The sequence below is a fragment of the Hyla sarda genome, chromosome 2, assembly GCF_029499605.1.
Source record: "Hyla sarda isolate aHylSar1 chromosome 2, aHylSar1.hap1, whole genome shotgun sequence".
NCBI lineage: Eukaryota > Metazoa > Chordata > Amphibia > Anura > Hylidae > Hyla > Hyla sarda.
In genome coordinates this window covers 122,377,073-122,449,161 of record NC_079190.1, presented here as the reverse complement: position 1 = coordinate 122,449,161, position 72,089 = coordinate 122,377,073, and the positions used below count along the sequence as shown (strand labels likewise).

Below are 72,089 nucleotides of genomic sequence, written 5' to 3'. Positions count from 1 at the left end.
AGGGGCTTTTCTGCATCATAGTCTTTTGATCCCAACCCAAAGGGTTGTTGTGGTGAGACCCTTTCTTTCTTATCGGGGAGGGCGTACACTAAGGAGTATGCTTCATCTGTGGCTCCATACAAATGAATGTTGATAGGCCTCTCATGGTCTCTCAGATCTGTATGACAATATATGAACATGTACGTTTGGCCATCAGGATCTTGCAGGATATCCCTGACAGTCGCCATTTCTATTCCCAGTCAGATTTCCATACACAAAATGACATGGCACAAATCACAGCAGGGTGGTACTTGGAATAATACCACGGCTTGCTGTAATGGTACATTCCGTTGCTGGGCCCACTCTGTTGCAAAGGAGGGAATAGCCCGGGGACTTAACTTCTCACTGGCTGTACCTCAATTTACAATCTTAGCAGTGCCTCCATATCTAGAGGGTTTTTGGGAGCGCCCCCTAGTGTCTCTGGGGTCCCTTACCCTAGCTACCTAACTACGCCCGACAGGCGGATCCTTAGCCTCCGCTATCTGGAAGCTGGGGTACATGTCTGCGGCAGTGCCTCCACTAAGTGGAGCATCCGGGGTAGGGATGTGGGGTCCCACTGGGAACATACTTGTTACAATTAGACTGACACAGCCTAACGGGAACTAACTTTATATAGTAAGTAGCAAATGAACAAAAATACATAATAACAATGCACATGTGGATTTTCCTCCCCACCCACTAGCACACCTGCGGCCCACCCCTTATCTTCGCTTTAATGGCCGTTGGTGCACATAGGATTGTTGGGGCCCTTATAAGTCCTGCTCCGCAGCCTGTGCTGGGTAATATCCACCACTGAACCACAGAGTCTATACTTTGAGTAAGGAGACAGATGCCCTGTAGTGGAACAGGGAAGAGGCTTTAGGCTTACCATCACAACACCATTAACTAGGTCAGTCCAGCAGCAGTCTCCTCTCACTGTATTCACCAGACATCTGGACTCAGTGCTTGTCTCTGCTAGCAGGTCTCTCTCTCTCAGCCAGTGTGGTCCTGGGTGAACCAAGTTCTCTCAGCTAGGTGCTGTCTCCGTGGTGCAGTCTCTCATAGCAAGAAGCACATGTTTTCTCTGGCTGAGTTTGTGGTAGTCTGAGCAAATCCTCAGGGTACAGGACCTGTGTGATGTCACAATCACGTGACCGAAGTCTGCAACAATCAGCATCATCTCTCATGAAATGGCTGCTTATCATGTGATTACAGCTCCAGTCTTTATTAACAGCATACTAAGTTCATTTGTGGTCTCCATCCGCCATCTACTGGGCATTTCAGATAAGGCAGCCAACTCCACAGGGTTTAAATATGCAAACACATAAACACAAGTATGGCTAAGCAAAGAAGCCATATATCTCCATGTGTATTTTATTAATAGTCCTTGGCTGAACACAATCTTTGGCCCATATACAGTAAAAGGTTTTTTTTTTCCTTTTTTTTTTTTTTTTTACTTTAGGGAGCAATGAGATCATGGACCGCTATGCCACTAAGTGCTGTGATGGTGGCGGTAAAATGTTTGTATCACTTTCTCGAAAGATATATGCAACTGCTTTATGCACTTTTCAGCCTTCCTATGTTGGTATGATACTTTATATCAATATTTATCTTTATCTATAAAAAATAAGAGCAACAGAAATGCTAGCTAGGATTTGGTACTGTGTCACAGTAATGTAACACCAAGTGATATTATCGAGTGACTTACAAGTACAAAGAGCAGGCATCAATAAAAGGAAATGCAGCTGTAGGATTAGTTCACATACTGCATGCAAGATATTGACTTGTAAAAAAAAAACTGTATAAATGCACATGACTTTATCCTTATCTTTGGCTTTACAGTGGGTCAAAAAAGTATTTAGTCAGCCACAGATTGTGCAAGTTCTCCCACTTAAAAAGATGAGAGAGGCCTGTAATTTTCATCATAGGTATACCTCAACTATGAGACACATAATGAGAAAAAAAAATCCATAAAATCACATTGTCTGATTTTTAAACAATTTATTTGCAAATTATGGTGGAAAATAAGTATTTGGTCAATAACAAAAGTTAATCTCAATACTTTGATATATACCCTTTGTTGGCAATGACAGAGGTCAAACATTTGTAAGTCTTCACAAGGTTTTCACACGCTGTTGCTGGTATTTTGGCCCATTCCTCCATGCAGATCTCCTAGATGGGGTTGAGATCTGGAGACTGGCTAGGCCACTCCAGGATCTTGAAATGCTTCTTACGAAGCCACTCCTTCATTGCCCAGGCGGTGTATTTGGGATCATTGTCATGCTTAAAGACCCAGCCACGTTTCATCTTCAATTCCCTTGCTGATGAAAGGAGGTTTTCACTCAAAATCTCACGATACATGACCCCGTCCATTCTTTCCTTTACACGGATCATTCATCCTGGTCCGTCGGCAGAAAAACAGCCTCAAAGCATGATGTTTCCACCCCCATGCTTCACAGTAGGTATGATGTTCTTTGGATGCAACTTAGCATTCTTTCTCATCCAAACACGACGAGTTGAGCTTTTACCAAAAAGTTCTACTTTGGTTTCATCTGACCATATGACATTCTCCCAATCCTCTTCTGGATCATCCAAATGCTCTCTAGAAAACTTCAGAGGGGCCCGGACATGTACTGGCTTAAAGCAGGAGGGACACATCTGGCAATGCATGATTTGAGTCCCTTGCGGCATAGTGTGTTACTGATTGTAGCCTTTGTTACTTTGGTCCCAGCTCTCTGCAGGTCCTTCACTAGGTCCCCCCGTGTGGTTTTGGAATTTTTGCTCACCGTTTTTGTGATCATTTTGACACCACGGGATGAGATCTTGTGTGGAGCCCCAGATTGAGGGAGATTATCAGTGGTTTTGTATGTCTTGTATTTTCTAATAATTACTCCCATAGTTGATTTCTTCACACCAAGGTGCTTGCCTATTCTGGTGTCCTTCGACAGCTCTTTGGTCTTGGCCATAGTGGAGTTTGGAGTGTGACTGTGTGAGGTTGTGGACAGGTGTCTTTTATACTGATAACAAGTTCCAACAGGTGTCATTAATACAGGTAAAGAGTGGAGGACAGAGGAGACTCTTAACCCCTTAAGGACGCAGGGTTTTTTCATTTTTCCATTTACATTTTTTCCTCATCACCTTCTAAAAATCATAACGCTTTCAATTTTGCACCTAAAATTCCATATTATGGCCTATTTTTTGTGCCACCAATTCTACTTTGCAGTGATATTAGTCATTTTACCAAAATATCCACGGTGAAGCGGAAAAAAAAATTCATTATGCAACAAAATTGAAGAAAAAATGCCATTTTGTAAATTTTGGGGGCTTCCATTTCTACGCAGTGCATTTTATCAGTAAAAATTACATCTTATCTTTATTCTGTAGGTCCATACAGTTAATATTATACCCTACTTATATAGGTTTGATTTTGTCCTACTTCTAAAAAAAAAATCATAATTACATGCAGGAAAATTTATACGTTTAAAATTGTCATTTTCTGACCCCTATAACTTTTCTATTTTTTTGCGTACAGGCCGGTATGAGGGCTCAAATTTTTTTTTTATCGGTATCACTTTTATATTGATCAGACTTTTTGATCGCTTTTTATAAATTTTTTCATGATATAAAAAGTAACCAAAAATATGCTATTTTAGAGTTTGGAATTTTTTTGCGCACATGCCATTGACCGCGTGGTTTAACCCCTTAAGGACTCAGACCATTTTGGCCTTAAGGACTCAGACAATTTAATTTTTACGTTTTCGTTTTTTTCCTCCTCGCCTTCTAAAAATCATAACTCTTTTATATTTTCATCGCCAGACTAGTATGGGGGCTTGTTTTTTGCATGACCAGTTGTCCTTTGTAAAGACATCACTCATTATATCATAAAATGTATGGCGCAACCAAAAAACACTATTTTTGTGGGGAAATGAAAAAGAAAAATAATTTTGGAAGGTTTCGTTTTCACGCCGTACAATTTACGGTAAAAATGACATGTGCTCTTTATTCTGAGGGTCAACACGATTAAAATGATACCCATTATTACATACTTTTATAATATTGTTGTGCTTAAAAAAAATCACAAACTTTTTAACCAAATTAGTACGTTTATAATCCCTTTATTTTGATGACATATAACTTTTTCATTTTTCCGTATAAGCGGCGGTATAAGGGCTCATTTTTTGCGCCATGATCTGTACTTTTTTTTATACTACATTTGCATATAAAAAACTTTTAATACATTTTTAATAATTTTTTTTAGATAAAATGTATTAAAAAAGTAACGTTCACGCCGTTCACCGTACGGGATCATTAACAATTTATTTTAATAGTTTGGACATTTACGCACGCGGAGATACCAAATATGTCTATTAAATTTATTTTTTACGCTTTTTAAGGGTAAAATAGGAAAAAACGGACGTTTTACTTTTTTATTGGGGGAGGGGATTTTTCACTTTTTTTTTACTTTTAATTTTACATTTTTTTACATTTTATTTTACACTTGAATAGTCCCCATAGGGGACTATTCATAGCAATACCATGATTGCTAATACTGATCTGTTCTATGTATAGGGCATAGAACAGATCAGTGTTATCGGTCATCTTCTGCTCTGGTCTGCTCGATCTCAGACCAGAGCAGAAGACGCCGGGAGCCGGACAGAGGCTAGTGAGGGGACCTCCGTGCGGCGTTCTGAATGATCGGATCCCCGCAGCAGCGCTGCGGCGATCAGATCATTCATTTAAATCGCGTACTGCCGCAGATGCCGGGATCTGTATTGATCCCGGCATCTGAGGGGTTAATCGCGGGCGTCGGCCAATGCCGGCGGGTCCCTGGCTGCGATCAGCAGCCGGGATCAGCCGCACATGACACGGGCATCGCTCCGATGCCCGCGGTTATGTACAGGACGTAAATGTACGTCCTGGTGCGTTAAGTACCACCGCACCAGGACGTACATTTACGTCCTGCGTCCTTCAGGGGTTAATTAATTATATATTTTTATAGTTCGGACATTTCCACATGCGGCAATACCACATATGTTTATTTTTATCTACACAGTTTTTTTTTGTTTTAATGGGAAAAGGGGGGTGATTCTTACTTTAATTAGGGAAGGGGTTAAATGATCTTTATTAACTTTTTTTCACCCTTTTTTTTTTTTTTTTGCAGTGTTATAGCCCCCCTAGTGGCTATTACACTGCAGTGGCTATTACACTGCACATACCGATCTCATACACAGATCATTGCCGTGGCACGGCAAAGATCAGTGTTATTTCAGGCTTGGAATAATCAATCGCCGATCGGACACGAATAATCAATCGCCGATCGGCAGGTAAGTGGACCTCCGCTCGCATTCTAGCTGATCATGACATCGCGATTTCACTGCGATGGTCCCGATCAGCCCCACTTTACTTTCATTTTAGCTTTTATATTAGACACAGCAATCACTTTAATTTTAGACACAGCGAACAACTTTGAATACCGCGTCTAAAGGGTTAATAGCGCGCGGCACAATGATCGGTGCCGCACGCTATTAGTCCAGGGTCCCGGCTGTCATTAGCTCTATGGTGGGAGAATGAGACAGCCTGGAGCTGGCATCAGCATGAGGAGAACATATGGTGGCAGAATGAGACAGCTTTGAGGTGGCATCAGCAGCATCAGGAGTCCTGAAAGTTACCCGGTGACAAAGTGGGGCGGTGGGTGGCAATACCAGTACCCAGTGATGAAGGTGGGTGATAAAAGGCCCCACACAGGAAACTCTCCCTATTTCCACCTAAAAACCCTGGGAAATGGCAGTGTTTGTAGGTGGAAATCGGGAAAGGTTCCTGTGTGGGGCCGCCCTTTTGAGGGTGAGTAACACTTGCCAAGAAGGGAATTAACAATCGAGAGTAGGGCATTACAGGGGAAGTTTTTACCCCCACTGGTTACAATGGACCATACGTTGTTCCCTTCCACCTTTTAGAAGTCTTTGCATCACATCAATACTTGGTGGTGTAGGTGGTACATGGTGTTTTTTTGCATACCTTTCCTTTTGTTTGATTTCAACACAATTTGGGGTACCTATATTTTATCCTATGAAAAATTAAGTTTTAGCTAATGCTTATCCCCTATACTTACTTGTGGTCTGATGCTGAGGAATGTCTGTAACTGGGGAGCAGCACTTTAAATATGTTTCACTATCCATATTTGTGAATTGTTGGTGTGGCACCATGATCAATCTACTCTGATACATCAGGCATTGGTGGGAGGAAATCCTGGTTGATCCATGCCTGATTCATCTTCACAAAGGTCAGTCTCTCCACATTTTTCGTGGACAGACGAGTTCTCCTTGGGGTTACTATGGCCCCCCGCCTCACTAAACACCCACTCTGATGGCACACTACTGGCCGGGCAGGACAGCTTTTCCAGGGCAAACTCTGCTAGTTGAGGCCACAAATCAAGTTTGGCTGCCCAGAAGTCCAGTGGAGCTTCAAGGTGTGTTGGCATGGTCATGTCAAGGTATGCCACCACCTGCTGGTTCAGGTCCTGCTCCAGGTCTACCTGCTGATGAGTTGCTTCACTATGCAGGTGAAGAAAGCTACTCATCAGCTACTGTAGACTCAGGCTGCTGCTGATTGAGCTGGTACTGCTCCTGCCACCCCACCCCTTCCCAGCAGTCATGGCAGTGGAAGGTGAGCGCAGAGGGCCCCCCGAGTCAGACCTGCGAGAAGATGGATGATGGCGCAGATAGGCATCGGCTCACTGACTACATTGGATGTCTCTGTAGTAGGTGAGTTGGTCCTTCCTCAGTGGGTTTAAAAAATGCCCCCATTTTGTGCTGGTAGGGAGGGTCCAATAAGGTGGAGAGCCAGAAGTCATCCCGCTGCCAAATGGTAACAATTCGGCGGTCACTACACAAGCAAGTGAGCATGCATCGTGCCATTTGTGCAAGTGACTTGGAGGGACTCTCTGCCTCCATCTCCACTGCATACTGCCACGGTGTGTCTGGGTCCTCTGTCTCACCTTGCTCTTAACCCTTGAGCTCCTCTGGCTGCTTCTGCTCCACCTCTCCTGTCAGATGACTAGAAAAACTGCTCATCTCTCAAAACCTAAACTGTGCTCCACTGTGTTGTAGTAAATGAAGCAGTGGAATGCTGTTGTTCCTCCCGCAATCCTGGCAACTGACTAATAAGGTGGCTTCCTCAAAGGGCCTGAGCAAACGGCAGGTGTCACGTATGAGCTGCCACTGGTTGACATTGAAGTTACACAGGGGAGTCCCCCTATCCGCTTGGATCATCAAGAAATCGGTGATGGCTTTTCTCTGTTCATATAGTCGGTCCAACATGAGTTGCAAATCAGACTATGTTTGGGGACACCATTCTGATGCTGCAGCTCAAGGAGGGTGTGCTTTGCGGTGTACGAGTGGCTGAAGTGCATGCAAAGTTTCCTACCCACTTTTAGGATGTCTTGCAGATGGGGGTAAAACTTCAGGAACCAGATTGAACACGTGTGCCATGCAGGGCGCATGGCTCAGGCTTCCTTGTCGCAGCGCAGACAAGATGTTCTTCCCGTTGTCGGTCACCATGGTTCCCATTTCCAGTTTTCATGGAGTAAGCCATGATTCGACTTTTTCATTCATTACTTATAGCAGTTCTTCCTCTGTGTGACTCCTTCCCCAAGGCAAACCATGTGAAGAACAGCGTGACACCGCCGTGCCCTGCACACATGGTATGCTGAAGGGGCACTGAGACTTGTCTGAGCAGTGGAGGCTGAGGACACAGTGGAGGATGAGAAGGTGGAGTCGCACACTGTCACAGGACCAACGGCCTGAGAGTGTGGAGGCGGAAGCGGTATGATCTGTCCAAGTTGCTGTTATGGCTGTGCAGGAACCACATTCACCCAGTGGGCCGTAAAGGACATGTATTGTCCCTGACCGTAGTTACTGCTCCACACAGCAGTGCTGCCATGCACTTTGGTACACACCGACAGGCTCAAGGACTGGCCCACCTTCTGTTCCACAAAATTGTGGGTGTTCATGGGTCAATAAGCAAATTTTTAACCACTAAGCTTCATAGCTCCTACAATAATACCAGAAATGCACAATGGGATGGAATGGCTTTCATGCAAGTCGCTTATCTGAATCAAGGAAATTTTGCAAGGCCTAACATCCTAATCTCATTTTAATATGTAGTGGAAGAAGTATAGATGAATCGCACTCACCCTCTGTAGTTGCAAAAGTGAAGATTTATTTCCAAGATGAACAACTGGAAAAACTAGGCATGAGGTGTGGAGGGTTCCGAGACAAACAACAAGTTTCACACCTGACGGTGCTTCCTCTGGTTTTCTTCCTCTCAAACCAGAGGAAGCACAGTCAGGTGTGAAACTTGTTGTTTGTCTCGGAACCCTCCACACCTCATGCCTAGTTTTTCCAGTTGTTCATCTTGGAAATAAATCTTCACTTTTGCAACTACAGAGGGCGAGTGCGATTCAGCTATCAATCTCCCACTACATATTACTGTCTGTGAATTCATCAATGTATCTGCACCCCCCTGATATTGCTCCATTTTTTGAACTGCCTCCCCTGAATCAGATATTCATCTTTCAAGTATTGCACTGGTCAGCAGTGCCACCATCTGTCTACTAATCTCATTTTAAGATGTCAAAATTTAACTTCCTACTTCTGAGACGAGCTCTTCAGTGCAGTGACAGCCCTCTCAGCCAATCCCTCAGCAAAGTCCCCCCTGACTCATTTATTGGCTGAGTTGGAGTAGGAAACAGTCAGAGCTGCAGGTGACCAGATGACATCACAGCGGGAGCCTCTCCCCTTTTCATATAAAAACTTTTGTGGTGGAAGGAGCCTCTGACTTGGACATCATTGGCTTTAACTCCTTAAGGATGAAGGGCGTACCTGTACACCCTCACCCCGCTCCCCTTCTATGACGCAGGGTCACAGGCTGGTCCCGACAACTATCAGCAGCTGCAACCCGTGGCTAAAACTTGATATCATCGATCGCAGTGATGTCCGGTATAAACCCCTTAGACGCTGCGATCAAAGTTGATTGCGGTAAAACCACAGTTTCCCAATCAGCTTAACGGATGGCGGAAGGGCCGTCAACTGCCTCCTCGCCATCCGATCGTTGCTAGATTGCACCGATAACACTGATTAATGCTATGCTATGGAATAGCATTGAACAGTGTATGCAATCAGAAGTCTGCATGTTATAGTCAACTGTGAATTAACCCCTTCCCTAATAAGTTTTAATCACCCTCTTTTCCCATTTAAAAAAAATATGTAAACAAAAATAAACATATGTGGTACCTCCACATGCGTAAATGTCTGAACTATAAACATATAATGTTAATTAAACCGTACGATCAATGGTGTACACGTAAAAAAAAATCAAAGTCCAAAATTGTGTATTTTTTGGCCACTTAATACACCCTAAAAAATGTATGTAAAGCGATCAAAAAGTCCCATCAAAACAAAAATGGCACTCATAACTTCAGATCACAGTGCAAAAAATTAGCCCTCATACATCCCCATATGTGGAAAAATAAAAATGTTATAGGGGTCAGAAGATGACAATTTTAAACATACTAATTTTGGTGCATATAGTTTAGAAAATTTAAGTAGTAAAATCAAATAAAACCTGTATAAATGGTATCCTTGTGACCGTATGGGCCGAAGAGTGCACTGCGTAGAATTGGAAGCCCCCAAAAGTTACAAAATGGCGTTTTTTGTTTTTTTCTGGTTTCCCGTAGATTTTGTGGTGAAATGATTGACGGTATTACAAAGTAAAACTGGTAGTGCAAAAAAACAAGCCCTCATATGAGTCTGTAGGTGGAAAATTGAAAGTGCTATGATTTTTAGAATGTGAGGAGGAAAAAACTAAAGTGCAAAAATTTGAAAACCATTGTCCTTAAGGGGTTAAAGCTTATATCCCAGCATTAGTGCCAATGCTCATTTCTGTGCTTCATTGAGAATCTCAACTTCATAATGGTAAAGTTATCTCTTTTCTCCTCCCCTCCTGCAAAGTAAATTTAGTGTTACAGACAGTAATATAGAAGCTATAGCTGTACATAATGCATATTTACCTTATCCTGGCCAATGAATATTCAGCCAGGCCAGCAGACACCCTCACACATAAGTATGTAAGTGAATTTTATGCAGTGTAGCAGCTGTATATGCAGCGTATTTAAAGGGGTATTCCAGGCAAAAACTTTTTTTTATATATCAACTGGCTCCGGAAAGTTAAACAGATTTGTAAATTACTTCTATTACAAAATCTTAATCCTTCCAATAGTTATTAGCTTCTGAAGTTGAGTTGCTGTTTTCTGTCTAACTGCTTTCTGATGACTCACAACCCAGGAGCTGTCCAGCTCCTATGGGGATATTCTCCCATCATGCAAGGGATATTCTCCCATCATGCACAGCTCCCGTGACGTGACATCATCATTGAGCAGTTAGACAGAAAACTTCAGAAGCTAATAACTATTGTAAGGATTAAGATTTTTTAATAGAAGTAATTTACAAATCTGTTTAACTTTCCGGAGCCAGTTGATATATATAAAAAAAGTTTTTGCCTGGAATACCCCTTTAAGGTTGCGCAAAATCCATTGCGTAGCTTAAAATACAGTGTGTATTCTCCCATGATCAGACACACAGGAAATTCCCTGTGGCAGCCCTGTGTGAGCAGTGAGGTTTGGAGACGGGCCCCTGCATCACAGTCACGTCAGTTATGTGTGACACTACCCTTAAAGGGGTACTCCGCCCCTAGGCATCTTATCCCCTATCCATAGGATAGGGGATAAGATGTCTGATTGCAGGGTTCCCGCCTCTGGGGACCCCCGCGATCTCTGCTGCGGCACCCAAGACAGCCGATGCACGGAGTGAACTTCGCTCATGTGCCGGATGACTGGTGATGCGGGGCGGAGGCTCATGACGTCACGGTCACACCCCGCTCATGATGTCACGACTACGCCCCCTCAATGCAAGTTTATTTACATGACAGCCGTCACGAGCAGGGCGTGAACATGACGTCACGAGCCTTTGACTCTGCACCCGACTGTGCAATATCTGGGGCATTTTAAGGATGGTACAGAATAAATTATTTAATCTCCATACTGTCATATGGAGTCAGCTATGGTTTTCTTGCAATGTCATGGAGAAAATGGTGTGATCTGACCATGAGATGTAGAAATGTATGTGTAAATATCCGTTATATACGATATTTGAGAAATCAGGGATTGATCCACTATAAAGTAGCCTGTCCTTAAATATGTCTTCCTGAGTTTAAATCTGACTAAGGACAACACCTGCATTGGCTTTTTTCCATGAAGTAAAAAAAAAAAAAAAAAAACATACTGCTATTGTATGTTAATTGGTTTCTATGAAATGTGTCCTAGTGTGTGCAAGATAGGGAAATTGTAATCCTCATTGTAGACAGGGGATGATGTGTACAATAGTATCTGTGTACATGGTGCTTTACAATTTGTGGCTGCAGAGTACCGGTATATATAGTATTGTGCTTTTTTATATTCTCCCTGTAAATCTTTTTTTTTTTTTTTTTTCCTGAAAAGCTGCACCTACTTGGCTCATGAATAAAGTTTGCCCTAGATGGTTAAAGCTTGGAGAGTTTAATGTCTAATTCAGTGTTTTTTAAATTAAAAGTAATGCAACATTTAAAGCACTGTTTCCTGTAAGCAGTAAAGAGGTCCCCCTATATTTATCATTATCATCAATGCTAAATGAAAACAGGAAGCTGATCTATCAGTGTTCATCCTCCTTGTACAGCAAGGACAATGCTGTAGTCTGAATAAGTGGGTAAGCACTGTTAACCCTTCCACTGCGCATTACTAGGGATCCAAAAATTAACCATCATGGATCACTACTTTAACCCTTTTACTTTACTAAGCCACCAGAGATTGAATTATAGCTAATCATGTGTATATTATAGTTATTATTAATTTTATAGTGTTCTGTATTGCCTTACTGAAAGAAGATGTCCAGTGAAATAAAATGTATCCCCTATGAGCAGGATAGGGAATAAGTGTCGGTTCACGGGGGTCAGACTGCTATGATCCCCGCAATCTCCAGTATGGGGCCCCAGCTCAGCTCTGATAACATGTTTGGTATCCAGCATGTTAGCGGGTTGAAACACGCCTCCTCTAGTCGCAAATGCTGTATCTCCGCCTATCCCATAGAGATGAATGGAGAGGGTATGTTTCGACCAGCTGACATGCTGGGTGGGAAACGACATATACAGGAGCGTACTCGGGGCCGAGCCAGGGCCCCATATGGGAGATCGCTGGTCTGACCCCTGCAATCAGACACTTATCCCCTATCCACACTTATCCCCTTGCTGGACATCTTGTTGGACATCTTCTTTAAACGTTTGGACATCACAGCTGTTTTACGGTAGGTTAAAAAGTACCTGTCACCAAATAAACTGTTCTCAACTACCTCAGGCTATGTTCCCTTACTACTGCTAACCCCCCCTCCTGCCCTTAATTTTTTTTTTTTTTTTTTAGAGCTTCACAAAGCTGTGTATCATACCTTTCTTCTTGCTCACATTGTGTAATTTCCCAGCAGGAGAAAGTGGGCATTTCGCAGTAGGCATGACATCACTGAAGCCTGATGGGAGACCACTTCCGCCCTCACATGGTTGAAGCATTGTGATGAATAGAAGACCTCAGGCTCTTTGCATGCTTCAGTCTGTGTTGCTATCAGTGAGGCTGTCCTTCAGCTTTTAGTCTGTGCAGCTTTCTGTGAGAATCTGTGGAGCTTACCCTTTCTGTGGAGCGTTCCCTTTCTTTTGTCTGTTCTGACAATAAGGCTCAGTGGAGAGAAACACTTCCTGAGTTCAGACTCAGGCCGGGAGGAGACCGAATTCACTGTATTAATTGTGGCAGGAAACAGAACAGAGCCACTTAGTGGCCATTTTTTAAATTACATTCTAAACATATTTATGTTGATAATTTTGAAAGCAAGTGAAAGGGAAAGTGTCTGCTAATTACACAAGGAACACTATATTAAAAGTTTTATTTGACAGGTACTCTTTAACATATACCACACACATCCACAAACTGATGTACCAAAGAAGACCAATTTGGGTCAATGATACATTTAAAGCTATGAAAATACATACAAATGTATGCACCTCCAAAAAAAACGTATACCACAAAAATGTATGCTTTGTTGTTTTCTTATACACTACTCAAAAAAATTAAGGGAACACTTAAACAACACAATGTAACTGCAAGTCAATCACATCTCTGTGAAATCACACTGTCCACTGATTGACAATCAATTTCACATGTTGTTGTGCAAATGGAACAGACAACAGGTGGAAATTATAGGCAATTAGCAAAACACCCAAATAAAGGAGTGGTTCTGCAAGTGGTGACCACAGACCACTTCTCAGTTCCTATGCTTCCTTGCTCATGTTTTGGTCACTTTTGAATGCTGGCGGTGCTTTCACTTCAGTGGTAGCATGAGATGGAGTCTACAACCCACACAAGTGGCTCAGGTAGTGCAGCTCATCCAGGATGGCACATCAATGCGAGCTGTGGCAAGAAGGTTTGCTGTATCTATCAGCGTAGTGTCCAGAAGATTGAGGTGCTATCAGGAGAAAGGCCAGGACATCAGGAGATGTGGAGGAGGCCATAGGAGGGCAACAACCAAGCAGCAGGACCACTGCAATAAGGAGCAGGAGGAGCACTGCCAGAGCTCTGCAAAATTACCTTCAGCAGGCCACAAATGTGTATGTTTCCACTCAAATGGTCAGAAACAGACTCCATGAGGGTGGTATGAGGTTGTGCTTACAGCCCAACACCATGCAGGATGTTTGGCATTTGCCTGAGAGCACCAAGATTGGAAAATTCGCCACTGGCACCCTGTGCTCTTCACAGATGAAAGCTGGTTCACACTGAGCACATGAGATGCCGTGGAGAATGTTCTGCTGTCTGCAACATCCTCCAGCATGACCGGTTTGGCGGTGAGTCAGTAATGGTGTGGGGTGGCATTTCTTTGGGGGGGGGGGTGCTGCACAGCCCTCCATGTGCTTGCCAGAGGTAGCCTGACTGCCATTAGGTACCGAGATGAGATCCTCAGACCCCTTGTGAGACCATATGCTGGTGCGGTTGACCCTGGGTTCCTCCTAAAGCAAGACAATACTAGACCTCATGTGGCTGGAGTCTGTCAGCAGTTCCTGCAAGAGGAAGGCATTGATGCTATGGACTGGCCCGCCCGTTTCCCAGACCTGAATCTGATTGAGCGCATCTGAGACATCATGTCTTGCTCCATCCACCAACGCCACATTGCACCACAGACTGTCCAGGAGTTGGCGGATACTTTAATCCAGGTCTGGGAGCACATCCCATCCCTCAGGAGACCATCCGCCACCTCATCAGGAGCATGCCCAGGCGTTGTAGGGAGGTCATACGGGCACGTGGAGGGCACACACAGCACTGAGCCTCATTTTGACTTGTTTTAAGGACATTATATCAAAGTTGGATCAGCCTGTAGTGTGGTTTTCCACTCTGATTTTGACTGTGACTCCATATCCAGACCTCCATGGGTTGATAAATTTGATTTCCATTGATCATTTTTGTGTGATTTTGTTGTCAGAACATTCAACTATGTAAAGACGAAAGTATTTCATACGATTAGTTCATTCAGATCTAGGATGTGTTATTTTAGTGCTCCCTTTATTTTTTTAAGCAGTGTATGTTAATGTTAAAACTGTAAACCAACCCCCCCCCCTAAAAAAACAAATAAAGTTTAATACACATTACATCACTAATTAACTTCAATTGGGAAAAAACATACACTACATCATACCACACAGTACATCACTAATATACTTCAATGGGTAAAAACATTTATACCACACAATACAATTTTGTTATGTAACAGAAAAGCAGTGCATGCAGAACTTTCTAGTTCACAAACTAAATTGTACACAAACGTACAGAAAACAAAAACATTTTATACATAATGCAAGCCTATCAGGATACCACAGCATACATTTAGGTGCTGTATAAAGGCAGCTTGCAGTCTACTACTGTGGTATAGATGTAAACGAGTCCTATATGTGCATATAAAACGTTCTTTCCAGGGCTTCACCAAGGGCACCTTTGTGTATTTTTCCTATTACTGTTATTTCTGATGCCAAATCATGCTAAAAAGATTCTCTTGTCTTGTTTCCATGGAAACAACCTTTTGAAGACACAGCGCCTTGACCCAGTGTCACAAAGAAACATATATGTCTAAGGTGCTAAGGCAGTGTCTGTAGCTATAGGAAAAATAAAAAAAGAAGAAAGACAGAAAGGGTTGTTTGAACGTTTTCTAGCCCTGCATTCCTGTGGGGTTTTTTTCCTTTTTTTTTTTTTTTTGTGAAAGCCTGGTATGTATTAAGTCATTTTAATCTTTAATGCAGTCATTAAAGGTTATTAAGCCTTATTTTTTAGTTTTCAGTTTTTATTTTATGTTTCATATTTTTTTTAGCAAATTCTGCAACTAATGCAATTGTCTATTGTCATTGCCTATGATGAAAGACACTTACTAAGACAACACAAAAAACTGGAGTACTGCAACAAAATGAGTCGATAGACAATGGGCTTTACAGCAAATATTCTGAATTCTATCTTGTCCTAAATTTGGGTTCATGGTAGTCTTCATTAACTGCAGTCTGAAAGACCAAAAACAGAAGGGACATGAGACAGCAAGCTTGTTGTAAAGAAGTACCAGACTTTTGTTAGGTGACCCTGAGTGACTGGATATTAGCAGGTAATGTAATTTGCTTATTATCTATGGGACATTACTTCTTAATGATCAGCAGTCGGTGGTGATGGCAGCTATAATAATCTACGAATTATATATATATATATATATATATATATATATATATATATATATACACCCCGTATGTGTAAGGATCACAAGTTACGACTTTCATAGCCATCCCCTGAGATAAGAAATACATTTACAGTCTGTTATTGTGACTAATGACTTTCCAGTTTGGAACTTTGTTTCTTAGCTATAAAAATTTCTATAATGTTCTGAAAGGTCTAATTTCCAGCAGTTTTTTTTTTATATTTGTTACAAAGACCATTCAACCTAATATGACTCAACACCCCCAGAAAAGGCTAAATGGACTGGCTAAAGAATGAAATAGAATTTTATGCTGTATTCATGATAAAGTTCAAAGTTCAGGTAATGCAATCTCAATTCAAGGGTCACACAAAAAGGAACGTTTCCTTTTCCCACTGGTATTGCTTAGGCTACATTTACACTGCCAGCTTTACCTGCTACTAGTGTTAGTTCAGGGGCAGCGGGGGAACTGTGGAAAAATCCTCATGTGATATTGTGCTGAGGATCTGCTTTTCGAACTGTGTATTGCATGCCTTTTCAATTTACATCACTATAGTATAAAGTTCAATTGCCTTCGGATCGCGGGGGTCTCACCAACTAGCCCCCCCCCCCGATCTCCCTGCTGCACCCGGCGTTTATTTACAGTGTTTCACAGGAGCACCAAAAGCTCTTGACGTCACGACCGTGCCCACTCATGATGTCACGGCCACGCCCCCTCCCATAGACTTGCATTGATGGGGCATGGCCATGATGTCATGAGCAGGGCGTGACCATGACATCACGAGCCTCCACCCCGCATCACCAGTCATCCGGCACAGAGCGAAGAACGCTACGTGCACCGGATGTCTGGGGTGCCGCAGCTGAGATCAAGGGGGTCCCCAGCAGCGGGACCCCCGCGATCAGGGATAAGATGTCTAGGGGTGGAGTACCCTAGTGTACCAGGGAACAGTGGAGTGAATCATAGTGAACTAGGGAGCAGAACTGTATGTGGTATCGCCACGTGTGTAAATGTCTGAACTATATAATTTCTTATTATTCTCTGCTTATAGATCTACGCTGCGGCACCCCTGTCATTCGGTGCACGGAGCGAACTCTGCTCCGTGCCCGATGACTGGTGATACCAGCCGCCATGCCCCCTCCATTCACATCTATGGGAGGAGGCATGATGGCTATGTACTAGCTGTCACGGATAGGATATTTTCAGCTGAGTATCCCTTTAAGGTTACAACGGAATCCTCTAAGCCAGTGGTTTCCAAGCAATGTTTCTTCAGCTGTTGCAAAACTACAACTTCCAGAGATCCACTGTTTGGAAAACACTGCTCTTAGAAAACTATTTTACTTAGCCAATATGAGGGGCTCTGTCAGCCCCAGCCTCCCACCCACACATATTGGATTGTTCTTGGTGCATGAGACGCTATTGGGGAAACAAAAGTTCAAGACACTAATAACTATGGTGATTGTAATACTAAAAACTATGGTAATTGTGGCTAAAGGATTGTTCTAGGCACAATGCTCATGTTACGCCGAGCGCTCCGGGTCCCCGCTCCTCCCCGGAGCGCTCGCAACATCCTCGCTACGGCAGCGCCCCGGTCAGATCCACTGACCGGGTGCGCTGCGATACCGCCTCCAGCCGGGATGCGATTCGCGATGCGGGTGGCGCCCGCTCGCGATGCGCACCCCGGCTTCCGTACCTGACTCGCTCTCCCTCGGTCCTGTCCCGGCGCGCGCGGCCCCGCTCCCTAGGGCGCGCCGGGTCTCTGCGATTTAAAGGGCCACTGCGCCACTGATTGGCGCAGTGGTTCCAATTAGTGTCTTCACCTGTGCACTCCCTATGTATACCTCACTTCCCCTGCACTCCCTCGCCGGATCTTGTTGCCCTTGTGCCTAGTGAAAGCGTTCCCTTGTGTGTTCCTAGCCTGTGTTCCAGATCTCCTGCTGTTGCCCCTGACTACGATCCTTGCTGCCTGCCCCGACCTTCCGCTACGTCCGACCTTGCCTTTGTCTACTCCCTTGTACCGCGCCTATCTTCAGCAGTCAGAGAGGTTGAGCCGTTGCTAGTGGATACGACCTGGTTACTACCGCCGCAGCAAGACCATCCCGCTTTGCGACGGGCTCTGGTGAACACCAGTAGTAACTTAGAACCGGTCCACTAGCACGGTCCACGCCAATCCCTCTCTGGCACAGAGGATCCACCTCCTGCCAGCCGGCATCGTGACAGTAGATCCGGCGCTGGATCCCGCTGAAGTTCCTTTGCCAGTTGTCGCCGGCCTCACCACGGTGGTCGCCCAGCAGTCACAACAGATAGCGCAACAAGGCCATCAGCTGTCTCAACTGACCGTGATGCTACAGCAGCTACTACCACAGCTTCAGCAATCATCTCCTCCGCCAGCTCCTGCACCTCCTCCGCAGCGAGTGGCCGCTTCCGGCCTACGACTATCCTTGCCGGATAAATTTGATGGGGACTCTAAGTTTTGCCGTGGCTTTCTTTCACAATGTTCCCTACACTTGGAGATGATGTCGGACCAGTTTCCTACTGAAAGGTCTAAGGTGGCTTTCGTAGTCAGCCTGCTTTCTGGGAAAGCTCTGTCATGGGCCACACCGCTCTGGGACCGCAATGACCCCGTCACTGCCTCTGTACACTCCTTCTTCTCGGAAATTCGTAGTGTCTTTGAGGAACCTGCCCGAGCCTCTTCTGCTGAGACTGCCCTGCTGAACCTGGTCCAGGGTAATTCTTCCGTTGGCGAGTACGCCATACAATTCCGTACTCTTGCTTCTGAACTATCCTGGAATAATGAGGCCCTCTGCGCGACCTTTAAAAAAGGCCTATCCAGCAACATTAAAGATGTTCTGGCCGCACGAGAAATTCCTGCTAACCTACATGAACTCATTCATCTGGCCACTCGCATTGACATGCGTTTTTCCGAAAGGCGTCAGGAGCTCCGCCAGGATATGGACTTTGTTCGCACGAGGCGTTTTTTCTCCCCGGCTCCTCTCTCCTCTGGTCCTCTGCAATCCGTTCCTGTGCCTCCCGCCGTGGAGGCTATGCAAGTTGACCGGTCTCGCCTGACACCTCAAGAGAGGACACGACGCCGCATGGAGAATCTCTGCCTGTACTGTGCCGGTACCGAACACTTCCTGAAGGATTGTCCTATCCGTCCTCCCCGCCTGGAAAGACGTACGCTGACTCCGCACAAAGGTGAAACAGTCCTTGATGTCAACTCTGCTTCTCCACGTCTTACTGTGCCTGTGCGGATATCTGCCTCTACCTTCTTCTTCTCCACTAAGGCCTTCTTGGATTCCGGATCTGCAGGAAACGTTATTTTGGCCTCTCTCATCAACAGGTTCAACATCCCAGTGACCAGTCTCGCCAGACCCCTCTACATCAATTGCGTTAACAATGAAAGATTGGACTGTACCATACGTTACCGCACGGAGCCCCTCCTAATGTGCATCGGACCTCATCATGAAAAAATTGAGTTTTTGGTCCTCCTCAATTGCACTTCCGAAATTCTCCTTGGACTACCGTGGCTTCAACGCCATTCCCCAACCCTGGATTGGTCCACAGGGGAGATCAAGAGCTGGGGTACCTCTTGTTTCAAGGACTGCCTTAAACCGGTTCCCAGTACTCCCTGCCGTGACCCTGTGGTTCCCCCTGTAACCGGTCTCCCTAAGGCCTATATGGACTATGCTGACGTATTTTGTAAAAAACAAGCTGAGACTCTACCTCCTCACAGGCCTTATGACTGTCCTATTGACCTCCTCCCGGGCACTACTCCACCCCGGGGCAGAATTTATCCTCTGTCCGCCCCAGAGACTCTTGCTATGTCTGAGTACATCCAGGAAAATTTAAAAAAGGGGTTTATCCGCAAATCCTCCTCTCCTGCCGGAGCTGGATTTTTCTTTGTGTCCAAAAAAGATGGCTCCCTACGTCCTTGCATTGACTACCGCGGACTTAATAAAATCACGGTAAAGAACCGCTACCCTCTTCCTCTTATCTCTGAACTCTTTGATCGCCTCCAAGGTGCCCACATCTTTACCAAACTGGACTTAAGAGGTGCTTATAATCTCATCCGCATCAGGGAGGGGGACGAATGGAAAACGGCATTTAACACTAGAGATGGACACTTTGAGTATCTGGTCATGCCCTTTGGCCTGTGCAACGCCCCTGCCGTCTTCCAAGACTTTGTTAATGAAATTTTTCGTGATCTCTTATATTCCTGTGTTGTTGTGTATTTGGACGATATTCAGATTTTTTCTGCCAACCTAGAAGAACACCGCCAGCATGTCCGCATGGTTCTTCAGAGACTTCGAGACAATCAACTTTATGCCAAAATGGAGAAATGTCTGTTTGAATGTCAATCTCTTCCTTTCCTAGGATACTTGGTCTCTGGCCAGGGACTACAAATGGACCCAGACAAACTCTCTGCCGTCTTAGATTGGCCACGCCCCTCCGGACTCCGTGCTATCCAACGTTTTTTGGGGTTCGCCAATTATTACAGACAATTTATTCCACATTTTTCCACCCTTGTGGCTCCTATCGTGGCTTTAACCAAGAAGAATGCCAATCCTAAGTCATGGCCTCCTCAAGCGGAAGACGCCTTTAAACGGCTCAAGTCTGCCTTTTCTTCTGCTCTCGTGCTCTCCAGACCTGACCCATCTAAACCCTTCTTATTGGAGGTTGATGCCTCCTCAGTAGGAGCTGGAGCGGTTCTTCTACAAAAAAATTCTTCTGGGCATGCTGTTACTTGTGGGTTTTTTTCTAGGACCTTCTCTCCAGCGGAGAGGAACTACTCCATCGGGGATCGAGAGCTACTGGCCATTAAATTAGCACTTGAGGAATGGAGGCATCTGCTGGAGGGATCAAAATTTCCAGTTATTATTTACACCGATCACAAGAATCTCTCCTATCTCCAGTCTGCCCAACGGCTGAACCCTCGCCAGGCCAGGTGGTCTCTGTTCTTTGCCCGGTTTAATTTTGAAATTCACTTTCGCCCCGCCGACAAGAACATTAGGGCCGATGCTCTCTCTCGTTCCTCGGATGCCTCGGAAGTAGAGCTCTCTCCGCAACACATCATTCCTCCTGACTGCCTGATCTCCACCTCTCCAGCCTCCATCAGGCAAACTCCTCCAGGGAAGACCTTCATCTCTCCACGCCAACGCCTCGGAATCCTCAAATGGGGGCACTCCTCCCATCTCGCAGGCCATGCGGGCATCAAGAAATCCTTGCAACTCATCTCTCGTTTCTATTGGTGGCCGACTCTGGAGACGGATGTTGTTGATTTCGTGCGGGCCTGCACTGTCTGTGCCCGGGATAAGACTCCTCGCCAGAAGCCTGCTGGTCTCCTTCATCCTCTGCCTGTCCCCGAACAGCCTTGGTCTCTGATTGGTATGGACTTTATTACAGACTTACCTCCATCCCGTGGCAACACGGTTGTTTGGGTGGTCGTTGATCGATTTTCTAAGATGGCACATTTTATTCCTCTTCCTGGACTTCCTTCAGCGCCTCAGTTGGCAAAACAATTTTTTGTACACATTTTTCGTCTTCACGGGTTGCCCACGCAGATCGTCTCGGATAGAGGCGTCCAATTCGTGTCAAAATTCTGGAGGGCTCTCTGTAAACAACTCAAGATTAAATTAAACTTTTCTTCTGCTTATCATCCTCAATCCAATGGGCAAGTAGAAAGAATTAACCAGGTCCTGGGTGATTATTTACGGCATTTTGTTTCCTCCCGCCAGGATGACTGGGCAGATCTTCTACCATGGGCCGAATTCTCGTACAACTTCAGAGTCTCTGAATCTTCTTCCAAATCCCCATTTTTCGTGGTGTACGGCCGTCACCCTCTTCCCCCCCTCCCTACTCCCTTGCCCTCTGGTTTGCCCGCTGTGGATGAAATAACTTGTGATCTTTCCACCATATGGAAAGAGACTCAAAATTCTCTCTTACAGGCTTCTTCGCGCATGAAAAAGTTTGCCGATAAGAAAAGAAGAGCTCCCCCCATTTTTTCTCCCGGAGACAAGGTATGGCTCTCCGCTAAATATGTCCGCTTCCGTGTTCCCAGCTACAAATTGGGACCTCGCTATCTTGGTCCTTTCAAAATCTTGTGCCAAATTAATCCTGTCTCTTACAAACTTCTTCTTCCTCCTTCTCTTCGTATTCCTAATGCCTTTCATGTCTCTCTTCTTAAACCACTCATCATCAACCGTTTCTCTCCTAAACTTATTTCTCCCACTCCTGTCTCCGGTTCTTCGGACATCTTTCCCGTAAAGGAGATACTGGCCTCCAAAAAGGTCAGAGGAAAAACTTTTTTTTTTGGTCGACTGGGAGGGCTGTGGTCCTGAAGAGAGATCCTGGGAACCTGAGGACAATATCCTAGATAAAAGTCTGGTCCTCAGGTTCTCAGGCTCTAAGAAGAGGGGGAGACCCAAGGGGGGGGTACTGTTACGCCGAGCGCTCCGGGTCCCCGCTCCTCCCCGGAGCGCTCGCAACATCCTCGCTACGGCAGCGCCCCGGTCAGATCCACTGACCGGGTGCGCTGCGATACCGCCTCCAGCCGGGATGCCATTCGCGATGCGGGTGGCGCCCGCTCGCGATGCGCACCCCGGCTTCCGTACCTGACTCGCTCTCCCTCGGTCCTGTCCCGGCGCGCGCGGCCCCGCTCCCTAGGGCGCGCGCGCCGGGTCTCTGCGATTTAAAGGGCCACTGCGCCACTGATTGGCGCAGTGGTTCCAATTAGTGTCTTCACCTGTGCACTCCCTATGTATACCTCACTTCCCCTGCACTCCCTCGCCGGATCTTGTTGCCCTTGTGCCTAGTGAAAGCGTTCCCTTGTGTGTTCCTAGCCTGTGTTCCAGACCTCCTGCCGTTGCCCCTGACTACGATCCTTGCTGCCTGCCCCGACCTTCCGCTACGTCCGACCTTGCCTTTGTCTACTCCCTTGTACCGCGCCTATCTTCAGCAGTCAGAGAGGTTGAGCCGTTGCTAGTGGATACGACCTGGTTACTACCGCCGCAGCAAGACCATCCCGCTTTGCGGCGGGCTCTGGTGAACACCAGTAGTAACTTAGAACCGGTCCACTAGCACGGTCCACGCCAATCCCTCTCTGGCACAGAGGATCCACCTCCTGCCAGCCGGCATCGTGACAGCTCACAAGCTATAATAAATATAATAAGAAGTTTACAACGCGTCCAAAAATTAAATGTGTATCACATCAAGGTACGCTTACTGAAAATATTCAGCCAATGTGTTTTCACAGTCATTTGGGACATATAAGCTGAGAAAATTTGTCATTACACTGAACTCCTAGTACTTATCATCTTCTTTTTCACTTAAATTTAATTTTTGTGGAGGTTTTCTGGGTCAAAACTATGCAATTCACAGTCTCAGAGCCATAATATTATGTTATTGGTTAAGTCTCCTTAAGGATTACAGGGACAGATTAAAATGACAGAGTGGAAATGCAGCTCAAACCATAAATGGCAAAAAATAAAGAAATGGAAATGTTGAGACATAGAATGTTGTGTAAAGGTAAATTCTGCTCTGACTTCTTCTCTGTTTACTCTGAGTCCCATTCTGGAGCTGTAATTCTGTCTGTGTACATAATTATGTTTAGCATTTAGCATTTGGGTAGCTTTAATCCATATTTAGGATATTTGAATAAATATGCTGTTTCTTTTTAGTGTTAGAGTACCTGTCATATCACAAAAAAAAAATGGTATATATTTCTCAGTACTTTATCCTGATCATGTACCCATAATTGTTATGTGTCTATCACCTATATTTCTCTCACAAATAACTTTTTTATTGCACACTTGTTATTCTTTGCTGGGGGGGGGGGGGTCCCCAATATGACTCATCTTCTGTGCTTTGCTGGGTCTCTTCATCCAATCACTGCAGGCTGCTCTGTTACCCCCTCCTCTCTGTTTTCATGCTGAAGTCTGATAGGACAGGTGTGAGCACAGATGAGTACTAGTCCCACCCCCATTTATTGGACTTTGTCCATGCCCATACTTAAGCATGAACAAAGATGATGCTGCAGTTAAAAAGAATTATGTTCTGGACAGTATGGAGAGCCCTGGTGGTGTTTTTTGTGCCATTATTTCTATAAAACGGAAAACAAATTCATTAAGTTTATTAGAAAGGTTAATGTTTTGCTCATTTTAATCAATAAGACATTTTTATTTTACTTTTAAACAAAGTAAAACATTTTCCTCTGCAGTAATTTGTTGACATGTAAAGCCTATTTTTATGTTTTAGCTGAAATAATAGTTGTCTGCCTTCTGGTTTTGTCTGGAAGAGGGACAGACATAGCAGAAGTTCAGTAAGACCGGTAAAAACCTTTGTCCCTGTATCATCAAATTACATATTATTCAAATCAGACTTTTACTGTAAACTTGTCTTTTAAACAATAAAGAATTAGGCATTCCCATAGTGTACCCTTAGCATGTAAAATGAAGGGTAAAATTAATGGGAGATATACCTGCTTGTGATGTCCCACTGAGATCCTTGCAGGGCTTGTGGTTGGGCATCATCCAGAAATTGTGCAGTATACCAGTACACGTGGTTTGTGTTTGCGTGAAAGACCAGGTTGTCAGTGCCACCTAAATGTAAATAGTTATCTGTCTATGCTGGTTGTGTTGAATACTGTAATTCTTCATGCTGCGATAGCATGTGAAAGGTGCAGAGATGACCTAAACATCCCCCACATACACTAAGTTACATCCCAAACTAGCTCTAACCATGGTTTCTAGCAAGTCTATAAACCCCATGTTAACCTGTTAGTCCATTGAGTATGGAACCTAAAATATTGAGAATAGGAACAGAGAAAAAAAAGAAGTAAAAGGAGTAGTGCAGTCTAGTCAAAAGAAAGAAAGAGTTAGTTGCCAAGACCTACCCAGGGACGCATATGATTGAGTCCTGTTTTTATGAGGAACTTATCAACATTTGCACTGGCCTAAAGGAAATTTCTTTCGCAGCTTTCAAGAGACCAGTTTAAATTTTTTGTGCCTGGGAGGTAGAGGTTTATAAAGGACCACATAGCAACCATAATCTTAGTCAATCTCAATCTCTAGTAAGGTTTGGACCTTTTCTACCTGGGGAATTTAACCAGTCTATCAAAAAATAGAAAGAAGTAAGGAGACGGCGACTAACCTGATCTTCATAGTATCTTCTTTATTTTGCCAATGATACTTACATCGTAGCAGGGGGGAGACATACAGGGGGTAGATAAGAAATGAGGCTACAGCAGCCGTTTCGCACTAGTTGTGCTTCATCGGGCCTCTGAGAGGCCCGATGAAGCACAACTAGTGCGAAACGGCTGCTGTAGCCTCATTTCTTCTCTACCCCCTGTATGTCTCCCCCCTTCTACGATGTAAGTATTATTGAAAAATAAAGAAGATACTATGAAGATCGAATGAGTCACCGTCTCCTTACTTCTTTCTATTTGGATATGTGCATGATGAACTATTCAGACTGAGCACCACCGTATCTCTGAACACTTAGCAACTATATAGCACATTCTCACCACATTTATTTCTTGAGCGACAGTGCCAAACAATACCTATCTTTGCATTGGCTGGAATTATTCAAAAAATATCTTGCACTTTCATAATGAGGAATTGGCACAGCTCCTCCCTTAATGCATTGGCCGGCCATGGTAGGACAGAACTGGGAAGAGCAGGCTGGACTCAAATCTTTCTTTTTGGCAAGAGGGAAACTCCAAGCTGCTGCCAGTTTTGAATCCACCTACAACATGAGGCCAATTTTTAGATTCTTTTTTTCTACCGACATGTAGAGCTCCAAGGTTGTTATAAAAATAGCTTTTGTGAGCTTTCTGTTATGTCACTTTCTCTTCTTTTCCATTGTCACAAGCAGGTCACTTGCTTTTCAGCATCACTGAGCTTATGATCATGTAGCATGTTACAACTACTGCATTTTCAAATGTAAAGCCAAATCTCACTAAGAAACATGTACTTTCTGGAAAGACAAAGATCTGAAATACAGTCTTTGTTTTTTATGTTCTATGTCTATGGTGTTAACACTGGGTGATGATGCAAACAGTTGAGCTTGCTTTATAACAGTAATATCCTCGTAGAACAGGCTGTTGCAAGGAAGAATGACCTCTCTGTTAACCGTTAAATAACAAGTAATAAAACACTGAGAATAACCAATTTACTATGTATTAATGCTTGAATAAGTTTCACTAGGATTTTCCAGCCATTCTGAACATCCACTAAACACTAATGGAAAAAAAAAAAAAAAGCCCAAATCCATGTTCTGCACTGAGCTGAAAATAGAAAAAAATCAGGGACTCACTTTTGTTTTCAGGAAATACAAATTAAATGAGGATCCTGCTTATGGATTAAGTCTTTTAAAGAACAATTCACTTTTGTCCCCAAGTAAGGTAAATATTTTTATATTACAAAAATAATAAATTGCACTGAAGAGCAGTAACCTGCATTCTATTAAATTCCTAGTCTCTGCACTCTCACAGCTGATACGTTTCTATTGTGAGGATAAGAATGTTCCCCATCAGTCTGTTTCCCCTCCAGTTGCCACAGATGTTTCTTGAAAAAAAATGCATGAAAGAGGAATGGGACATGGCACTTGGTGTGTCTTATCAGTTGTATTGTGCAGCATGATCCACTGCTGCCACCAGAAAATACTCAATAGTGTAATTAGTATTAGACTTTCTATAAAGCCTTATACCAAATCTCATTCGGCAGTTTTAGCACCTAAGTATTTTTAGAGGGCAACTTCTATCAAGAGTGTTTGACCAAATGGAGAGACTGATTTCTCGAATCATGGATGACTGAGCACTACAGGCATCAACTTGTTGCAGTATTAAAGCAATGCATCCTAGGTATATGTTGGCATCCCATCAAAAAAGCGATGTTGTTTTTAACTGTGGTGAACTGCAGTGGGCCCATTTACGAGCAACCACATTCAGGCCACATCCCACACATATATATTTAGTTAGGGACTCAATAGCATGGAGCTACCAGTACTAAGGGCATAATAGGAAGACCTACTAGAAATAGTGCATGGAACAAATAATAGTAGAAATAAGTAAACAGCTACTCATCAAGAATTATTAAATTAGATAGGATTTGTAGTACTTACAGAATAACTTAAAAACAACAAACAAGCACAGGCCATATTTAGCAAGACAACACAATCCACAGACAACATGCTAGTGTGAACAGAATCAGGCAGTACAGGACAGGGGGCATAAGACAGAGAGTGTCTAAACAATATCACTAGCAAGTGAACAAGGTACATGGACCTATTACATAAAGTAGGAACATGAGCCAACCAGAATACAACCAGATACACTCAAAGGCCGGCATTGATCCATTCCTTCAGCAAAAAGCTAAAGTTGCTGCCTGCAACTAGACAAAGAAATAGGAGATAGTGACCTGGTAAGATTCACACTATTCAGACTTTATTAAATAAACATATACCTGCAGGAATTTTATAGACTTGAGTGCCCTTATTCCAACAGTGCTTTTACTTTCTTTCTATGCCCCAAACTTCAGTGCTGATGGGGCAAGAATTGTGTTTAGGGGCGTGACTATGGAAAACCCCTAATCACACCCTCTTAGTCTAGCATTCAGACCTCATTTACAATAAAGTTCCTGCCCATCTGACTGTCCAGTGAAAAGTACAGATAGCCAAAGAGCAAAACCCCTACATTTCAGCAATGGGGGACTTAGCAAGAAAGTAAAAACACTGTCTGATTGGGTGACTGTTACTAGCGGGGTACTACAGGGGTCAGTCTTGGGTCCTGTTCTATTTAATATATTTATTAATGACCTTGTAGAGGGGTTGAATAGTAAAGTAGTAATCTTTGCAGATGATACTAAACTCTGTAAAGCGGTTAACACAATAGAGGACAGGGCACTGTTACAAATGGATCTGGATAGGTTGGAGGCTGGGGCGGGGAAGTGGCAGATGAGGTTCAACATTGATAAATGTAAGGTAATGCACATGGGGAGGAAAAATCCGGGCTGGGATTATGTATTAAATGGGAGCACACTTGGGACGACTGACGTGGAAAAGGACTTGGGGATTTTAGTTAACAGTAAATTTAGCTGTAGGAACCAATATCGGGCACCTGCTGCCAAAGCAAATAAAATCATGGGGTGCATCAATAGGGGAATAGATGCCCATGACAAGGAAATAATTCTACCGCTGTACAAATCACTAGTCAGACCACACATAGAATACTGTGTACAGTACTGGGCACCAGTGTACAAGAAAGATATAGTGGAGCTGGAGAGGGTTCAAAGATGGGCAACACCAGGGTAATACGGGGAATGGGAGGACTACAGTATCCAGAAAGATTATCAGAATTAGGGTTAAATAGTTTAGAAAAAAGAAGGCTTAGAAGGGACCTAATAACTATGTATAAATTTATCAGGGGACAGTACAGACATCTTTCCCATGATCTATTTATACCCGGGACTGTATCTATAACAAGGGGGCATCCTCTACGTGTAGAAGAAAGAAGGTTTCTACACCAGCACAGACGGGGGTTCTTTACTGTAAGAGCAGTGAGACTGTGGAATTCTCTCCCGGAGAAGGTGGTCATGGTGAACTCTGTAAAAGAATTTAAAAGGGGTCTGGATGCGTTTTTGGAAAATAATAACATTGCTTGTTATGTATATTAGATTTTTAGGGACAGAACGTTGATCCAGGGATTTATTCTGACTGCCATATTTGGAGTCGGGAAGGAATTTTTACCTCTAGTATGAGGGTTTTTTGCCTTCCTCTGGATCAACTCAGTAGGGACTCATTAGGGATATAGGTTGAACTTGATGGACTCTGGTCTTTTTTCAACCTTATGAACTATGTTACTATGTTGGAATCCGAGTGCCCAGAGCTATAAAATGATATTTAAAAAAAAAAAAAAAAAACTGACCACATGATATCTGCTTGGTCTGTTTCCTTATTCCTACTGCACTTTGCTTGTACCACACATTGTTGTTCTCCGTGTTTAGGACCTTTGTCCATTTTGCGTATCTGATATATATGCTATTCTTGTTGTCTGTTTATTTTTGTTCTTATTGAAATAAAAAACTATTAATAAAAAAAATGACCATAGGTCCCCTTTAAAGTAGAGATAACTTATATATAATATGAAAACACAAAAAACACAGAGAATATAATCTTGCACAATTCTAACACCCAAGGGTTGCTCCCTTGTGACTATTCCCTAATTACTCACATAATTTGTATATCTGCCAAAGTCTACTCTTTGACATATGCGATTTAATAAGAAAAATTACCCTGGTATAACACTGAGATCCTTAATATTAATGGTCTTACTTGTTTTATTCTAATGCCTAAAGACTGGTCCCTTGTGGCTTTCTCTAAACTCATATAATTTGTATATCTGACAGTCTACCTTTTCCCATATGTAATTCAATAAGAAAAATGACCTGAGATCCTTGACATTAGTGATCGTACCGGTGGTATCACCTATAGAGAAGCTAAATGTTTATAAACAGGTTCCAGTATATTTCATCACACTTACAGCATCGGTAATACGTGTAACTTTTCTAATGGTAGACCTATTTGGGATGCACAAGTACATCCAGGCCAATGTATTAGCCAGATCCGGACAGCCCCATATCTTTTCATGACAACCAGGTGAATTTAACATCTTAGTGATTAAAAGAGCCCCAGAAGATGACACTAGCATACTGCTTATGATAGTATGCTCTAATGAGCCATAATAATTGCCTGCTTTGCAGCCACCCGCTGTTCTATGCTAGTTAATGACTTTTTTTTTTTACTGTGAGTTATCTCCTGATTTATTCCTGCACCTCCATGTACAGTGTAACCCATAAGGACTCAGTAATAGCCAATGACTAACTCATTAGTTACTGTATGTATTAAATAGAACGTGAGGAACATCTAAATTACAGTATTTATTCAAAATAAACATAAAACACTAGTTATGTTTTTCTTTTTTTCTCAAGAATAGCTCACTTATATTAATCTAATTTTCTTTTCTCGACAATATTATTTGTAAGCATAAAAACACACAAAAAATAAAGTCCATATTTAGAAGAATGTTAGCAGCCATGAGATGCTCAGGATGAGTAACAGGCTGGTTGGGCACAAAAAGCATCATTCTTCAGTTTGTATTTGAAAAGCTAAGAGGAAATGACACTGGTTTTCCAGTATCTGTATATGCAGCCAAGTACACATTCTGCTCTACGAAATATCTGATATTCGAAGGAATCAGCGGCATTACCATAAATGCTGCAGAGGTCAATGGGGACTGAGGGGAGACAGAAGACCCCCTGTAACACAAGAAGACACTAGCATTTTAACCCCTTAAGGACCACGGGTTTTTCCGTTTTTGCACTTTCGTTTTTTCCTCCTCACCTTTTAAAAATCATAACCCTTTCAATTTTGCACCTAAAAATCCATATGATGGCTTGTTTTTTGTGCGACCAATTCTACTTTGCAGTGACATCAGTCATTTTACCCAAAAATCTACGACGAAATGGAAAAAAAAATCATTGTGCGACGAAATTGAAGAAAAAATAGCCATTTTGTAACTTTTGGGGGCTTCCGTTTCTACGCATTTTTCATTTCTAAATTTTTCGGTAAAAATGACACCTTATCATTATTCTGTAGGTCCATACGGTTAAAATGATACCCTACTCATATCGGTTTGATTTTGTCGGACTTCTGTCAAAAATCATAACTACATGCAGAAAAATGTATACGTTTAAAATTGTCATCTTCTGACCCCTATAACTTTTTTATTTTTCCGTGTATGGGGCGGTATGAGGGCTAATTTTTTGCGCCGTGATCTGAAGTTTTTATCGGTACCATTTTTGTATTGATTGGACATTTTGTATTGATTGGACGTTATTTTGGACTTTGGAATTTTTTGCGCGTACGCCATTGACCGTGCAGTTTAATTATTGATTTAATATTTTTATAGTTCGGACATTTACGCACGCGGCGATACCACATATGTTTATTTTTATTTACATGGTGTTTTTTTTATGGGAAAAGGGGGGTGATTTGAACTTTTATTAGGGAAAGGGTTAAATCACATTTATTAACTTTTTTTACACTTTTTTTTGCAGTGTTATAGCTCCATAGGGACCTATAACACTGCACACACTGATTGCCAGCACTGTTCACTGCAAAGCCATAGCTTTGCAATTACCAGCGTTATCGGCGGTTGATTGCTCAAGCCTATTAGCCCCGCGCTATTAGCCCCAGGTCCCGGCATCAGATACATGCCGGGACCGACCCGATATGACGCGGGGTCACCGCGTGACCCCGCATTATATCGCGGGAGCTGGCCAAGGACGTAAATATACGTCCTTGGTCGTTATGGGGACACATAGTGGGTATTTTCAAGTTAGATCTCTGCAAAGAATTGTTCCTTCAGAAATACACAGTGCTTTGTAATATGGTCAGCAAGGGCTCTCACTACCATTAAAGGGGTACTCCGTCCCTAGACATCTCATCCCCTTATAAGATGTCTGATTGCAGAGGTCCCGCCGCTGGGACCCCCGCGATCTTTGTGCAATACCCGACATTCGTTTAGAACGCTTGAAGTGGGCAGCAGGGGTCATGAAGTCACTGTCACACCCCTCGTGATGTCATGCCACGCCCCCTCAATGCAAGTCTATGGGAGGGGGCGTGGCGGCTGCCACCCCCTTTCCCATAGACTTGCATTGAGGGGGCGTGATGTGATGTCACGAGGGCCATGGCAGTGACGTCACGACCCCCGCCGCCTGCTCCAAGCATTTGGAACAAAATGTTCCGAACACTGGGGCAGCAGAGTACCCCTTTAATGCCTGTACACATGAAAGCTTTGTCTATTGTGATAAATACCCTTTATGAGTATGATTACCTCTAAGATATCCCCTTAGAGGGGGTATCTTAGTAACAAAGAGAAGTATATATTGAAATTAACTTTGAAACAATTAATGTTACGACCTATTACACGACCTATACATCAGCTGAACAGGCCGATATTACCCTGTGTAATAGGCTTAGTCTATCATGTTTTTGGTCATCCAACAAGGTATCAGGTTTTTTTTTACTAAATCTTTCAACAAATGTCTGCAAAAGTGGACACATTTTTAGAAAGACACAGTGGACACTTTTTTTTTTGCTATAGGTAGCTAGCCAAATAAGAGAATCCATTAAACTGACACAAACAATAGACACAATTTTATCTACCACCCTATATTTGCTTAGAAATATCAGAGTTTTCAGGATTTTTTTTTTTCATCAGCTTTTGGGTGATAACTAGGGATGAGCGAATCGAATCTGACAAATCCAAATTCCTTATGAATTTCAGGAAAAATTTGATTTGCAACGAATGCGAATATCACCACAATTTTATTGCGCGAATCGCTTCAGTAAACTCCATTTAGTGCGGTCCAGGCTCCAGGGCATCTAAAATTGCAGATCCAAATGTGAGGACATGGGGCAAGGAATCCCGGGAAGGCGGGAACAAGTTTAGGTGGGATGACTCTGACTCACAGCCAGCATGCAGCAGCATGCAGCCTATCTGCAGCCAGACACCCCTGTGATGTCACAGCCCTATGTAATAGGCAGCCAGATTGCGGCCAGTCACTTCAGCCTTTCATTGCAGAAAGATAGATAAGGACAGACAGCGCTGTGTGTGTTGGCCAGAAAAGCATTTTTCCAGCAGCAATTCACCTCCCAGTCACATCAGCGTTCTGTTGCACAGAGAGAGGTACAGAGAGCAGTGTTTGTTGCACAGAAAAACATTCTTACAGCGGCGATTCACCTCCCAGTCACTACAGTCACTACAGTGTTCTATTACAGAGAGGGACAGAGAGCAGTGTGTTGCACAGAACAGCAGCGATTCAGCTCAAGCACTGATAGGGAAGTGAGTGAGATTGAGACAGAGAGGGCAATTTTGTGTGTAGTACACAGAGACTGTGTGCTGCAGCACTGGTGTGTACTGCTGGTGTTGTACACAAATCCTTTTTTAAGTGTACTGGAGCGCATTGTCCTCCCCTCATAAATGCATACCACATACGTACATCTAAGTGGTGTACTATTTTGTTCCTGTTAAAGTATCAAGGGCCTAGATACTGTGAAAGGCCAGGCAAGAGTACACACCAGCTGGTGTTGTAGACAAATACCTGTTTTAAGCATACTGGAGTGCCTTGAACTCCCCTCATAAGTGCATACCACATACTTACATCTAAGTGGTGTACCATTTAGTTCCTTTTAGTTAAAGTATTAAGGGCCTAGTTCAATGCAAGGCCAGCCAAAAGTACACACCTGCTGGTTTTGTAATTTTAAGCTTACTGGAGCGTATTGTCCTCCACTCATATACGCACTAAGTATGTCAGGCAGAGAAGTGCCAGGACGTGCACAGAGGAGTGGCAGAGGCCTAAATTCATCAAGCAGAGGTTGCAGCAGACTAGGGGCGAGTGGCAGCAGGAGTCATAGCAAGATGCCTGAGCTTCCGGTATCAGCTAGCGGTCGTGTCTCGTCCAGCAACCCATATGCCGTCATCGATTGGTTAAAACAGTCATCCACTTCATTCTAAGTGACATCTGATACCCCCAGTCAACAGTCGGTGGGTTCCTCAGACACAACTCTTAGTTGGCATGGCCCGGGAGCAGTGCCTGTCCTCCCATTGCCTCTGTCCTATGCTGTTCCCTCCACCACAGAAGTATCTTATGCTGTGGCTTCAGCTCCACTATTCCGTTAGGACGATCTAATAGAGGACAGTCAGCAGCTATATTTGCCACTTCCTCCAGAGTGGCGTTGGAGGTGGTGTTGCAAGCATTCAGGCTCCTGAAGCAGACACTTTTGAGGACATAAGTGATGTGCAGACACAACTCTATAATGATAAAGCCGATCGCACTTGGGAGCCGGGTGCAGAAGGGGCTTCATCATCATCAGGAGAAGAGAGTTGCAGGTTGCCCGTGAGGCAGCAGCTGAGCCAGCAAGGTGGTAGCATGGTTGGCAGTCAACATGGTGGCAGAAGTGGAAAGTCTGGAGCCAAACGTGCCCGGGGGAGACCACCTGCTTTGCGGCAGCCTACCTTCCCAGGAGGTAGTGAAACAGGGCTTTCTGGAGTTGGTGGCAGTAGCAGTCAATCAGTGCGGACTGTTGGTGGGAAAATCGGCTACTTAGAGGTGTGGCAGTTTTTCATCAAGCATCCAGAGGAGGTTAACACATGCAAGATGTATCGGCAGAAGGTGAAGCGTGGCCAGGGTCCCAATGTTGGCGCAACAGCCCTGCATCAACATATGCAGTGCCACCATAAAGTGGCCTGGGAGAACCGTGGCTCCGATGTGGTGGTCCAGCCTGCTGCATCACCCATTGGCACTGCTCCCGGTTTCAGCCAGCCAAGGCTCCACCACCTCAGCCGAAGGGAGCTGAGTGTCATACCCATCTTCTGTCGCTCCAGATGCTCTTGCTCCTCCTACTTCGAGTCAGTCATTCCACCAGCAATCCATCGGCAAAGCCATGTCCAAGAGACAACAGTATGCGCCCACTCATCCAATGGCGCAGAAGCTGAATGTGCTCCTGTCCAAGCTGCTAGTTCTGCAGTCCTTCCCTTTTCAAGTGGTGGACTCTACACCTTTATGAGAACTGATGCCTTGTGCCGAGTCGAGGTGTAGAGTCCCAAGCCATCATTTTTTTTGGCGAAGAAAGCAGTACTAGCCCTGCACGACTTTATGGAACAGAAAGTGGGCCAATCCTTGAGCCAGTCGGTGTGTACCAAAGTGCACAACAGCACCGACATGTGGAGCTGTAACTACGGTCAGGGACAATACAGGATACCATGTGTGCAGGGCACGGTGGTGTCATGCTGTTCTTCACATGGTTTGCCTTGGCGAACGGAGTCACACTGGAGGAACTGCTAAAAGTCATTCATCAAGAAATTGAATCATGGCTTACTCCACGAAAACTGGAAATGGGAACCATGGTGACCGACAACGGGAAGAACATCTTGTCTCCCCTGAGACATGGAAGCCAGAGACATGCGCCCTGCATGGCACATGTGTTCAATCTGGTTGTCAAGCGGTTCCTGAAGTGTTCCCCCCATCTGCAAGACATCCTAACAATGGGAAGGAAACTTTGTTACTTCAGCCACTCGTACACCGCAAAGCACACCCTCCTTGAGCTGCAGCGTCAGAATGGTATCACCCAACATAGTCTGTTTTGCGACGTTTCCACACGTTGGAATTCCAACCTCCATATGTTTGACCGACTATACAAACAGAGAAAAGCCATCATCGATTTCTTGATGAGCCAAGCGGATAGGGGGTCTCCCAGGGCTCGAGTCCTGCAGGAACGCACAGGAATGGCGTTACTTTGCTTTTTCTAGAGGAGGAACGCCGTCCCTGTTAAATTGGTCCTGCAGGACAGATCTCTGAATTATTCTTACCCTCCCTCTCTCTGTTGGGGGCGGAGCTTAGCTTTGGAGGTGAGGAGAGATCATGGTTGAAGGACCTGTGTGATGCTGTGGAGGAGGTGGGGCTGAGCTGGAGGAGAGCTCACATGTCACTCCAGAAAGGTAATTACATGATAAGAGATTTGTTACAGTGTGTCACCACAGTAGTAGGGTAATTACATGAGGAGATTTGTTACAGTGTGTCACCCCATTAGTAAGGAGATTACATGAGGAGGAGGTTTGTTACAGTGTGTCACCCCAGTGGTAAGGTGATTACATGAAGAGGAGGTTTGTTACAGTGTGTCACCCCAGTAGTAAGGTGATTACATGAGGAGGAGGTTTGTTACAGTGTGTAACCCCAGTAGTAAGGTGATTACATAAGGAGGAGGTTTGTTACAATGTGTCTCCCCAGTAGTAAGGAGATTACATGAGGAGGAGGTTTGTTACAGTGTGTCACCCCAGTAGTAAGGAGATTACATGAGGAGGAGGTTTTTTACAGTGTGTCACCCCAGTAGCAAGGTAATTACATGAGGAGGAGGTTTTTTACAGTGTGTCACCCCAGTAGTAAGGAGATTACATGAGGAGGAGGTTTGTTACAGTGTGTTACCCCAGTAGTAACGAGATTACATGAGAAGGAGGTTTGTTACAGTGTGTCACCCCCAGTAGTAAGTTGATTACATGAGGAGGAGGTTTAAAAAGTTATAGGTGTCAGAATACAATTTGCTGCAAAGTAAACATATACATGCAGGGAATGGACTAAAACGTAGTCACTAGTTGACTACGTTGAGGCCATTAAAGTGAAATAGACCACTGCCAGAACACCACAGTATGTGTTGGCAACCCTTTTTGTATGTTCTAAGCGTAAATTGAAATGGTAATGTGAACAGCCCCCTAGTAGGATAACACAGAGGTTTAACCTGTTATTTTAAAAAAAAAAAAAAGGTGTGTATACAGTTAATTTCTGTGACTGAGCAATGAGTTTTGACCTTGTCACTAAACTCTTATAAATCGTAGGCAGCTGTGTGCCTGCGGCCTGTAAGAAGCCTGGAACTGTGCAAGATGTCAAGTTTTAGCATGGACATTCTTGTTTTTTTTTTGTTTTTTTTCGCAAACTGGGGGGGGGGGGTGGTATTAGAAATCTTGGGTGAGTTCCCACACTTTTATTTCCAGGACTTGACCCCTGGGTACTCCCCTGTGTACCTTCAATGTCAACCAGTGGCAGCTCATACGTGAGACCTGCCGTTTGCTCAGGTCCTTTGAGGAAGCCACATTATTAGTTAGTCGCCAGGATTACGGGATGGCAACAAAGAAGCAGAGAAATAATCGGCAACTCACCGCGGCCAGCTGAGTAAATCTTCTTTTCTTTCATACTCACAAATGTATCATATGGGAAGAGGGTAGTGGGGGGACACAGGATGGCGACCAAGCTCCGTTTCGCACGATGGTCGTGCTTCCTCCGGCCATATTAACCAAACCTTAGACTGTGACTATATACAGGTAGGTGAAGGTGTGCTTCCAATCATTCCCCTGAATCCGGGTCATGTGACCCGGTGACCTGGGAAGGAGGGGGAGGTACCTTTCTATCTAGAAGCAAGCTGCCAAATCAGTTCGGTCGTTTAACCCCAAAACTCGACGGGAGTTTTGGGGTTAAATGACCAAACTGATTTGGCAGCTTGCTTCTAGATAGAAAGGTACCTCCCCCTCCTTCCCAGGTCATCGGGTCACATGACCCGGATTCAGGGGAATGATTGGAAGCACACCTTCACCTACCTGTATATAGTCACAGTCTAAGGTTTGGTTAACATGGCCGGAGGAAGCACGACCATCGTGCGAAACGGAGCTTGGTCGCCATCCTGTGTCCCCCCACTACCCTCTTCCTATATGATACATTTGTGAGTATGAAATAAAAGAAGATTTACTCAGCTGGCCGCGGTGAGTTGCCGATTATTTCTCTGCTTCTTTGTTGCGATTCCATGCACTATTGCTAGTCAGAGCACCACCTCCAGCATTTCCAGTCTCAGTCTGCCATTTCATCACCGTTCTGCACCTAAGGGGAAGTAGTGCCGTGCTGGCTATCTATGAACTAGGATTACGGGATGAACAACGTCATTCCCCTGCTTCATTTACTACAACATGTGTCGGAAATGATGACTGATCAGGGCAATGGAGACGTGGTGCCTACATCTCACGGCCACATGAGCCCTGTGGAGGCTGAACTGGAGTAGGAGGAGGGGAGGGGCACAATGGAGTACAATTTAGGTTTTGCAAGATGGGCAGTTTTTCTAGTCATCTGACAGGAGAGGAGGAGCAGGAGCAGCTAGAGGAGCTAGAGGGTCATGAGGAAGGCGAGACTGAGGACACAGACTCACCGTGGCAGTATGCAGTGGAGATGGAGCCCCTCCAAGTGACTTGCACAAATGACACGATGCATGCTCAATTGCTTGCGTAGTGACCGCCGAATTGTCACCATTCGGCAGCGGGATGATTTCTGGCTCTCCACCTTATTGGACCCTCACTACCGGCACAAAATGGGGGCCTTTTTTACACCCACTGAGAGGGAGGACAAACTGACCTACTACAGAGAGATCCTACGTAGACAGTTGGCCGATGCCTATCGGGCACAATCGTCCATCCTCTCGCAGGTCTGACTCGGGGGGCCCTCTGCGCTCACCTTCCACTGCCATGGCTGCTGGGGAGGGGTGGGGTGGCAGGAGCAGTACCAGCTCCATCAGCAGCGGCCTGAGTCTACAGTCGCTGATGAGTAGCTTTCTTCACCCGCATGGTGAAGCAACTCATCAGCAGCAGGTAGACCTGGAGCTGAACCAGCAGGTGATGGCATACCTTGACATGCCCATGCCAACACACCTTGAAGATCCGCTGGACTTCTGGGCAGCCAAACTTGATTTGTGGCCGCAACTAGCAGAGTTTGCCCTGGAAAAGCTGTCCTGCCCGGCCAGTAGTGTGCCATCACAGCGGGTGTTTAGTGCGGCAGGGGTCATAGTCACCTCAAGGAGAACTCGTCTGTCCACGAAAAATGTGGAGAGACTAACCTATGTGAAGAGGAATCGGGTATGGATCAGCCAGGATTTCCACTCACCAATGCCTGATGTATCAGAGTAGATTGACCATGGTGCCACACAAACACTTCACAAATATGGATAGTGCAAAATATATTTAAGGTGCTGCTCCTCAGTTACAGACATTCCTCCACATCAGACCACAAGTATTGAGGATATGCATTAGCTAACGTAACTTTTCTTAGGATAAAATATATGTACCCCAAATTTTTTTCAAATCAGACAAAAGGAAAGGTGTGCAAAAAACAAGATGTGCCACCTACACCACCAAGTATTGATGTGGTGCAAAGACCTCTAAAAGGTGGAAGGGAACAACGTATGGTCCAATGTAACCAATGCGGGGTAAAAACTTCCACTGTAAGGCCCTACTCTCGCATTATTAAATCCCTTCTTGACATGTGTTACTCACCCTAAAAATGGCAGCCCCACACAGGAACCTCTTACTATTTACACCTACAAACACATTTCACAGGGTTTTTAGGTGGAAATAGGGAGAGTTTCCTGTGTGGGGCCACCCTTTTTAGGGTGAGTAACACTTGCCAAGAAGGGAATTAATAAGTCGAGAGTAGGGCCTTATTGGGGAATTTTTTTTACCCCACCTGCTACAATGGACAATACGTTGTTCCCTTCCACCATTTCGCGGAAAGTGTTACTCGTCTTAAAAAGGCAGCCCCACACCGGAACCAATCCCTATTTCGACCTAAAAACCCTGGGAAATGGCAGTGTTTGCCGGTGGAAATAGGGAGAAGTTGCTGTGTGGGGCCGCCCTTTTTAGGGTAAGTAACACTTGCCAAGAAGGGAATTAATAATGCGAGAGAAGGGCCTCATAGGGGAAGTTTTTACCCCCACCAGTTACATTGAACCATACATTGTTCCCTTCCACCTTTTAAAGGCCCTTGCATCACATCAATACTTGGTGTTGTACGTGGCACATGGTGTTTTTGCACACCTTTCCTTTTGTTTGATATCAAAAAATTTTGGGGTACATATATTTTATCCTTAGAATATTTTTGAAGTTTTACATAATGCATATCCTCAAAACTTACTTGTGCACACTAACACTTTTACTAAAGAGACCCTTTTCTTCTGCCTACTTGCCTCAGCTACTATTCGGATCCTGCCACAAGCCTGATGCCACACATCTGATGCCAAGTTCTCCTTTTTTCACCCACCTTCATCAACGGACTATGGTATTGCCACCCACCGCCCCACTATGTCACTGGGTCACTTTCAGGACTCCTGATGCTGCCAGCTCCAGGCTGTCTCACACTGCCACCATATGTTCTCCTCATGCTGATGCCAGCTCCAGGCTGTCTCATTCTGCCACCATATGTTCTCCTCATGCTGTCGCCATCTCTAGCCTGTCTCATTCTACTATATGGTCTCCTCATTCTTCCGCCATCTCCAGGCTGTCATTTAGCCACTATATTGTCTCCTCATGCTGCCGCCAACTCCACACTGTGTCATTCAGCCACTATATGGTCTCCTCATTCTGCCGCCAACACTAGGCTGTGTCATTCAGCCACTAAACGGTCTCCTCATGCTGCCGCCACCTCCACGCTGTGTCATTCAGCCACTATATTGTCTCCTCATGCTGCCGCCATCTCCACGCTGTGCCATTCAGGCACTATATGGTCTCCTCATGCTGCTGCCACCTCCAGGCTGTGTCATTCAGCCACTATTTGGTCTTCTCATACTGATGCCACCTCCAGGCTCTGTCATTGTGCCACTCTGCGACAGTGATTCTAATAGCAACACCTCCAATCTGCATGTCATACTGAATAACAGTATTATTTCACTAACCCAGCACACACCCTGCAACTATATGGCTACCTCCAGGCTGTGTCATTTAGCCACTATATGGTCTCCTTATGCTGCCGCCAACTCCACACTGTGTCATTCAGCCACTATATGGTCTCCTCATGCTGCCGCCAACCCCTGGCTGTGTCTTTCAGCCACTAAATGGTCTCCTCATGCTGCCGCCACCTCCATGCTGTATCATTCAGCCACTATATGGTCTCCTCATGCTGCCGCCAACCCCTGGCTGTGTCTTTCAGCCACTAAATGGTCTCCTCATGCTGCCGCCACCTCCATGCTGTGTCATGCAGCCACTATATTGTCTCCTGTAGGCCATAAATAGCCATTTTTAATAGCGATTTGCCGCAAATAAATTCAGACCGAAAACATTTTTGGGGAAAATTCTGCAAATCGGCCCAATCAAATTTAAAAAAAATTTGCTCATCTCTAGTGATAATATTACTTCAGCAAATCCCCTCTACCCACTGCAGCATAGTGACATTCCTCTCAAAATCCATCCTCCCGTGTTGTTACCTGCTATGGAGCAATGAAGATGTTTGCTGGTTAAACGTTACCGTCTGTTTCTTCTCAGTGAGTCTTTGTATGTCTACTAATGTATGGACTGGCACCAAGGTCAGATAACCTATTTAAGCTGTGGTCCATTGCCCAGGGATTCCATCCTGAGAAAGTGGCGATGTGGTGCCGACATCAGTTGCCTCCTGTGTATGAAAGTAAAATATAAAGACTTGCACTCACTACACCTCTTTCAGTTGTGGGTCCTGTGCATGAAAATGGGTCAAAGCAGCAAATGGAGGTAACAAAAGCATATTACACAGTGTTATAATATAGCATCATGGGCTCAAAGGCTGAATAAAAAAAATATCCTGGAATACCCATTTAAGACAGATAAAAATGGAAAACAACACATCTAATTTTTGCTGTGCAAAATAGTGCAGGGATCTACAGTATCTATTCCAGAAAAAAAAAAAAAAGTTGAAACGTGACAAAAACATAACTGTGCACAAAAGTCTCCCTTCTCTCTTTCCACTGTAAACTGTAAAGCATTATGAGAAACAAGCCTTACATTCAGGCTTATTTCACATAGGTCAGAACATTTCCTCTGCATGTCTCACTACAGACCCGCAGTGACATCCGCAGCAGTGTCCGCACATGGAAGCATGTCATTCCTGCATTCATGTGAACTATATCTGGGTTGAACTGCTATTTAAATGTTTCTTCAGTTTCATTGATTTTTTTTTTTATGATGGAAGAACAAGAGATGGTAACATTGTATTTCAAGAGAAACCCACATTTCAGTTTACCAGGGAAGCAGAGATACATTTTGATAGTAAAGCTCAGAACAGCTTTTGGTTTTACTTGATTAAGTAAATTGATTTTTGAAGATTCACTGAATCCTCATCATCTTTTTTTCCATTAACTTTTTATTCATCTTTTTACGTTTCTGAAATTTCACAAAGATAAATGTACAATAAAGTTTGCAACAATAGCGTCGTACTGTGTATTTAAAGGGGATTTCCAGGACTTTAAAATTGATGGCCTATTGTTATGTTTTACACTTGTTGTGCCTGGCACTGCAGCTCAGTCCCATTTACTGGAGCTGCAGTACCATTCAGAGACATGCAGCATTAGTCAGGATCCTTGCTGGAGAACCATGGACTCTTCAATCAGCCCCACCAATCTTATATTGATGGCCTATAAACAGGTCAATAACATATTGTAAAAGACCCAGAAAAGCCCTTTAAAGGGAACCTGTTATCATATTTTACTCTATATAACTGTGGGCAACAGGTTATAGAAGGTAAAGTCAGCTTGCTTACCATATCTAGAAGTCTTCAGGGCAGTGATCCTGTCTGTAAATTAGGAGCCAGTAGTTTCTGGGGCGTTCTTTTTCTTGAGATAGTCACTGTGGCTCTGGGTTGTATTCATGCCTACTTTGACATGACTGACAGTCAGGGCACTGCTGACGTCACGGCTCTGCTCCTTTAAGCTTCGCTAGTCCAGAAGAAGCTTAATTCACAGGGATACCGCTGCTTTTAGGACTAAGCAAGATTTTAGTACAGATCGGTGACATCAGTGGTGCCCAGGCTGTCAATCATACCAGAGTAGGCGTGAATACAGTGCCTACCTCAAGAAGAGGAACACCCAGACATCCAGACATGGTAATCAAGATTATTTTACCCTATATAACCTGTTGCCAATTGTTATATAGGGTAAAATCTGATACTGTGATCATTAAACTAGTAGTTGTTACATGACACTGGCATACCTCCAAGTGTCCCTCTTTGACCCAAGCCTCCTTGTCCCTCTTTGTTCCTTAAAGAGTACTTGTTACCAAACTAAACTTTTAATATATTGTTCCTTATGTTATTATAAGACACTTTGCTATTTACTTGCAGTTAAAATTCTCAACTTTTATATGTTTTTAATGTAACTGAAAAAACGGCCACTAGGTGGCTCTGTTCTATTCCCTGCCGCAAGTCAAACAGTTAGTTTGGTCTCCACCCAGACTTGCAGAAGTCCAAACTCAGGAAGTGCATGCTGGGCATGGTGGGACAAAGCTCTTGCAGGCTTCAGTGATGTTGTGCCGGCTGGGGATCACCCACTTTCTCCTGCCGGGAGCTCAGACAATGTGAGCAAAGGGGAAAGGTATGATACACAGCTTTGTAGAGCTCGGAATTTTTTTTTTAGGACAGGAGGGGTGTTAGGAGTAGTTAGGGAATATAATCCCTAAGGAGTAAGTTTAGAAAATATGGTTTGATGATGGGTACTCTTTAAATGTCTTTCTTTTTGACCTGGGAAATAGATTTGCATTAATAAACTTTCAACAATGCCATAAGCTTAGTCTGTATATTTGACTCAGACTTGCATATTATTCCATCATCTGGTGCAATTAAGATGTTAAAAACGGTTCTATTCAGATTAAGTGATAATATTTAAACTAAAATAAAGTATTCATGCATATAGGAATGCACTTAAAAATGGAACATTTTTGCATAATTTTTCCATAAGTGTTCCTCTTTGGCCATTCAAAAAGGTGAGAGGTATGTATCGAATCTAAATCCTACTCACTTTACCTATCCCTTAGTATTAGATAGGAAGTCATAATCAATTATGTAATAGATTTGGAATGCAATAAATGACATTTTTAATGATTTTTTAGCACTGGAACTGGAACCTGGCATTCTTTTTTGTTTAAAGTTGTTTCCAGACAGTTATGGTATAATAGAAGTTATTTTCTAGGTGAGAAGAATATGTAAAAAGTTTTATGCCAAGAATTATACGATAATTTCCCTGCATCGATGTATGGAAGGTATTGTTCATATTGTCTAGTATCAAAAACTACCTTTTGTCTGCTTCCAGAGAACAAATAATGAAATAAAGTCATCATATTAAGGAGCATTACATTATTCACTAATCACTAGAAGAAGCTTTGTCTAAAATCAATAAATTAAACCATAAAATGTATCCTCCAAACAAGAATACACAGGAGCAGAGAAACCAGAAATGGAGCATCTCGTATGTCACCTCAGCAGGTGGATAAGATTGGGAAACTCTCATCCACTTACCTACTTCTGTGTTTTGCATGGATTTTGCTTGTGCAAAACCTCTGGTAAAATCCACAGTATTTCCACAATGTGTGAAATTACCCTTAAAGGTGTACTCAGGCCCTGAGACATCTTATCCCCTATGCATTCTAACCCACCTGTTTGAGCTGCACTCCGTGGTGCCAGATCACAAACAGCCGCCACCCCCCGCCCCCGCTATGCAAGTCACACAGGGGCGGAGTTGTGACATCACGATACTCCGGCCCCGTGGTCGCCACCCGGCTGTTTGCGAGCTGGCACTGTGGCATGCAGCTCAAGCAGGTGGGTGGTGAATACCAGATTGCGGGGGTCCCCAGCGACGGGACCCCCGCGGTGAGACTTCTTATCCCCTATCCAACTTATCCCCTATCCCTATACAACTTTTTTTCCTGCCATCCACATTATGTACTATACAAAATGCGGCACACTTTCTGCTCTTGATAAGGAAACCCATGTATGTTACTACTAGTGTATTTATAACGTGATTACTAGGATATCTAAGGAAGCTGTCAGTGGAGCAGGACAGAGCATCATTTGAAGACAAATGATCTGCAAGTTCTTTAGGGAACAATCTCTGCAAGGGCCCGGCAGTTGGCATTTAGGAACCAATCTCTGCACTTTTTTTTAATAATAAATGTATCATATTTTGCAGCATTTTAATAGCAATATTAGACTGGATATTTTTTCTAAACACTGTATACATTCTATCCACTATACACTAACATAGGAACCTAACTAGAAGACAGTAGCCCTGATATTCTAAGAGTGGAGTGGAGTTTTCTTTGTGGGTTTTAATTCCCTACAATTTTTTTTCCACTATATTTACTAAGATTTCTCTACATTTTGCTCTTTTCCCTACATTTTTCCCCTTTTATTTTTTTTTTCTTTCTTACCCCAGATCTGATCTGTAGGGTTTTCTTCAGCTCAAATCTACTACATTTTCTGTGGAAACCTTAGTAAATATGTTTATATGTTAAATATGGCTCTTTCCCAACGGCAATGCCCCTTTTTTGGGTTCTCTCAGTAATATGGAGAGTTGGTCAAGTTTTTTCAATTCTGGTGCAAATTCTGGCGCACAACCCAACAAAACAGGTCAGGCTTACAATAGTAAATCAAAGTCAGTGTCTATCTCTTGCTTACATGTTCTTTTAGGTTGGATAGGGTACACATCGTTTCTCTTCACTAGTTCTTGTCTGGTTCTATTCTCAACATTGTTGAGCTACCTACCACTTCTATTTTCAAAGTACTGTTGTGCTCACATTGTTGTGCTGGCTCAAACACTTGTATATTAGAACTAGAACAAGTAATACAGAGAACCGGCCCATTTGTTCCCACCTTCTTTGTGATGTATATATATAGACTGCCCCAATGCATGCTGGGTGCAGTGTACATAAAATCAGAGGGAGAAGAGGAGTACGGTGTCCATTTTAGGACATAGTCAATTGTCAGCTGTACCTCCGTCCTCTGTCAGGCAAAACAGCTTCCAGTCTCCTTCCTCGGACCAATCTTCGTCAGGCGTCAGCCTCCTCCCTCCTTTGTCATCCTAAAGTCTCTCATCCAAAACGTTGTCATCCTAAAGTCTCTCATCCAAAACTCTGTCATCCTAAAGTCTCTCATCCAAAACACCCTCATCCCTCAGACAAAAAACCTTCCTTCTGTGCAGCAGAGCCGAGTCAGTTTCGGCTCTCTGCTATACGGGTTCTACTGTACATGCTATTCAATGTTGGATCTGCTGCACGGCAGGAAGTTGGGTCTGAGGGAGAATCGTCTGAGGCATGAAGGCATTTTGGATGAGGGACTTTCGGATGAGGGAGTTGTGGCTGAAGGATGACAGCGATTGGTGTGAGGGAGGAGGCGGGATGTCGTTTTGAAAAACGGAGGAAGGAGTTGCAGCTGATGACTGACAGCGATTGATCCGAGAGAGGAGGCAGGACGCTGTTTATCCTGAAGGAGGACGGAGTTGCAGCTGACGACTGATGGCGATTGGTCTGAGGGAGGAGGCGGGACACTGTTTTGTGGACACTGTGGAATGGAAGCATTTATGTAATGTAAGTCAATTACATCCTGACATTCATGAATGCAATTTAACAGAAGGTTTTTTTTAGAATCAGACAACCCCCTTTAAAGGTGAAGATCGAATGCATATAGAGCAATTATGTAGCTAAATCAGAAATTCTTATTAAAATAATCTGGCGTTTTTTTAAATTATTTTTTTATGGTGTTCACTGTCAGGTAAAAGTGATGTTGTATTTATTCTGTGGGTCAGTACGATTATGGCGATACCCATTTTATATAGCTGTCTCTACGCTCTTTTTCCTTTTTCTGAGCAAAATGATTTTCCTGCCGTAACTTTTTTTTAGTTTTCATCCAATGCCATTGATTAAGGGCTTATTTTTTGCAGGATAAGCTGTCTTTTTAGTGGTATCATTTTTGCAATACCTGCTACCTTTTGATCTTTTTTATTCTGCTATTTGTACCAAAGTTGGCAAATTTTGCGCTTTTTTTCTTACGATGTTCACCGTGTGGGATAATTTACATTATAGTTTTATAGTACACGTCATCAAGGATGTAGCAATACCTATTACGCATATTATTTGTGTTTTTGATCTTTATTGATGACAATACAGGTTTATTGGGAAAGGAGCATTTTTTTTCTTTTTTACACTTCATTGAACAACCTTTTATTATTTTATTTTTCACTTTTTACAGGTTATACTATGCTGCAATACATTTGTACTGCAGCACCGTATGACCTGATTAGCTGCACACACTACAGTCTGTGCGATCCAGCCTCTGGCTGGCTCTCACAGGCTTCTATAGCAGGCAGACAGGAGGCCATGATCTGGCCTCCTGCTGCCATAGAAACCAATGGCTACCCACGATTGTATCAGAGCACACTCCCGAAAGCTGCGGCGGGACCCCAGCAGTGATTGACAGCCGGGTCCCGCTGCCAGTCTCCTGCACTGCCCGCAGCAGTGCAAGAGATCGCTAGGACGTATGCATACGCAAATGTGTCGGGTGCTGGGACATATGCATACGTCCTATAGCAGGAAGGAGTTAAGGACATTCAGAGAGTAACTTTGCACACGGCACCATACATTCACAGTGTGGCTACAACGCAAGTGCAGGAGCAGCACTCATTTCAGGCATGGCGGGACCCGGTGGCTGTCGCTCAGATGTCTGCCATTAACTCCTCAGATGCCGTGATCAATACTGATCATGGCATCTGTGGCAGTGTGACACTTCAGTGGGGATCAGATCAGCCAAGATTGAGGAGGTAGGTCACCTCACCTGCCTCCGCCGTTCTCCCGGGGGCTTCTGCTCTGATCTGCCTTCCAGCAGAACAGTGCATAAGATTGCCGATAATACTGATTAGTGCTATGCCTATGCATAGCAATGAACAGTATTAGCAATCTGATGATTGCTATAAATAATCCCCTATGGGGACTAAAAAAGTGTAAAATAAATGTAAACAAAACCCTATTTTCTAAACTAACTTTAAAAAGCTCTGTCATGCCTTTCCCCTTTTGTGTGAGCTCCCAACAGGAGAAAGTGGGTGTTCCCCAGCAGGCGCAACATCACTGAAGCCTGTGAGAGCTGTGCCACGCCATGCCCCGCACGCACTTCCTTAGTTTGGTCTCGTGCCAGGCCGGGAGGAGACCAAACTAACTGTTTGACTTGTGCAGGGAACAGAAAAGAGCCACCTAGTGGCAGTTTTTTCAATCACATTAAAAACAGGTTGAACATTTTAACAGCAAGTAAATACCAAAGTGTCTTATAATTACATAAGGAACAGTATATTAAAAGTTTAGTTTGGTGCAGGTAGTCTTTGAAAATGAAGTGAAAAAAAAATGTGAAAAAGCCCCTCCCCCAATATAAATTTAAATCAATCCTTTTCCCCATTTTAATCAAAAAAGCAAAAAGAATGATAAAGTATAAACATATTTGGTATCGCCACGTGCATAAATGTTCGTACTATAAAAATATAATATTGATGATCCCGTACGGTGAACTACGTAAACGGAAAAGCTTTTTGGTACTGATTTTGTAAAAAAAAAAAAAAGTTTGAGATTTTTCTTAACCCCTTAAGGACTCAGGGTTTTTCCGTTTTTGCACTTTCGTTTTTTCCTCCTTACCTTTTAAAAATCATAACCCTTTCAATTTTCCACCTAAAAATCCATATTAGGGCTTATTTTTTGCGTCACCAATTCTACTTTGCAGTGACATTAGTCATTTTACCCAAAAATGCACAGCGAAATGGAAACAAAATCATTGTGCGACAAAATCGAAGAAAAAACGCCATTTTGGAACTTTCGGGGGCTTCCGTTTCTACGCAGTGCATATTTCGGTAAAAATTACACCTTATCATTATTCTATAGGTTTGATTTTGTCGCACTTCTGGAAAAAATCATAACTACATGCAGGAAAATTTATACGTTTAAAAATGTCATCTTCTGACCCCTATAACTTTTTTATTTTTCCATGTACAGGGCGGTATGAGGACTTATTTTTTGCGCCGTGATCTGAAGTTTTTTATCGGTATGATTTTTGTTTTGATCGGACTTTTTGATCACTTTTTATTCATTTTTTAATGGTATAAAAAGTGACCAAAATACGCTTTTTTGGACTTTGGAATTTTTTTGCGCGTACGCCATTGACCGTGCGGTTTAATTAATGATATATTTTCATAGTTCGGACATTTACGCACGCGGCGATACCACATATGTTTATTTATTTATTTTTTTTACACTGTTTTATTTTTTTGATTGGAAAAGGGGGGTGATTCAAACTTTTATTAGGGAAGGGGTTAAAGGACCTTTATTAACAATTTTTTTTTACATTTTTTTTGCAGTGTTATAGGTCCCATAGGGACCTACAACACTGCACACACTGATCTTTTACACAGATCACAGGCGTGTATTAACACGCCTGTGATCAGTGTTATCTGCGCTTGACTGCTCCTGCCTGGATCTCAGGCACGGAGCAGTCATTCGCCGATCGGACACCGAGGAGGCAGGTAAGGGCCCTCCCGGTGTCCGGACAGCTGTTCGGGACGCCGCGATTTCACCGCGGCGGTCCCGAACAGCCCGACTGAGCAGCCGGGTCACTTTCACTTTAGAAGCGGCGGTCAGCTTTGACCGCCGCTTCTAAAGGGTTAATACCGCACATCGCCGCGATCGGCGATGTGTGGTATTAACCGCGGGTCCTGGTCGTTGATGAGCACCGGGACCGACGCGATATGATGCGGGATCGCGGCGCGATCCCGCTTCATATCGCGGGAGCCGGCGCAGGACGTAAATATACGTCCTGCGTCGTTAAGGGGTTAAAAGCAGTACAATAATAGAAAAGTAGGTAACCATGGGTATCATTTTAATCATATTGACCCACAAAATAAAGAAAACATGTCATTTTTACAGTAAAATGTACAATGTGAAAACGAAACACAACCCCCACCACCACAACCCCACACCCCCAAATTAGCGAAATTGTGATTTTAGTTTAAATGTCCTTACAAAATTTTTTTTTTCTTTTTGGGGGTGGGGGAGGGGGGGTTACCATACATTTTAGAGTAAAAGGAGTGGTGTCATTACAAAGTACAATTGGTTAAACAAAAAACAAGTCCTCATATGGGTCTGTAAATGGAAATATAAAAGAGTTATGGATTTTAGAAGGTGAGTAGGAAAAAACGAAAATGCTAAAATTTTATTGGCTGTGTCCTTAAAGGGGTACTACTGTGGGAAACTTTTTTTTTATTTTTTTTAATCAACTGGTGCCTGGGGCTGTATACTACAGAGGAAATGTTTATCTTTTTAGATTTCTCTTATGTCACGACCACAGTGCTCTCTGCTGACCTCTGCTGTTCATTTTAGGAACTATACAGAGCAGGAGAAAATCCCCATAGCAAACATATGCTGCTCTGGACAATTCTTGAAATGGACAGCAGAGGTCAGTAGAGAGCACTGTGGTCGTCGTGACATAAGAGAAATCCAAAAAGATAAACATTTCCTCTGTAGTAAACAGCCCCTAAAATGTACTGGGAGGTTTAAGATTTTTTAATAGAAGTAATTTACAAATCTGTTTCACTTTCTAGCACCAGTTGATAAAAAAAAAAGTTTTCCACGGTAGTACCCATTTAAGGCCAAAATGGGCTGTATCCTTAAGGGGTTAATATACTATGGTGATCTAAATCCAGTTCAGTGAACTGTATTGTGACCATAATACAGAGGAAAAATTACAGAAAATGGGACATAAATTAGTCAATCACAAAAATCACAGAAAAGAGGCCACATTCTGGTTACTGGTACAAGGGCAGGACACCTATTCCCACTATAATGCAGATCCCCCCCACAATAATATATAGGGAGGTCGCACAGGTGCAAAATACTGATGAACAACAACTCTACTATTCATGAGGGGGGTAGTTGCTTAGTATTATAGTTGGGCACAGATAGGGCATATACAGGGTGCCAGTTACATGATAGCGTGTAGTGCACCATGCTGGTTTACAATCTATTAGTGATGCCCATACTATCGGATCAGGTGGGCTGCCCTTCATCTTATATGTGCATCCCAGTTGATATTTTGGCCAAAATACATAAGCTTACAACCCACATAAAGGGTCACCAGTCTCTTGCAAGTCCCTACACTAACAATACAGAAAAAAATCATAAAAAGGATGCTAAAATGATAGCATAGGTGGCGTTTTTCCCACTTGCTACATATTTGCTAATCTCAATAAGCCCTAATAAAATAGTGATATGTATTAATTTAATAACACAGAATTTAAGTCAATTTGCCTATTCTGCCAATTTCAGAAGCTAATTATGTCTTCACATTGATCTGGATGTCTATATCTTTTTAAATAAAAGCTGCCTTCGGTTGTGCGCATGGTGCCGAATTCTTATTATACTTAGGTTGTAATAATTAAACATGACGTGATGTAGTCTTCAGCGAACACAAGAAAGGATATATACAGATTAAAAATGCAATTAACTTCTTAATTACATTTCATTTATCAAGCTGCTTGACTGACAGCTGAAAGTAAAGAGGTCAGACACAAGATAGACAGAGGGGCAGCACTGGGGTCTAAAAGCAGCCTGCTGAGAAGCAATGTTAGCGGTTCTCCGGTATAACATGAAAAAGGATGTTACGCTTAAGATGGATTCTAAACAGGTTAATGCATATTTCATGATAATGGAGTTTGTCTTAATAGGGTCATGGTAATTTGCTGTTAATTGGCATTGGCTGTACCCTGTCTGGCTTGTATCCTTTCTTCAGATAACAATTAAAGGGGCACTCCACTGGCCAGCGTTGAACTAAATATTCCGAACACTGTTTTCGTGCTGCAGGGGTCGGCCATGCCCCCTCAATGCAAGTCTATGGGAGGGGGCGTGATGACTGTCACGCCCCCTCCCATAGACTTGCATTGAGGGGGCGTGGTCATGACAACACTAAAACACAGCGCGAAAACAGCGTTCAGAACATTTAGTTCCATGCTGGCCAGTGGAGTACCCCTTTAACACTTACCAATACTAACTTTATTACTGATTTCAAGATATATAAATAGCCATTTACCATTATAGGTCGAATATTATATGGGATGGCTTTGTTTTCATAGATATTAAGCTGTTATGTCTCTAGTTCAGAAAAACATGCAACAAGCTCAACAGTCTCATAGTAAAGCGCGCCATACATTGTAGATAGCTGTTGGCTGAACTGTCCCCGTGCCGCCATGCACACACACACACACACAGTTTCGCTGAGCGAATGCGTATTTTAAATGGGTACAGGTGGGAAAGCCGATGACAGAAACATCTGTTGGTGGTTTATCTTCCCAAGAACAAAAGAATTGAGCATGTTGAGATCCAGGGATAACTTAACCCCTTAAGGACTCAGCCCATTTTTACCTTAAAGGGGTACTCTGGTGGAAAAATATCAACTGGTGCCAGAAAGTTTAACAGATTTGTAAATTACTTCTGTTAAAAAAACTTTACCATTCCAGTACTTATTAGCAGCTGTATGCTACAGAGAAAATTGTTTTCTTTTTTTAATTTCTTTTTTTTTTGTCTTGTCCACAGTGCTCTCTGCTGACACCTGATGCCAGGAACTGTCCAGAGTAGGAGAAAATCCCCATAACCAACCTATGCTACTCTGGACAGTTCCTGACACAGACAAAGGTGTCAACAGAGAGCACTGTGGACAAGATAAAAAATAAATAAAAAAATAAAACAATTTTCTCTGTAGCAAACTGCTGCTAATAAGTACTGGAAGGGTAAATATTTTTTTAATAGAAGTAATTTACAAATCTGTTTAACTTTCTTGCACCATTTGATTTAAAAAAAAAATGTTTTACACCAGAGTACCCCTTTAAGGTAAAAATGGGCTGAGTCCTTAAGTGGTTGTTATCTCTGGATAGAAAATAATTTCCTCTGTAGCATACAGCTGCTAATAAGTACTGAAAGGATTGAGATTTTTAAATAGAAATAATTTACAAATCTGTTTAACTTTCTGGCACCAGTTCATTATTTTTTTTTAAAAGTTTTCCACCGGAGTACCCCTTTAAGGACAAATTTTCTAAATGTTCTAAAAATCATAACGCGTTCAATTGTGCACCTAACGACCCATATAAGGACTTGTTTCTTGTGTCACCAATTGTACTTTGTAATGACATTACTTATTTTATAACATGATCTGCGGCGAAACAAAAATTATTATTATTTGTGGGGTGAAATGGGGAAAAAAAACGCCATTTTGCAATTTTTAGGGCTTCCATTTCTGCACAGTACACTTTTCGGTAGGTCCTATATGGGGCTATAGGAGGTTTTATTTTTTGCGCCGTGGTCTGTCATTTTTATCGGTAGCATTTTTGTTTTGATGGGACTTTTTGATCGCTTTTTATTAATATTTTTATGGTATATGAAGGGACCAAAAATTCACAATTTTGGACTTTTTTACGGAATTTGAATTACATTTTTGGTACTTTTTTACGTGTACGCCAACAACCGTGCGGTTTATCTAACCTTATATTTTAATAGTTAGGACATTTATGCACGCGACGGTACAAAATATGATAAAAAATTTTTGTTACATTATTTTATTTAAAAACTAGGAAGAGGGGGTGATTCAAACTTTTATTGGGGGGGGGGGGCTTATTCACATTTATTCTCTTTTTTTTACCACTTTTTACTTCTTTTTTTTTTAGCTCCATTAGAAGGTTATATCATGCAATCTTTTGATTGCATACACTGTTCAATGCTATTCCATAGCATAGCATTGATCAGTGTTACCAGGGTTTTGCTGCTCTAGCCTGCTGCGCAGGCATGGAGTAGTAGTTCGCCGATCGGACAACGAGGAGGCAGGTGAGGACCCTCCTTTTGTCCAGTAAGCTGATCAGGACATTGCGATTCTATTGCGTTAGTCCCGATCAGCTCCGTTGAGCCGCCGGGATAGTTTTAGTTTCAGTTTAGACGCCACAATCAACTTTGATCACAGCATCTAAAGAGTTAATGTCGGGCATTGGCCCGATTGGCAGTGCCCGTAGCAACTGGGACCCACGGGGTTTAACCCGTTCTCTGCTCGTGAGAACGGTTTAAACCCCGTTAGCGGGATCAGGGTGTACAGGTACGCCCTGAGTCCCTAAATGGGCACTGTCAGATATAAAAACTTTTGATATGTTGTAAAGCATGCAAAACCAATAGGATAATGGACCCACTACATGATTGACAGGTCTACAGATCTAAAGCTGCTGTTATCAGCTCCCTCACTGTCTGTGTTTACTTTACAGTCTCCTGTGTGAGGAGAAGGGGGAGGTGTGGGAGTACACTGCTGCCTGTGAGCAGATGATGAAAAAAGCTGGTGACTGAAGATGGGGACTGAATGGAGCATTTTTTGTTTAAAAATCAAGGCCCCTTTCACACTATAAAGTTGCTCCGTTAAAACTTCCGTTAGAAAAGCCTTAAAAACGGATGTTAAACAGCCGTTACAAAATCCCATTAAAGTCTATAGGATTTTTGATAATCCATTAGGATAATCAAACATGCACTAATTTTTGTTCCGTCACAAGAAACGCGTAAATTAATGCGCGTTATTTCTAACATTGAAGTCTACGGCAAATGGATGAGCCTTTGTGTCATCCGTTTGCACCTGTTTTATAATATCCGTTATTACTTCTGAGCATGCTCAGAAGAGGTGACATCAGCAGGATCATGCAGTGCTGAGGGACTACTACTACTCCCATCATGGAACAGACTTTCCATCATGGGAATAGTAATTCTCAGTCTGTAGGAGTCTGCCGGTGGCTGGGGAGGCTACACTAGTTACATTAGTGTTTGTACTACTACCCCCATTATGGAACAGACTTTGTTCCATGATGGGGGCTGTAGTACAAGGGTTGAGGGATTGATCGCACTGGGTCTCACTTCTGAGACCCGATGAGATTAGAAGTTATTAAACAAGGGGGCGGGTGACATGCTCCACTCCCTTGCAATGTACATTGTATTTTACTTTCATTTTTAAATTCCCCTGTCCCCCTACACCCCGCCCCCCTGTGTACTGTTATAGCGCTCCATTCCCCGCCGCCGGTACCAGTTCTGTACCCCATGTACCTCATTCATATATTCCCCACCGCCGCCCTGCTCCAAGCGCAATCAGAGCGCACAGTGGAGACATGTCAGTCTATTCCCCACTTCTAATCTCCGTCGGGTATGGAGATGAGCAGTGGGGAATAGACTGACGTGTGGTCTGATTGCGCTTGGAGTAGGGCAGCAGCAGGGACATGTCGGGCGGCGGTGGGGAATATATGAATGAAGCAGCGCATTGGGGTACATAACTGGTACCGGCAGCGGGGAACGGAGCGCTATAACAGAAGATGAGAAGATGACCTTGCAGCAGGCAGGGGGGAATCATACATATACACATGGGGGAATAAAATGATTATACTTAAGGTGGAATGTGATTATACAGTAAGCACACTGAAGTTTAAAAAACCCCGCCGGGAGCCCTTTCAGGGCTCCCAACATGGAATTTAAAAATGAAAGTAAAATACATTGTACATCACAGGGGAGCGCAGCATGCAGCCCGCTCCCCTGTTTAATAACTTCTAATCCCATCGGGTCTCCGAAGTGAGACCTGGTGCGATCATTCCCTCAGCCCCTGTACTACAACCCCCATCATGGAACAGAGTCTGTTTCATGATGGGGGTAGTAGAACAAACACTAATGTAGTCTCCCCAGCCACCGTCAGACTCCCGCAGCCGGGGAACTACTACTCCCATCATGGAAACAAGTGTGTTCCATGATGGGAGTAGTAGTAGTCCCGGCTGTGGGAGTCTGTTGGCAGAGGTGTTAAAAGGCCATAAAATAATGGTACATGATGGATGTTAAAATGGATCTTAATGAATGAATATGCCCGTTATTTTAATGGACGCTATTCAGCCATTAGCACCCGTTATTTCATCTGTTATTATACATCTGTTTTTACACAGAAATCGAATGTTTAATAACGGATGAATACTCAGTGTGTGAAAGTAGCCTTAGTGTCCCTGCATGTATATATATATATATATATATATATATATATATATATATATGTGTGTGTGCAATACAACCAAAGAATAAATTGGCCAGCACTATTGATCCAAACTATTGTAAAAACCTGGCTTGCAGGTGCAGGCTGATGGGCTAAATATACAGCAACAGGAGAATACAGCAGCACACTGCTAGCACAAAGACATAGATGAAACATGAGTATATAGATAAAACATGAGTATATAGATAGAACATGAAAAGCTATACAGCTGTAATGCAAAAAATGAAGATATGAAACTATGAAATTATGAGGTACTTAGCTTGCAAATTTGGCGCTAAATAGCGTGGACCGTCCCACCACGGTAAGGTGACCTCATTCTGGGACGGACCCTACATTGTGAATATGCCTCTGTGTGAACAGTACAGCAGGCATGCAAGGTCTGAAACATCCAAGGCACCTTATATACACCTAATAGAGGTGGGTGGGGTGCAGGAGCCAACATGGAGGTAGCCACTCCCCCGTATGTGCAATACAACTAAAGAATACATTGGCCAGCACTATTGATCCAAACTATTGTAAAAACCTGGCTTGCAGGTGCAAGCTGCTGGGCTAAATATACAGCAACAGGAGAATACAGCAGCACACTGCTAGCACAAAGACATAGATGAAACATGAGAATATAGATAAAACCTGAGTATATAGATAGAACATGAAAAGCTATACAGCTGTAATGCAAAAAATGAAAATATGAAACTATGAAATTATGAGGTACTTAGCTTGCAAATTTGGCGCCAAATAGCGTGGACCGTCCCACAACGGTAAGGTGACCTCATTCTGGGACGGACCCTACTCTGTGAATATGCCTCTGTGTGAACAGTACAGCAGGCATGCAAGGTCTGAAACATCCAAGGCACCTCATATACACCTAATAGAGGTGGGTGGGGTGCAGGAGCCAACAAGCTAAGTACCTCATAATTTCATAGTTTCATATCTTCATTTTTTGCATTACAGCTGTATAGCTTTTCATGTTCTATCTATATACTCATGTTTTATCTATATACTCATGTTTCATCTATGTCTTTGTGCTAGCAGTGTGCTGCTGTATTCTCCTGTTGCTGTATATATGTGTGTGGATATATATGTATGTGTGTAAATCTGTGTTGTCTTGGTAATGTGCATGTGTATGAATAAATGAAGTCAATATGTGTGTGTATCTAACTACAATCATATGCCTCCAAATGTTGCAAAACTACAACTCCCAGCATGCCTGCACAGCCAAATGATGTGTGAGCATGGTTGTAGTTTTGCAACAGTAGGAGGAACACAGCCTGCAGCAACACTGCTGTAAATCTGAGTTTTACCAATCATATGCAAAACAGTTGTGGGCATGCTGGGAACTGTAGTTTTGCAAAAGCTGTAAGCACACAGTGTGTGTGTATGTGTGTGTGTGTGTGTGTGTGTGTATATAGCATAAAACCAGAAAGGAAAGGGTTACAGATGCTTACTTCAGTGACTGAGGAGAAGGGGAGGAGGGGGAGTGGTTATCACCTGAGAAAAAAAGGACCCGTCCCCCTGCTTATGGTCGACAACATTAAAGGAGAAGTCTGATGCTCACAATCAAAAATAAACTAATCCCTAAATGTAGCCCCTGCTCATACCTTTTGATAGAGCCCCCAATCGCATGATTTGGTCCAGCCGTTCGCTTGCAACGCTGCTCTGAAGTTCCCGGTACTTCCGAGTTCTGGTCACATGTTTTTCAGCCTGAATTACTACATCTCCCACAATGCCCTGGTAGTATGTCTGGTCCTATTCTTCCTCCCTCTCTCTCTCCCTCCCTCTGCTCTTCCCTAGCGATAGGCGTTTGCTGAGCTGAGCCAATGGCAGCTCAGCTCAGCGCATAAATGAATAAATTACTTAAGGAGGAGAAGCCGACTCTGGGCTGGGAGGCCGGCACAGCCCGCAGTGACTTATGGGAACGTTGAGTCACCGGGCTAAGATGGCACTGAATCATGAAGAAAACACAGTCAAGCATCATCAAAGGACCCAGCTTCCGGCCGGATGGAAAAGCGAGGAGAAGTCCGGGAAGAAGACGATATGGATAATGTGAGTACATTATAATATAACTTTGCTTCATGCTCAATTTCCCCCATAAAAGGTTTGCGTCGGAGTACTCCTTTAAGGTAATTCAGAAATAAAGCTAATTCTGAGAGAAATATAGGTCATAGACACATAAAAATGAAATGTACATTAGGATGTGATACTGAGCAACATATAACAATTTTTTTTGTGATCTGACAGGTACACTTTAAGGACTCGGGGGGCGTATATAGTGTGGGTGATCCTTTTTTTTTGTATCAATTGTGGCTGGTATGCTAATTTCTAGCTCTGCGTAATGGAGGTGGCTCCTGCACTTTCAGCAAGCGGTTTCCCATCCCCAGATCCTGCTCTCAACCACATAAACCCCCCCACCTCCCGTGTGGGTTGACGTCAGAGTGAGTATCCCGTGCATATTCATGATGGGGGAGAAGAGATTTGCACAGGGCTAAAGATTAGCATACCAGCCAAGGAAAAGATAGCCCAAAACTGCCTGAATGGATCAGAACAAGGTAAAGATCAATTTAAAGTGGATCACCGCACTATATACCTGTATATTCAGGTAGTGTAGGTGATCCTGCTGTCAGTTTTACTTTAACTTGATAAAACCCTGGAAAGATGAAGAATCTCTGGTTGTAGATTCTCCTCCAAAATCAGACAGTGCTAATACCTTACCACAGATAAGAATTGCAGATTTCCCATTTCCACATCAAAAACAAGAATCATTAGAATTTGTAATGAGAAATAAAGATTTCTTGTCAGCAGCTCCAGGCCTTACGCATGTAATAAAACATGACATTTTTGTAATGTGCCGAATTGAAGCAATAGAAGTATTCAAACTTAACATTTTATCTTTATAAAAACTGCAAAAGAGACAAAGAATTGCTATCATTGTCATAAGAGTCAGGGCTACAGTTACCATAATGTCAGGCTTGAAGCAGAAATGTTCCAAGCGGTTACAGTCAATGTTTCAAGCTTGGCGGTTTTTCTCACAAGCTCATATCCCAAGAACTTTGTGACATGGCGCATTATCCTGCTGGAAGAAGCATCAAACATGGGTACACTGTGATCATAAGGGCATGGGCAGCAACAATGCTCACTCCACCTTCCCCCAGTTTTAGTGAGAGGAGTGGCCTCCTTTAAGATGTTAGCAGTAATGTACTAGTCAGGAACTGTGTTGCGACATCAGCCTGAGGAAGATGCCGTCCTCTGAGCGAACAGTGACACAACTAGCGCATCAGCTTCTCTGAAAAGGGGGGAAGGAGGGCAATAACAGATAGATAATAGAGTGCAATTTACTGTAGGTGCAATTCAGAGTGAGCAGCATAAGCCACATGGTGAGTAGTGCAACCCTGCTACAGAAGATGCTGCAGCAGCAGTGTAAAGACAGATCCTGGTAGTACCAGTACAACAATGCAGAGGAGAGGGAGAACCTTTGATATAGTAATGTGTCACCCTGGCGGGTATTTGTCATCTTTGTATGCCAGTTCTCTGGCACATAAAAGTAAACAAAATTTTAAGCAAGCTGTATACTGCACAAAATTTGTAACATCTCACTCCTACATTCTGCTTCCACTTTTCAAAAGGTGTCAGCAGCATGTCATGTTACTACTATTACCGTATATACTCGAGTATAAGCCGACCCGAATATAAGCCGAGGCCCCTAATTTCACCCCAAAAACCCAGGAAAAGTTATTGACTCAACTATAAGCCTAGGGTGGGAAATACATCATCCCCCCCTGTCATCATCCAGACCCCCGTCATTAACACCCTCATCATCATCACCCTGTCATCATCCGCCCTTCATCATCACCGCCTGTCATCATCCCCCCTTCATCATCCCCCTTCATCATCACCCCCTTCATCACCCTCTTCATCATCCCCCCTTCATAATCACCGCCTGTCATCATCCCCCTTCATCATTACCCTGTCATCATCCCACACACCCCCTTCATCATCACCACCCTTCATCATCCCACACCCCCCCCCTCCCCTTCATCATCACCGCCTGTCGATGTCACAGTGGTCTTCAACCTGCGGACCTCAAGATGTTTCAAAACTACAAATCCCAGCATGCCCGGACAGTTGTAGTTTTGAAACATCTGGAGGTCCGCAGGTTGAAGACCACTGCGGCCTTCTTCATCATCCAGACCCCCCCCCCCCCCTTTAGTTTTGTACTCACCTCTCCACGGCAGGAAGGAAGGATGAGCTGGTCCGGGCCATCTGTGCTGCAGGGACCGTCCGGTGGAGATGGATAGTCGTTCCGAACTGTCCATCATCACCGGGGGGGCCTCTTCTCCGCACTTCGGGCCCGGAATAGTGACGTTGCCTTGACAACGACGCACAGGGACGTTGTGCATGAACGTCCCTGTGTGTCGTCGTCAAGGCAACGTCACTATTCTGGGGCCGAAGCGCGGAGAAGAGGCCCCCCCGGTGAAGATGGACAGCCTGGAAGGAATATCCCTCCCCACCGGATGGTCCCTACAGCACAGATGGCCCGGACCAGCTCACCCTTCCTTCCCGCCGAGGGGAGGTGAATACAAAACTAAAGGGGGTGGGGGGTCTGGATGATGACGAAGGCCGGAGTGGTTTTCAACCTGCGGACCTCCAGATGTTTCAAAACTACAACTCCCAGCATGCCCGGACAGCCGATGAGGGCGGAGAGTTCATGCCCGGACAGCCACTGAGGGCGGAGAGTTCACTCGAGTATAAGCCGAGGAGGGTGTTTTCAGCACGAAAAATCGTGCTGAAAAACTCGGCTTATACTTGAGTATAGACGGTACACTCTGCTTGTTCGAGAAAACAGCTTTAAAAAGAGTTGGGTACACATGATTAATATGTCTCATTTGCATATAGGGAACAAACTGTTAGGACACCCTGCAGACACATATGCCATTTCTCAAATGGTGCAATGTTTAATCATAAAACATAGTAGTGAGAGAGCCACTGTAATGAGTGAGCCTTTCAGTGTTTAATGCTGCTGACAGATTGTCTTTCAATATTGGTCACAGAAATAACATAGCTAGGTTCTTTGAGGACCCTTGATTGTAATCTTTCTTATACGAAGAACAGGAGAATCCGGAGCAGATGTGTGCAAACATAGTACTGAACTTTATTTTTTAAAGGAAAGTGACGCGTTTCAAGTGCTCATGTGCACTCTTAATCGTACATATTTAAGAGTGCCCATCAGCACTTGAAACGTGGCACTTTCCTTGTGATATGACGGCTATTAAACAATAAAATTCAGTACCATGTTTGCACACATCTGCAATGGATTCTCCTGTTCTTCTTATTCTGTTCTTGGAGTGCCGCCAAGCACTTGTCCGGGTCGCAGACTGGTCTTACGGTGGGCTGTAGTGGATCACCCTTTGTGTAATCTTTCTAATACTATTGCTTTGCTCACATTCAATTTTATTTAACCTTGATTTAACCATATCCACTGTAACTGTCCATGGATTTTTCTGTTCCGTGTCCTGTTAGGAGAGGTTGCCATGATTAACTCTCTAAAATAATTTAAAAGGAGCTTGGATGCTTATCTGGAATGGAATAAATATAACTGGCTATTGTAACTAGATTCTAGAGAAGAGTCATTGATCCGGGGATATATTGGAATTGCCAGATTTGGAGTCAGAAAGGATTTTTTCTGCCTTAGGCTAGGTATACATTGCGCTAGTGCTCCCGTTGGTCAACAGGGGCACTAACATAGTGCAAACGTAGCCTTAGATCTGATAAATTGTCCTCTGCCTCATGGATTTCTCACCTTCCCCGGGATCAACTCTGCAGGATAACAGACTAAATTGGATGGATGTACAATATGTCTTTTTCCAGCCTTTCAAACTATGGTATGTTACATCCAGAGACGACCAGTTTGAGATTGATAACTACCAATTAAATGCTTCTTGTACATTCTACAATTTAAAATTACAATTACTTACAATTCACAATTACAAAATCCAATTGTTGTAAGTGGATTGCTTAAGGAAACAAAAGGGTACATTGCAGTTTTATTCATCTAATCTGCATTTCTGATCTGTTCTTAGTTTAGCAACTCAAAACATTAATATAGAAAGTCTAAAAGGCAAAAAAAAAAAAGTATAACAAATATATCATTCAAAATCTTTCCATTAAGTAGAATAATTTGCAATTGCATCCAAACATCTACTATTGTTTATTTCTCTGGAAGCAACGCATGGTTTTAGGCACAGAACAGAAGAGTCAAAGACCGCTTGGCCAGAAATATAATTTTTGATATTTAGATTAAATTTAGAATTATAAGATGTTCCAAACACAGTGAATCCAAATTACTCATTACTTGTATTTGTGCCTAGTATCTTCATAATTATCAAATTATAAGTGAGAATGATGACATTCAACAAACAATGTTTTTTCATCTAAAGAGTCATGGTACGCCTCAACAAAGTTGCAAGGGGGTAGACATATATACTACTGTTAGGTAAAGAGTCTACTGTTATTCAACCTGTTTAATTGCCTATGCAGCTGTTTATAACAAACTGTTCATTGCATTCTTGTTTTTACCTTGTATGTGCTATGTTATGTTAAAGTGACATCTTTAATTTCTTGTTGCTGGCCAAGTGAGCCACAAAATCCTGTGACATTACCATGGCTGGTCATGGTGACTGACAACTATAGAGATAGAGTCTAACATTGATTAAGAACCAGGAATAACCTGATATCTTGAGGCTTATGCATTTTGACAACAGAGCACTGCACCACGTGGCTAGTAGGGGAAATAAGGAGTTTTAGTTATGTTTTACTACTTGTGCACAATGTAATACTTAAAAAAAAAAAAAACTGAGAGCCATAACTTTTTTTTTACTTTTCCACAAACTGAGCTGTGTGAAAAGCTTGTTTTCTTTTGCATTGTTTTGCACCTTTTTTCATGAGTAAAAATAGGTAGCTTTAAAGGGGTATTCCAGGTTTGGTTTGGTTTTTGACTCTGCTACAGGGGCTGTAAAGTTAGTGTAGTTCATAATATATTGTCTGTACCTGTGTGTGACGGTTTTCTCACAATTCTTATGTGATTTTCACCCCACTATTTATTTTTACAAGCATACAAAATGACTGTTGTCTCAGATTTTTCCCAGCTTGTAATGTGGCCGAGACCTGACTCACTAGTCAGCTGATGACAGGGAGCCTGTCTGATTCAATGGGTGAAGGGATCAATCTGCAACTAATGCAACAGCTGTAGGCACCCTGATTGAAAACCACACTGATTTGAATGGATGCAGCTCATTAATGTTTCAATGGGTAGGATGGCTGATGTGTGGGAGGGAGGAAGATGGAATTGTGGGATTTGTTGTAAAAAAAAAGAAAAGTCAAACAGGAAATACTGGTTCACAAACAGCTAGCCACATTGTTAAGGTAATCTCACAACATAGCCATTTAGCCCCAAGACAAATGCAGATCCTTCCTAAACATGTCCATTACTGTCTGTCAGGTACGTACTAAAATCACCTTATGCTGGATAACCCCTTTAAAACAAGGTGCAAGTGGATGCCATTCCTATTGCCACTGATAGAGATGAACGAATCGAATATGACGAATACGAATACACAGCGGCTGTGTGCTGCAGTACTGTTGTGTACTGCTGGTGTTGTGCACAAATAAGTTTTTTAAGCGTACTGTAACACATTTTTCTGCCCTCCTAAGTGCATACCACATACCTACATCTAAGTAGTGTACTATTTTTTGTACCTGTTAATCTGTCAAGGTCCTAGATACTGTGAAAGGCCAGGCAAAAATAATTACTGGCTGTTGTTTTACTCCAATCCTTTTTTAAGCATACTGTAGCGCATTTTTCTGCCCACATAAGTGCATACCACATATGTACATCTAAGTACTGTACTATTTTGGACCTTATAATCTGTCAAGGGCCTAGATACTGTGGAAGGCCAGGCAAAAGTACACACCGACTGCTGTTCTAGACAAATACTGTTTTAAGCGTAGGGATGTCAGGCAGAGAAGTGCCAGGACATCCACAGAGGAGTGGCAGAGGCCCAAAATTCATCAGGCGGAGGTCGCAGCAGACTAGGGGCGAGTGGCAGCAGGAGTCTCAGCGAGAGGCCTGAGATCCCGGTATCAGATAGCGGTCGTGTTTTGACCAGCAGCCCATCTGCCATCATTGATTGGTTAACACAGTCCTCCACTTCATCACAAGTGACATCTTATACCCCAGTCAACAGTTGGTGGGTTCCACAGACACAAACCTCAGTTGGCATGGCCCAAGAGCAGTCCCTGTCCTCCTATTGCCTCTGTCCTATGCTATTCCCTCCCCTAAAAAGTATATTTTGCTGTGGGTTCAGCTCCACTATTCAGTGAGGATGATCTAATAGAGGACAGTCAGCAGCTACTATCCACCAAGAAGTGGAGGAGACATCTGTCGCTTCCTCCACTAGGCGAGCAAGTAGTGATGAGGATGGTGACGTGGGAGGCGGTGTTGCCAGCATTCAGGGTCCTGAAGCAGACACTGGTGAGGAACCTGAGGAGGACATCAGTGACGTGCAGACACTTGTTGATGATGGTGAAGCCAATCGCAATTGGGAGCCAGGTGCAGAAGGGGCTTCATCATCATCAGGAGAAGAGAGTTGCAGGTTGCCCATGAGGCAGCAGCTGAGACAGCAAGGTGGTAGCATGGTTGGCAGTCAGCATGGTGGCAGAAGTGGAATTTTGGAGCAAAATGTGCCGGGGGAGACCACCTGTTTTGTGGCAGCCTACCTTCCCAGGAGGTAGTGGAGCAGGGGTTCCTGGAGACAGCGGCAGTAGCAGTCAATTAGTGTGGACTGTTGGAGGGAAAATTTGCTACTACAGTTTTTCATCAAGTATCCGTAGGAGGTTAATCCGTAGTTAATCCCTTAATCCATCTGTAGGTGAAGTGTGACCAGGGTCCCAATGTTGGCACCATGGCCCTGCATCAACATATGCTGCGCCACCATAAGTGGCCTGGGAGAACCATGGCTCCAATTTACTGGATCAGCCTGCTGCATCACCCAGTGAAATGCCGCTCCCTTTTTCAGCCAGCCAAAGTTCCACCACCTCAGCCAAAGGCAGCTGTGTGTCATACCCTCCTTCTGTCGCTCCAGATGCTCCTCCTACTTTTAGTCAGTCATTGCGCCAACAATCCGTTGGCGAAGCCATGTCCAAGAGACAAGAGTATGCGCCCACTCATCCAACGGTGCAGAAGCTAATGTGCTCCTTTCCAAGTTGCTGGTGTTGCAGCAAGTGGTGGACTCTGCACCTTTCAGAGAACTGGTGGCTTGTGCCAAGCCGAGGTGGAGAGTGCCAAGCCGCCATTTCTTTGCGAACAAGGCAGAACCAGCCCTGCACTATTTTGTGGGAGAGAAGGTGGGCCAATGCCTGAGTCTGTCAGTGTGTACCAAAGTGCACGGCAGCGCCGACGTCTGGAGTTGTAACTATGGTCATGGACAATACATGTCCTTTACTGCCCACTGGATGAATGTGGTTCCTGCACAGCCACAACACCAACTTGGACACCAACTCCACCTTCACGCTCTCAGGCCGTTGGTCCTGTGACAGTGTGCGACTCCACCTCCTCATGCTCCACCATGTCCTCAGCCTCCACTGCCCAGACAAGTCTCAGTGCCCCTTCAGCATACCATGTGTGCAGGGCACGACGGTGTCACGCTGTCACCCAGGGGAGGAACTGCTAAAAGTAATTCATAAAGAAATCGGAGCATGGTTTACTCCACAAAAACTGGAAATGGGAACCATTGTGACCGACAACGGGAAGAACATATTGTCTGCGCTGCGACAAGGAAGGCTGTATGGCACTCCTGATTCCTGAAGTGTTCCCCCCATTTGCAAGACATCCTAACAAAGGGAAGGAAACTTTGCGTGCACTTCAGCCAGTCGTAGACTGCAAAGCACACCCTCCTTGAGCTGCAGCCTCAGAACGAGATCCCCTAACATAGTCTTATTTGAGACGTTGCCACACGTTGGAATTCCACCCTCCATATGTTGGAGCAACTATACGAACAGAGAAAAGCCATCACCGATTTCTCAATGATCCAAACGGATAGGGTGACTCCCCTGTGTAACTTCAATGTCAACCAGTGGCAGCTCATATGTGACACCTGCCGTTTGCTCAGGCCCTTTGAGAAAGCCACATTATTAGTCACTCGCCAGGATTACGGGATTAACAACCTCATTCCACTGCTTAATTTCCTACAACACGTGTTGGAAACGATGGCTGGTCAGGGCAATGGAAACATGGCGCCTATCTCACGGCCACATGAGCCCTGTCGGGGCTGAACTGGAGGAGAAGGGGCACAGTGGAGCACAGTTTAGGTTTTGGGCAGTTTTTCTAGGCAGCGGGATGACTTCTGGCTCTCCACCTTATTGGACCCTCTCTACCGCCACCAAATGGGGGCCTTTTTTTTTACACCCACTGAGAGGAAGGACAAACTGACCTACTACAGAGACATCCTACACAGTCAGTCGGTGCCATTGTCCATCCTCTCACAGGTCTGACTCGGGGAGCCCTCTGCACTCACCTTCCACTGCCATGGCTGCTGGGGAGGGATGGGGTGGCAGGAGCAGTACCAGCTCCATCAGGAGCAGCTTGAGTCTACAGTCGCAGATGAGTACCTTTTTTCACCCGCATAGTGAAGCAACTCACAGCGGGTAGACCTGAAGCAGGACATGAACCAGCAGGTGGTGGCATACCTTGACATGCCAACACACCTTGATGATCTGCTGGACTTCTGGGCAGCCAAACTTGATTTGTGGCCGCAACTAGCAGAGTTTGCCCTGGAAAAGCTGTCCTGCCCGGCCAATAGTGTGCCATCAGAGCGGGTGTTTAGTGCGGCGGGGGCCATAGACTCCCCAAGGAGAACTCGTCTGACCTTTGTGAAGATGAATCCAGCATGGATCAGCCAGGATTTCCACCCACCAATTCCTGATGCATCAGAGTAGATTGACCATGGTGCAACACCAACACTTCACAAATAAGAATAGTGCAAACAGATTTAAGGCGCTGCTCCCCATTCCTGCCCATCAGACCTTTTTTCACCCACCTTCATCACCGGGTACTGGTATTGCCACCCACCGCACCACTCTCCCTGGGTCACTTTCAGGACTCCTGATGCTGCTTCTGCTGCCACCTCCAGGCTGTCTCATTCAGCCACTATATTGTCTCCTCATGCTTCAGCCACCTCCAGGCTGTGCCATTCATCCACCATATGGTCCCCTCATCTGCCGCCAACTCCAGGCTGTGTCATTCAGCCACTATATGGTCTCCTTATGCTTCTGCCAACTCCAGGCTGTGCCATTCAGCCACTATATGTTCTGCTCATATGCTGCCAACTCCAGGCTGTGCCATTCAGCCACTATATGTTCTGCTTGTATGCTGCCAACTCCAGGCTGTGCCATTCAGCCACTATATGGTCTCCTCATATGCCGTCAACTCCAGGCTGTGCCATTCAACCACTATGTGTTCTACTCTTGATGCCGCCAACTCCAGGCTGTGCCATTCAGCCACTATATGGTCTCCTCATGCTTCAGCCACCTCCAGGCTGTGCCATTCAGCCACTATATGGTCTTCTCATGCTTCTGCCAACTCCAGGCTGTGCCATTCAGCCACTATATGTTCTGCTTGTATGCTGCCAACTCCAGGCTGTGCCATTCAGCCACTATATGGTCTCCTAATATGTCGCCAACTCCAGGTTGTACCATTCAGCCACTATATGGTCTCCTCATGCTGCCGCCAACTCCAGGCTGTGCCATTCAGCCACTATATGGTTTACTGATGCTGCTGGGCCTAGGACATTACCTACAAATTTTCATGGTAGCACTAGCTACCATAAATCTGAAATTACAATTTTAAAATGAATCTTTAAATCTTAGGGATTGTGAGGCCCTATGGTCTCCTCATGCTGCCGTGAGCTACAAGCTGTGTCATTCAGCCACTATATGGTATACTGATGCTGCTGGGCCTGTGACCTTACCTACAAATTTTCATGGTAGAACTAGCTACCATAAATTTCCAATTAAAATTTTAAAATTCATCTTTAAATCTTGGTGACTGTGAGGCCCTATGGTCTCCTCATGCTGCCACGAGCTGCAGGCTGTGTCATTCAGCCACTATATGGTCTCCTCTTGCTGCTGCCAATTCCAGGCTGTTTCATTCTGCCAGATTATAGTCTCCTTATGCTGCTGCCACCTCTAGGCTCTGTCATTGTGCCGCCATGTGACTCCTTGTTAGTTCGGGTTTTTTGGTCATACAGTATTAGTTCTTAGTAAACACCAGGACATTAAACTTGGGAATCTAATATAAATCTTAAATAAAAAAAATTGATGCAATCTTTTCAAGAGTGAGGCCCTATGGTGGTCACCATCATATTACCTGTGGAATTATCACAAGAATCCAAAGAAACAGCTTGGAGCCATAACAATGAACCATAACTGATTAAATGAAACATTTGCACTTTCACAGTCAGGGGGGCGCTGAGAGGCAGGGGCTGGAACATGTGGTATCTCACGTGGCGGAGGACCGCCAGCCCAATTTTAAGATACAAGTATGAGCTTTTTCACTGCAGCCACTTCTAGCTTTATGTGCCCACTTATCCAATGGCACAAATGCTGAATGTGCTCCTGTCCAAGTGCTGGTACTGCAGTCCCTCCCTTTTCAAGTTGACACTCAGAGTATGGGGGTGCGCTGAGAGGCAGGGGCTGGAACAGGTGGTAGCTCGCCTCGCGGAGGACTGCCAGCTCGATGATCACCAGAATTGGTTATCAAAATTATTTTTATAACTTCAAATGAAATTAAATAAAAATGACATAAAAAATATGCCACATCCAGACGCTCTGCAGCAGTGATTCTAATAGTGATGCCTGTCCAGATGGAACTGTCCAGAGCAGGATAGGTTTGCTATGGGGATTTGCTTGTACTCTGGAAAGTTCCTTATATCACAGAGGTGTCAGCAGAGAGCACTGTGGTCAGACAGAAAATAAATTAAAGAAGAAAATAATTTCCTGTGGAGCATACAGCATCTGATAAGTACTGGAAGGATTAAGATTTTTAAACGGAATTAATTTACAGATCTGTTGAACTTTCTGGCACCAGTTGATTTAATTTTTTTTACATTTTTCTCCAGTGGAGTACCCCTTTAAGTCTTGTGGGCTGCCCATTGCATTACCATACCGGATTATAGCTTCACACTTGCCCATAGGGCATCCTCTAGTCTCAGCAGAAGATGGAGCCAATTGGCTGTTTTTGAATACAGGAACCTATAATGTCTTTGCTGTGGCACTGGCAGGACCCGTAACAATTCTTCACTCTTGCTTGCACTCCTACAATGTTTCCACAGTCCAGATGCTTGCCGTCTGTTGTAGCATGCTACAGAGGCTACTACGCATACAGTAAGGGGACTCAAGAGTGAAAAAAAGTAGTCACCTGAAGAGAAGAGTGGAACAAGCCACATGGAATGCAAACCTTCCCTTGTTGGAGGTGCCACAAGTAAGGCTCTACTGCTGAAACCATTACAGCATGGTCAGTCCATGGAAGAGTCAATACTAGTGGTAGAAGTAAGGGCTGTGCTGCAGAAGCTACAGCAGCAGAGGTTGCTCAGCTACATAAGCACTACAGGCATCCTGCCAGTACAAGTGTGAAGGAGGCGAGGATATCTTCCTAAAGCATTGGCTCAGGAGAGACAGACAACCAACTCTGGCTGGGAAAGTGAATTGGCATCAGGATTTAAGGGGTTATCCAAGAATAGAAAAACACAACGACTTTATATAAAAAAAACCACTCCATGTCTGTCTCCAGGTTGGGTGTGGTTCTGCAGCTCAGTTCCATTGAAGTGAATTTAGCCAAGTTGTAAGACCACACCCAACCTGGAGACAGACGTGGAGCTGTTTTTGAAAGAAATTAGCTCCGTTTTTCTATTCCTGAATAACCTCTTTAATTGCAGTGCCGCCAAAGTACACGGTGAAGATCAGTGATGACTAAGATGTGAAAAAAGTCTCTCCTGCCACCAACCAGATATGTGGCCAACTGAATAAGTAAGATTAAGGACCAGCATTGTGTCAGTGACAAGTGTCACTGGTGCAGGGGACAGAAGTTAGGGGTCAAGTCCTCACAAAAAAGGGTGGGAACTCACTCAAGATTTCCACTCAAGGGCTAATCTTTTAATGGAAACAGGGTCTCCTGCTAATAGAAACAGTGTTACTGCTGTGGAAAAAGTACAGGAACTCTGCTCCCATGGGTTCCTCCAGGACTTGAGTCCTGACAGTAGTGCTTTACCAGAATCGCTACTTGAGGGGCCTATAGTGAGAATGTGGTGGCGTTTTTTATTTCTCCTGTCCTTATCAAGTGTATCTCTGACCCATGTGTATCATGTTATTCCAAAAGAACAACCATAAGGTTTGGGAGTATCTACGTGTCCCAGGATAAAGGATGGAGGAATCTAATGTTGTGGAAAGAAAGAGTGACAGCAAGAAGAAGAAAAAAGATGAAAGTGACAGAATGACAGCAAGAAGAAGAAAAAAGAGGCAAGTGACAGAATGACAGCAAGAAGAAGAAAAAAGAGGAAAGTGACAGAATGACAGCAAGAAGAAGAAAAAAAGTCTGCTGAGGTGCTTGAGTTGGTGACACTGCAAGAGAGGGTATTATGTGTCAAGACTTGGGGGACAACAATAAGCTTGTCAAGACTGGGAGGATAGCCTCTTGTAGCAAGCACTGAGCCTGACAAGGGATTCCTTGTACAAGGTAAATGACCAAAGAGCCAGCATGGAGACTATGTACTGAGACTATGTACCGAGACTTGGCCCAAGAGTACCTACACCTCTTATGATGCCCACTTGTTGCTCTCATTCTGTCTGTAATCTTTGTCTTGTAATTTTTTGTAATCAATGTAAAAATCATTCCAATAGTTCACTTACTTTTTCTTGCAACTGTGCGGACTTTGTGCCAACATGAACCATTCAGTTGGTTTCACGAATTCCTAGAACTTGCAGCAGATATCACCTTATATTTCCTTTTACATTATTATTATTCATACTTTTAGCATCAGTAGTTTTGGCTTTTTAATCTCAGTACAAAAAAATTTGGATTCAGTATTTAAATGTATTTTTGTGATCATCAAGCGAGTGGAACAATGGCTCAAAACCAAACTCCGCCATACATTTAATTAACTGCAAGGTTCTGAACTAACTTTATCAGTCGTGCACCAAGGCTGTCATTCAAAACATTTGCATAATCCATTTGAGAAATTAGAAGAGCATGAACAAGCAATTTTGTGCCAGAAGTTGATAGAGAAAGATAAATACATTAGGGTTGGTTATTTATTATTTCAATATAAAATGCTGCATGCTGGAGGGGGTAGTGCCAGTGTCCTCCAGATGTCTGTGTTTGCTATGAAGGACTTTTCACATGATTGATATTGTGTAGTATCATCTTCATTTATTCTGTTGGGAACATTACGGTATTAATACATTTATTTTCTGCAATATGACGACAGTCCCACTCACATTCCTCCTATATCTTGCATAGTAAATGGACATTTTTTTATAAAAATAGTGCAAATAAAAAAAAAACTGTTACTGTTTACAATCTGAGGCTAAAATATCTGACCTTCCACTTCTCATGCACCTTAGTAAAATGTCCTGCATTCAGTTTTTCATTTCGGCCATACCATACACATGCATGCTCAGCTCAGCCAAATTTGTATGTATTCTCAGATAGGAAAAGGTAATACTATACTGCCAGACACTCGTAGAAAGCAGAAACTTAGCTCCCATGATAGCAAAGGATACCCCCATTGGTGGACCAGTCAAACTTAGAGTTCCTTAAGTCAGTCCCAAAAAAAAAATGGTCATAATGGCATTTAACTTCGTGCACAGTGCATTTACGGTGCGCCTATATAGCAAGTGCTGGAGCAGCCAGGGCCTAAACTATAATAGCGGACATCAGCGATCCTGCTGATGTCCCCCTATAGATACAGTGATCAATGCCGGACATGACATTTATAGTGAAATAAGAGGTTCCGCTGGGCTTTTCGCACCCCTGCTGTGCAATCGTGGGGGTATGATAAGCTCAAATGGCCGCCGGAGGTCTCTTACATCCGGCCAAGGGGGTGCAAGTATTTCTGCCACCCTAGGCAAAAGCTAATTTTGTCGCCCCCTTGACTTCACCCATTGGCCCCCTACCTTACTACTGGGTTGACACACTGTAACAAACCCCTTCCTCATGTAATTAGCATACTACTGGGGTGACACACTGGTGATGGAGGGGCGGTGATGCAGTTTTGATGTCATGAGGCTGGAGCCGCAGGACCAGAGCAATCATGCCTGTCTGCATCGGAGGAGCACAGCGTTACCACTGAAAGCAGTACTTCTCCGAGGCAGACAGACATGATCGCTCAGCAGCGCCATCACTACCAACTGTCCAGTGGCGTCTCCAGCTTTTAAATTTTGGGGGGGCACACTGGGGTCCAGGACAAAAGTGGCGGGGGGGGGGCAATTATAATAAAACTACATGTACAGTGATGCAGAAAAGAGAAAAATGTCCAGCGCTTGACTCGGGGAGCAGGAACTTTTAATTAGAATCCACAGGAAAACATACAGGAACACAAATGCGTGTGGCGCGTTTCGGCTTGTTGTCACCAAGCCTTAGTCATACATGTGTGTATGACTAAGGCTTGGTGACAACAAGCCGAA

The 72,089-nt window shown here is 43.8% G+C and overlaps 1 long non-coding RNA gene across 1 annotated transcript; it reads right to left on the bottom strand.

The window, feature by feature from the left end:
* Positions 1-15,582: 15,582 nt before the first annotated feature.
* LOC130357722 (uncharacterized) lies at positions 15,583-57,066 on the bottom strand. Its single transcript, XR_008889231.1, has 3 exons — positions 56,960-57,066; positions 40,705-40,889; positions 15,583-15,681 (listed from the first exon to the last, which is right to left on the bottom strand). It is a non-coding gene; the product is annotated as an uncharacterized LOC130357722 (long non-coding RNA).
* Positions 57,067-72,089: the final 15,023 nt, after the last annotated feature.